This window comes from Vicia villosa, linkage group LG6 (assembly GCF_029867415.1).
Source record: "Vicia villosa cultivar HV-30 ecotype Madison, WI linkage group LG6, Vvil1.0, whole genome shotgun sequence".
NCBI classification, from domain to species: Eukaryota; Viridiplantae; Streptophyta; class Magnoliopsida; order Fabales; family Fabaceae; genus Vicia; species Vicia villosa.
In genome coordinates, this window is record NC_081185.1 from 55,562,511 (window position 1) to 55,634,599 (window position 72,089).

Sequence of the window (72,089 nt, forward strand, 5' to 3'; positions counted from 1 at the left end):
CAACTTTTGACTTTGTATCAAATTCATTAATTTTTAAAAACAAAATTTTGCAAGATAGAATAAAATAAGAATTCCATGAAATGAGATAAGGCTCGAATTTCATTAATGGAATGGTAGTCTGCAAACGACAAGACTCCATGGGTTACAAAGTTTGAAAATGGTAACTTTTCCAGGAAAGGGTACACTGAAATACAATGATAACTAGTCTCCCTATCAACTTTGAATATCACGCGTACGTTGACGTCGGTTGAGAGTCTTCATAAAATCTTCAGGATGGTCAAGTGATATCGGATGTGGTTACTTGCCATATTCCCTAATTTTTGTATGAATTTCCTTTGTAGGTTTTCAATTCATCGGGGTGTTCTCTCTTTCTTTTTACTGTCTCTAATTTTTGCCTAGACCGCTCTTTCAGGTTTTTAGTCCACCGAGACGCTAATTTTTTCCTAAGTCGCCCTTTCGGTTTTTCAACTTAGCGAGTTTTTTTTCTTAGGCGAAGTATTTCTTGACCATATCAACATTCACGGGACGTGGGAATTCTTCACCATCGATAGTTGTAAGAGTGAAAGCACCACCTGAGAAGGCTTTCTTGACAATGTATGGGCCTTCATAATTGGGAGTCATTTTGCCCCTAGGATATGGTTGAAGGGGTATTATCTTCTTGAGCACGAGATCGCCTTCCTTTAATCTTCGAGGTCTGACTTTCTTGTCAAAGGCTCTCTTCATTCTTTCTTGATAAAGCTGACCGTGGCATAATGCGGTCATTCTTTTTTTTCAATAAGATTCAACTGATCATATCTAGCTTGACACCATTCAGCTTCTGATAACTTGGCTTCCATTAGGATCCTTAAGGAGGGAATCTCAACCTCTATCGGGAGTACGCCTTCCAGGCCATATACTAAGGAGAAAGGTGTTTCTCTGGTCGAAGTTTGAACTGTCGTACGGTACCCATGCAGAGCAAGAGGGAGCATTTCATGCTAGTGTTTGATATTATTGTTAGCTGCTTCTACCGCTCCATTCATCTTAAGAAGATAGGGAGAGGAATTGTGATGCTCAATTTTGAACTCACCACATAACTCTTTCATCATCTTTGTTGGTGTTTTTATTGGCTGATTGGCATCTATGTTTGGCTAAAACATAATAGCAGCAAAATATAATAAAGTGTATAAATCTTGCAAATATAAAAGAACAAAACAGGTACAAGCAAGATGTTATATGGAATGTCATGACATTAACTCATGACATCGCGCCTGCAGAACTGGAATGAAGATTTAGTTTGATTCTTAACAACTACAGAATATTCTATGAATATTATATAATCAAATATAACACAGATTTAAAGGTCAATAAAATCAAGTCAGAATATTAAAGAATCAAATCAGAATATTGAAGATTCAGACGTTTCTAATTTAGGAGATAAATTAAGAAACTTGTGATTGAAGACCTTTCCTTTAGCAGAAGATATCTGCATATTTGTAACAGCCAGGAGTGCTGCGATTTCTAAGCCCAAGTCCAATTGGGAATAGGTTATAAATAGAAACCTTTGTAACCTAGTTTTAAAAATATAGAAAATCGAATTTAGAAAAGATGTAGTCATTAGGGTTTCTATAGGTAGACCACCTAGGTTGTGGGATGGCTGCCATGTCCTTCTCGAAACCTGTAGGTAAGAGAAGCTATTGTTCTCACTCAAAACCTGTAGGTAAGAGTTGAGTATTGTGTTCTTGATTGAAGCTGTGAAGCAAGATCAAGTTATTGTTCATTGTTAATTGTTTAAATAGCTGTTGCAGGGTTGTAACAGTTAGGTATCACTAGGGAGTGAGCAGAGGTTCTCTTGTCTTAGATGGCGTTCTAAGATAAAGGTTGCATTGGGTAGTGACTAGGGAAACCAGAGGTTGTTTATCTGTAAAGCAGAGGTTGTTTACATAAAATAGTACTACTGATAGTGAAATCTTCTTCCTGGCTTGGTAGCCCTCAGAGTAGGTATTTAAACCGAATTGGGTTAACAATTCACAGTGTTATTTATCTTCTGCATTGTATTGACTGTTCAATCTTAGATGCTGTAAAATCACGTATAACATCAGGTTCAGGTTTGATAGCTGTTCCTTTTACAGAACCAATAAATATTACAATCTGGTTATGTTGACTGAACATACATGATCCTAGTACTCATGGACTCCTTATTAGGGGTAATCGCAATTGGGGATCTTTCTGTTCTGCCTTTACTAAGCTAATAACAATTCAGATGTCTTGACATCGTGAGTGACATCCTGAGTCTGTCTTACCTGAATATCAATCTTTTTGTTCATATTGGAACCATTATAAGTAATGATTCTGTTGGGTATGTCGTTGAGACAAATGAGATTGTTCTTGATAAATCTTACTACCACTTGTCGAGTAACATTTGCGTAAGAGGCAGCTTCGACCCAATTGGTGAAGTAGTCAATAGCGACCAGGATGAAATGATGTCCATTTGAATCCTTAGGTTCAATCATTCTAATCATATCAATTCCCTACATAAAGAAATGCCATGGAGAGGAGATAACGTTAAGAAGAGTCGGAGGCACATGGATCTTATCAGCATAGATCTTACATTTGTGGCACTTCTTTGCATATCTGTAACAGTCAGATTCCATTGTCACCCAATAGTAACCCGCTCTCAATATCTTTCTCGTCATTGCATGTCCGTCGGCATGACTGCCAAAAGATCCTTCATGAATTTCTTGCATTAATTGGTTTGTTACGTGTCTATCCACGCATCTGAGCAATACCATGTCAAAATTCCTTTTGTAGAGAACATCTCCAGTTAGGAAGAAATTACCGGACAATCTTCTCAAAGTTCTCTTGTCTTTGCTAGATGCCCCAGGTGGCTACTCTTGTTTTTGTCATAAAACCACGACTTGTCATCTGTGACAACTTCAGTAGTGAATACATGAGTCGGCCTATCCAGGCGCATGATTGTAATCTGAGGAGCTTCATTTGGAAACTTCACTTGAAACATGGAAGCTAGAGTAGCCAATGCATCTGCCATTTGATTTTTCTCACGAGGTATGTGATGGAATTCAACTTTGTTGAAGAAGGTTAGCAGTCTTCGAGCATAATCTCTATAAGGAATTAAACCAGGATGACGAGATTCCCATTCTCCTTTGATCTGATTATTGACTAGAGCAGAATCTCCATACACATCCAGAATCTTGATTATAAGATCAATGGCTTCTTCTAGTCCCATTTTAGAAGCTTCGTACTCTGCCATATTGTTGGTGCAGTCAAACATCAGTCTTGTAGTGAATGATACATGAGAACCTTGTGGCATAACAATGATTGCCCCAATTCCTCTACCATAAGCATTAACAGCTCTATCAAAGATCAAACCCCATCGTGATTCGGGATCAGGTCCTTCTCCATTTAAAGGTTCCTCATAATCTTTTGTTTTCAAATACATGATTTCTTCACCTAGGAAGTCATCTTGTAAAGATTGATTATCATCAATAGGTTGGGAGGCCAAATGATCGTGTAAAACACTTCCTTTTATAGCTTTTTGGGCACGATATTGGATGTCGTACTCGGCTAATAACATCTGCCACCGGGCAATTCTTCCAGTTAACGCGGGCTTTTCAAGCAAGTATTTGATTGGATCCATTTTGGATATGAGATATGTCGTCTGAGTAAACATGTACTACCTTAGCCGGCGAGCAGCCCATACAAGAGTGCAGCAAGTTTTCTCGAGTAGTGAATATCTTGTTTCACAGTCGTTATACTTTTTGCTCAAGTAATAAATGGCATACTCTTTTCGACCAGACTCGTCTTGCTGACCCAGGACACACCCCATAGAATCTTCAAGTACGGTCAAATACATGATCAAAGGTCTTCCTTCCACTGGAAGGCTAAAAATTGGAGGTTCCAGTAGGTATTCTTTGATATTCTCAAAAGCTTTCTAACATTCGTCCGTCCATTTACATTCTTGGTCTTTGCGGAGAAGCTTAAAGATTGGTCCACAAGTTGCAGTCATATGAGAGATAAATCTGGAGATGTAATTCAATCGTCCAAGATATCCTCTGACTTGTTTTTCTGTTTTTGGAGGAGGCATTTGTTGAATGGCTTTGACTTTGTCGGGGTCAACCTCAATACCTCTTTGGTTAACAATGAAACCTGGTTTCTAGAGCGGACACCAAATGTGCACTTACTTGGATTCAGACGCAGCTTGTATTTTCTCAAATGTTGGAACAACTTCAGTAAGGACCCCACGTGTTCTTCTTCTGATGCAGACTTGGCAATCATGTCATCCACATAAATATCAATTTCTTTGTGAATCATATCATGGAAGAGAGTCGTCATGGCTCTTTGATAAGTTGCTCCAGCATTCTTTAGACCAAATGGCATTACACGGTAACAAAACGTGCCCCATGGTGTGATAAAAGCTGTTTTTCCATATCTTCAGGTGCCATCATGATTTGATTGTAACCTGAGAATCCATCCATAAATGAGAAGACTTTAAACTTAGCAGTGCTATCCACCAGCATGTCGATGTGGGGTAGCGGGAAATCATCTTTTAGACTTGCTCTGTTTAAATCTTCTTCTGTACCTCTTCTTTGATCTTGTCCGCCATATCTGGGTGAGTTCTTTTCAACTTTTGCTTAACAGGCGGACATTCTGGCTTTAATGGTAATATGTGCTCTACAATAGTGGTATCCAACCCAGACATATCTTGATAGCTCCAAGCAAAGACATCCACATATTCTTTCAACAAATCAACCATTTTCTCTTTGACGCTTGCTTCTAACAATGCCCCAATTCGCACTTCTCTTTTCTCTTCTTCAGTACCTAAATTAATTACTTCCAAAGGCTCTTTGTGAGGCTCAATGATCTTTTCCTCGTGCTCAAGTAGACGGGTAATCTCTTTCGGGATCTCTTCACTACTCTCTTTTTCCCCTTCGTACACAGGCTATTCAAAGTTGGGAGAGGGCCTAAGATCATTGTTTTCAGCGGGTTTATCAGGAGATAATCTGCACATGATTTATGTTTTGTTTTTTAGGAACAAATAAAAGAAAAGGTGTATTTGCAAATTTGAAAAAAAAAATTGATTGATTTTATGGGTTTTTTAGATGTTACCATTTTCAGGAAAAAAAGATAAATAGAAGGGAAGCAAAAATTGATTTTATGGGTTTTTTAGATGTTACCATTTTCAGCCCGACACATTACTCTTTTGCCTTGGGCAGAGCGAAAGGTTTTTAAAAGACAGAAAATTACTTAGACTCATGAACAATAGAAGAGATGCTGACAAAAGTCCAGTTGAAGTTGTCCTCTCTACGCGTCACGAAGCTTGAACATTCTGGAACATCTTCAATGATAGCAAATATGTCTTGTTTATCTGGGTTGATGTAGCCAGCACTTTGAAAAGTCTCATGCAAAGTTCTGCTGCAGCTTCCATGCTCAGATTCTTTTCCTTTTGATTTCTAGGATGTGAATCCTAGACCACTTTTGTTGTTGTTGGTGGGAAGTTCAATAACTTGCCCCCAGCCTTCGTATGATCCTTGGGCAACCACTTGTTGGGCATCTTTCCAGGATGAAATAGACGTACCAGCTTTCTTTCCATGTTCAGGATTGACAATTTCCAAAGCTTGGAATTGAGCTTCAAATTCTTCAATATTGGGGAAAGAAAACAACTGACTCACGAACATAGTTTTTTCTCCATAAACAGTAATGAACTTGTCTCTTACAGCAAACTTCAACATTTGTTGGAGAGTGGAGGTGACAGCTCCAGCACTATGGATCCAGGGTCTTCCCAACAAACAGCTGTAAGCGGGGTAGATATCTGATCGGAAAAATAGCAAGTGTACTATTTTCACCGATGTAGTAATAATGGGTTTTACCCCAAGTATCGATCACGGGGATTGCGTAGGAAACACAAGTTATTTAAGTCAATTAAACAAAAGAGCAAATAGGTGTTTTGTTATAATGCAATAAGTAAATTTAAATAAAAGAAATAATAAAAATAAGCTGAAATTAAAGTTTGACTTTTTAGATGTAATTTGAGGTAATGCCAAGGTCGGTGTTTGATCTTTCTTATCATGACTCTGTAAAAAGATCTCTTCAACAAGTTCATAGACTGCAACTATTTGTTCTTAAGGGTGTTTCCCTAAGTCCTTAGTGGAAAGCCTTTTGGTTTGCAATCCTATTGCCTAAGTCCTTAGAAACAAAGGTTTGCAAACCAAAGATGTAAATAATCAAGAATGTTCAAATAACCTTTCGGTATCCCTAGTCCTAGGTGATAACTACTAGATCAAATTGTTTAAAAACCTTAACAACCGTAGTCCTACAAATTGTTAACCGTAGATCAATCTTTGTTTTTACAACAAAGAAGGCATAAAAACATTAAACAATCAAATTGCATAAAACTAATACTTGATTAAAGAAATACGGAATTCAAAAGTCATTACAATTCAAATCAGGGACACCCCCTGGCATTGGGGGGTTTAGCCTCTCATAATATTCAAGAAACCAAAATCAGAAAGTTTAGACATTTACAAAAGATTAGGAGAACTCTGATCTTCAATGGTTTCCACCGTTGAATCTCTTCGTCTTCCACAACCTTGATGAAGCTATCTTTCTCCGCTCTCGAATTCTATCGTACGATCAAAAGTTCCTTCCCCTTGTCTCTCAAGCTTCTTTTAATCCCTCTAGGTTTTCAGATCTCCGCCGCAATACCCAAACTGCCCCTGAACTTTAAAAAGATTGGAAAAACCAAAATTCAGAAATTCTGTCCGCACAGCTGACACGGCCGTGTCACTTGACACGGGCAGACCGTTTCAGCTTCTGGTCTGGGAGATAAATTCTTCTTGAGGCCTGACACGGCCGTGTCAGGTGGCACGGTCAGACCGTGTCCGCCTCTGCCCATATGCTTTTTCCTTGCTTTTTGCTTCTTTCTTCACATCTTTTGGCCACGCGATCTTCCATCACTCTGAAGCTAACCTGAAACCATTACCAAACGAGATCAAAAGCACCTAATTGACAATGAAAACGACATAAAAATACATTGCTCATAAAATAACTAGAATTAGATGAATTAAAGAAAAACACTTAAAAACAACCACAAAGTGTTACCAAGTATGGCGATCTTATGCCGAATGTATTACGAAATTAAGTAGAAATGGTGACCGATCACAACCCCAAACTTATCTCATTGCTTGTCCTCAAGTGATGCAAGAGATCAAACAGAGGTCACCTTAAACTTTTCTTTTCCACAACATAGTCGATGTCTTTCGCAACTTACTTCTCTTTCTTGATTAGGCGTTCGGACTTATCGAACCTTGTTGTCCATCACACTTCACAACAGAGTGTATTTCACCTGCAAACTTTTCACACTTCTCACATTGTCTCTCAGGGTTAGAGTGTTTTTCGCTCAACATCACGATATGTAATATCAACCCTTGACTTTGCATGCATCCTACTTTCACTACACAAAGAGAATTCACACACTTTTGAGGACTTTTTAGGTTGTAACGGGGCTGAGGTGAAAGGAAGGATAAACAAGAGATTGATATGCAAATGGTTTATGAACTAGCACTTATGTTATTTTTCTTGTCTTTGTGTTCGATTTTGTGTGAGGGGGTTTCTTCTTAGACTCTCCTTTTTACCTAATTACCGGGTAATTAACATCGTTCGGGTCTTTCAAATCTTTTTAGGCAAGTGTTTTAAACTATTTTTTCTCTTTTTTTTTCTTGTGCTTTACACACTTTTCTCTAATTTTTTTTTTCATATCACACTTGCCCTTTATTTTCTTAAGCACTACCCCAAACTTACAATTTCACACAGATTCAAAAGAAACAATAATTACACAAGTGCCAAATAAAGATGATAGAATTATGGTTAAGGATGACATGTGTGGGTTTAACAAACAAGGAGGGATGGCTCAACGGGTTTAACGAGGGATAAAACAAAAATAAATGAAGGACGGAAAGGCTCTGGGGAGAACAAACAAGTGCCTCAGTGTGTGATTTCATAATTGTACTGTGTCGGTAGGACAAACGCAAAATTAGAGAGATAAAGTCATACCTGATTTCACTCTCATGATGATCTTTACATGTGTTTGGCATTTTATGTTCCTCACCATGTAGGCTAAGTTTGCAGCTTCAACACACCCTTTATGTCATGTGACTTTCCTTTCCGGCTCGATTTCACCACTTACCTTCTCAGTCCAGTTCTTCAAGTTGCGTCCGACACTTTCGGCTATGTCCACTTCCAAAGTACCTCGAGAGATTAAGTTCAGGTTGCACCTTTCATCCACTAACTACCAATCATCATTCATTTGGCATCCATCACTCAATCTATAACACAATGTCAACACAACACACAAACAAAAACAAAAATGGAAAACAACTAAAAGCAAATGCAAAGAACCCCTCCCACACTTGAACTAAAAATTGTCCTCAATGTTTTAGAACCAGCCTCAGAGAGGTTGCTTACAGAGGTATTGCATTCCAATGATCACTTCCTAGATTCCACTGGAGATGCTCTCTTTTATTTCCTGAAAATAAGACAAACAACCAGAAAGATTTATTATTAAAACCGTGGGTTGCCTCCCACGAAGCGCTTCGTTTAACGTCGCATGGCTCGACGGTCCATTACCCTCTTTTATGGAGGGTATTTCCTTTTCCAAACCTTGTTGCTTGCCACTTCCGCAACCGCGAACTCATGAAGATGAAAAGCCTGGATAACTTTTCTCTTCAATTTGCTTCCCACATTTTTCTCGATTTCCTTAGCTTTCTTAGGACTTTTGGCGGCTACATAAGTTGGTTTCAACAGAGAGGCTATGCTTGAAACTTTTTCTTGGAGATTTTTAAGATTTTTGTCTTCTTGTTCACCTTTCGTCATACCAGTTGAAGTTTTCTCATTCACATCTGACCTATGTTTCCTGACTCCTAACATCTTCAAGGTTACTTCTTCATCAAATGATTTCAGCGTTAGCGTCCCTTTTTCAATGTCAAAATTACAGCGGCCTGTCGACAAAAAGGGTCTCCCAAGAAGGATAGGAGTTTCTTCATCTTCCGGAATGTCCATGATGTGGAAGTCAACAGGGAAAACAAGCTTATCAACTTCCACTAGTACATCTTCAGCTACCCCATAGGATTTCTTAACGGTGTGATCGGCGAACCTTAACTGTGTCTTACTTTCATTAATCTTTTCTAATTCAAGCTTTTTGAAAATGGATAAAGGCATTAAACTTACACTAGAACCAGAATCGAGGAGTACCTTTTTAAATGCTATATTCTTGATAGTGCATGGTATCGCCACCGGCCCAGGGTCTTTCCTCTTAATTGGGATCTTTCTTGCTGAAGAGACTATACCACACTTCTCGATTACAATTTTTGGTTCTCCTCCTAGTGATCTCTTTTTCGCCAACACCTCCTTCATAAATTTCTTATACAAAGGCATGTGCTCAAGTGCTTCAAAAAAAGGTAGATTCACCTCTAACCTTTTGAACAATTTAGTGAACTTATTAAAGTCTTTCTCTTTTGAATTCTTCTTTGTTACACTTGAAGGGAAGGGTAGTTTAATTTCCGGTTTAGCACCTTTTTTAATTTTTTCTTCAGCTTGTTTAACCGGTGGTATCACCACTTCTGGCTCTCTTGGGTTCTCTCTTATTTCCAAATCTACCTCTATCACCATAGGGTCATCTATCTCTTCTTTTTCCTTTTCCGGTTCTAACACCTTTTTACTCCTTGTTGTAACAGCATTGATCTTCTCTAGATTTTTTTGATCTTTCACAGTTTCATTCGGAGAGTTTCCTTGTGCCTGTAGAGTGAGATGTTGTGCTATTTGACCCATTTGAACTTCAAGATTTTTGATTGAAGCCGTGGTGTTCCTGAGGTTGGCTCTTGTCTCTTCTTGAAACTGAGAGTTTTGGGTTGCCACTTTTTCAAGAGCGATCTCCCAATCTTCTTTCTTTGGTACCTGTTGTTGAAATTGTTGAGGATGATGTTGGAATTGTTGTTGTGGAGGTCTGTGTTGTTGTGATTGCGCTGGAGTTTGAAATTGGGTTGATCCTTGCTTTTGAAAGTTTCCTTGTTGGTCCTTCCATGCGAAATTAGGATGATTTTTCCAACCCGGATTATAAGTATTGGCGTATGGATTATTTTGCCTCAACATATGAATCTGTTCCACCTGTTCCTGTGTTGCCACACAATGCATAGCAAAATGTGGTCCGCTACATATTTCATATACAACTGAGGCCGCTGGTTCAACTTGTGCTACCTTTTGTTCACTAAGATTCATCTTCTTCAGTCTTCTTTCTACTTCAGCTGCAATTTGGTCTTCCATTTTAACTACCTGATCAGCAAGCTTCAATTCAATTTTACCTTCCGGTTGGCTCATTGCACGGTCATATAACTCGATGTGCTCATTAGCAGCAATAGCTTCTATGATCTTCTTGATACCCGTGGCTGTTGAAAAATTAGTTGAGCCACCGGCAGCCGTATCAATAAGCTGTTTTGTCTTAATTCGGAGACCATTTACGAAAGTCTCCATTTGCTCGGTTGGGTCCATATTATGAGTAGGACATGCAACCAAACATCTCTTGAACCTTTTGTATGCATCCCCCAACGATTCCCCTTCTTTCTGCTTGAAGTTTACAATATCATATCTTTTTCGGATGAAAACTGATGCGGGGAAGTATTCGTTCAAGAAAGCGGTTTCCATCTGTTGCCATGTTGTGATGCTTCCAGCTGGAAGTGAGTAAAACCACTCTTCCGCATCTTCAGATAAGGTAAAAGGAAACATTACAAGTCTCTTAGCTTCTTCAGAATGACCTTCAATCTTTAATGACGTTGTCGTGGTGAGGAATCTTTGTAGATGCTTATTTGCATCTTCATTGATTCGTCCCGCAAACGGCTTGCTCTCCAACTGTCGGATAGTTGAAGGATGAAGTTGGAAGTGTGCAACATTGACCGGTTGGTTTACAATGGTCATTCTTCCAAGCGGTGCATTGGCCCTTCCATAATCACCCAAAAGTCTCTATGGAGGAGGTGGATCAGCTGCCATAGTTTCAGGCTCAGAATCTGACTGCTCGGACTGAATAGATATTACTTCTTCGTCTTCTGATTCTGAAACTACAGGGGAGTCTTCTTTCGATGCCAGTCTTTTTCGCTTGACTTCTCGGAGTCGTGCTCTCAATAGTCTTTCTGGTTCTGCGTTAAAGAGAAGTTCAGCTGAGGCCTTACCTCGCATACAAGATTAGAAATCGATTAGTAGATAAGTAAAAAAAATAAAATTAAAATAAGCAAATAAAAATTTCAGCAAAAAGAATTTTAATTGCAGAGCAATAAAATTTTAATTGACTAAAATAAAACTTATATTTTGGCAATCCCCGGCAACGGCGCCAAAAACTTGATCGGAAAAATAGCAAGTGTACTATTTTCACCGATGTAGTAATAATGGGTTTTACCCCAAGTATCGATCACGAGGATTGCGTAGGAAACACAAGTTATTTAAGTCAATTAAACAAAAGAGCAAATAGGTGTTTTGTTATAATGCAATAAGTAAATTTAAATAAAAGAAATAATAAAAATAAGCTGAAATTAAAGTTTGACTTTTTAGATGTAATTTGAGGTAATGCCAGGGTCGGTGTTTGATCTTCCTTATCATGACTCTGTAAAAAGATCTCTTCAACAAGTTCATAGACTGCAACTATTTGTTCTTAAGGGTGTTTCCCTAAGTCCTTAGTGGAAAGCCGTTTGGTTTGCAATCCTATTGCCTAAGTCCTTAGAAACAAAGGTTTGCAAACCAAAGATGTAAATAATCAAGAATGTTCAAATAACCTTTCGGTATCCCTAGTCCTAGGTGATAACTACTAGATCAAATTGTTTAAAAACCTTAACAACCGTAGTCCTACAAATTGTTAACCGTAGATCAATCTTTGTTTTTTCGACAAAGAAGGCATAAAAACATTAAACAATCAAATTGCATAAAACTAATACTTGATTAAAGAAATACGGAATTCAAAAGTCATTACAATTCAAATCAGGGACACCCCCTGGCATTGGGGGGTTTAGCCTCTCATAATATTCAAGAAACCAAAATCAGAAAGTTTAGACATTTACAAAAGATTAGGAGAACTCTGATCTTCAATGGTTTCCACCGTTGAATCTCTTCGTCTTCCACAACCTTGATGAAGCTATCTTTCTCCGCTCTCGAATTCTATCGTACGATCAAAAGTTCCTTCCCCTTGTCTCTCAAGCTTCTTTTAATCCCTCTAGGTTTTCAGATCTCCGCCGCAATACCCAAACTGCCCCTGAACTTTAAAAAGATTGGAAAAACCAAAATTCAGAAATTCTGTCCGCACAGCTGACACGGCCGTGTCACTTGACACGGGCAGACCGTGTCAGCTTCTGGTCTGGGAGATAAATTCTTCTTGAGGCCTGACACGGCCGTGTCAGGTGGCACGGTCAGACCGTGTCCGCCTCTGCCCATATGCTTTTTCCTTGCTTTTTGCTTCTTTCTTCACATCTTTTGGCCACGCGATCTTCCATCACTCTGAAGCTAACCTGAAACCATTACCAAACGAGATCAAAAGCACATAATTGACAATGAAAACGACATAAAAATACATTGCTCATAAAATAACTAGAATTAGATGAATTAAAGAAAAACACTTAAAAACAACCACAAAGTGTTACCAAGTATGGCGATCTTATGCCGAATGTATTACGAAATTAAGTAGAAATGGTGACCGATCACAACCCCAAACTTATCTCATTGCTTGTCCTCAAGTGATGCAAGAGATCAAACAGAGGTCACCTTAAACTTTTCTTTTCCACAACATAGTCGATGTCTTTCGCAACTTACTTCTCTTTCTTGATTAGGCGTTCGGACTTATCGAACCTTGTTGTCCATCACACTTCACAACAGAGTGTATTTCACCTGCAAACTTTTCACACTTCTCACATTGTCTCTCAGGGTTAGAGTGTTTTTCGCTTAACATCACGATATGCAATATCAACCCTTGACTTTGCATGCATCCTACTTTCACTACACAAAGAGAATTCACACACTTTTAAGGACTTTTTAGGTTGTAACGGGGCTGAGGTGAAAGGAAGGATAAACAAGAGATTGATATGCAAATGGTTTATGAACTAGCACTTATGTTATTTTTCTTGTCTTTGTGTTCGATTTTGTGTGAGGGGGTTTCTTCTTAGACTCTCCTTTTTACCTAATTACCGGGTAATCAACATCGTTCGAGTCTTTCAAATCTTTTTAGGCAAGTGTTTTAAACTATTTTTTCTCTTTTTTTTTCTTGTGCTTTACACACTTTTCTCTAATTTTTTTTTTTCATATCACACTTGCCCTTTATTTTCTTAAGCACTACCCCAAACTTACAATTTCACACAGATTCAAAAGAAACAATAATTACACAAGTGCCAAACAAAGATGATAGAATTATGGTTAAAGATGACATGTGTGGGTTTAACAAACAAGGGGGGATGGCTCAACGGGTTTAACGAGGGATAAAACAAAAATAAATGAAGGACGGAAAGGCTCTGGGGAGAACAAACAAGTGCCTCAGTGTGTGATTTCATAATTGTACTGTGTCGGTAGGACAAACGCAAAATTAGAGAGATAAAGTCATACCTGATTTCACTCTCATGATGATCTTTACATGTGTTTGGCATTTTATGTTCCTCACCATGTAGGCTAAGTTTGCAGCTTCAACACACCCTTTATGTCATGTGACTTTCCTTTCCGGCTCGATTTCACCACTTACCTTCTCAGTCCAGTTCTTCAAGTTGCGTCCGACACTTTCGGCTATGTCCACTTCCAAAGTACCTCGAGAGATTAAGTTCAGGTTGCACCTTTCATCCACTAACTACCAATCATCATTCATTTGGCATCCATCACTCAATCTATAACACAATGTCAACACAACACACAAACAAAAACAAAAATGGAAAACAACTAAAAGCAAATGCAAAGAACCCCTCCCACACTTGAACTAAAAATTGTCCTCAATGTTTTAGAACCAGCCTCAGAGAGGTTGCTTACAGAGGTATTGCATTCCAATGATCACTTCCTAGATTCCACTGGAGATGCTCTCTTTTATTTCCTGAAAATAAGACAAACAACCAGAAAGATTTATTATTAAAACCGTGGGTTGCCTCCCACGAAGCGCTTCGTTTAACGTCGCATGGCTCGACGGTCCATTACCCTCTTTTATGGAGGGTATTTCCTTTTCCAAACCTTGTTGCTTGCCACTTCCGCAACCGCGAACTCATGAAGATGAAAAGCCTGGATAACTTTTCTCTTCAATTTGCTTCCCACATTTTTCTCGATTTCCTTAGCTTTCTTAGGACTTTTGGCGGCTACATAAGTTGGTTTCAACAGAGAGGCTATGCTTGAAACTTTTTCTTGGAGATTTTTAAGATTTTTGTCTTCTTGTTCACCTTTCGTCATACCAGTTGAAGTTTTCTCATTCACATCTGACCTATGTTTCCTGACTCCTAACATCTTCAAGGTTACTTCTTCATCAAATGATTTCAGCGTTAGCGTCCCTTTTTCAATGTCAAAATTACAGCGGCCTGTCGACAAAAAGGGTCTCCCAAGAAGGATAGGAGTTTCTTCATCTTCCGGAATGTCCATGATGTGGAAGTCAACAGGGAAAACAAGCTTATCAACTTCCACTAGTACATCTTCAGCTACCCCATAGGATTTCTTAACGGTGTGATCGGCGAACCTTAACCGTGTCTTACTTTCATTAATCTTTTCTAATTCAAGCTTTTTGAAAATGGATAAAGGCATTAAACTTACACTAGAACCAGAATCGAGGAGTACCTTTTTAAATGCTATATTCTTGATAGTGCATGGTATCGCCACCGGCCCAGGGTCTTTCCTCTTAATTGGGATCTTTCTTGCTGAAGAGACTATACCACACTTCTCGATTACAATTTTTGGTTCTCCTCCTAGTGATCTCTTTTTCGCCAACACCTCCTTCATAAATTTCTTATACAAAGGCATGTGCTCAAGTGCTTCAAAAAAAGGTAGATTCACCTCTAACCTTTTGAACAATTTAGTGAACTTATTAAAGTCTTTCTCTTTTGAATTCTTCTTTGTTACACTTGAAGGGAAGGGTAGTTTAATTTCCGGTTTAGCACCTTTTTTAATTTTTTCTTCAGCTTGTTTAACCGGTGGTATCACCACTTCTGGCTCTCTTGGGTTCTCTCTTATTTCCAAATCTACCTCTATCACCATAGGGTCATCTATCTCTTCTTTTTCCTTTTCCGGTTCTAACACCTTTTTACTCCTTGTTGTAACAGCATTGATCTTCTCTAGATTTTTTTGATCTTTCACAGTTTCATTCGGAGAGTTTCCTTGTGCCTGTAGAGTGAGATGTTGTGCTATTTGACCCATTTGAACTTCAAGATTTTTGATTGAAGCCGTGGTGTTCCTGAGGTTGGCTCTTGTCTCTTCTTGAAACTGAGAGTTTTGGGTTGCCACTTTTTCAAGAGCGATCTCCCAATCTTCTTTCTTTGGTACCTGTTGTTGAAATTGTTGAGGATGATGTTGGAATTGTTGTTGTGGAGGTCTGTGTTGTTGTGATTGCGCTGGAGTTTGAAATTGGGTTGATCCTTGCTTTTGAAAGTTTCCTTGTTGGTCCTTCCATGCGAAATTAGGATGATTTTTCCAACCCGGATTATAAGTATTGGCGTATGGATTATTTTGCCTCAACATATGAATCTGTTCCACCTGTTCCTGTGTTGCCACACAATGCATAGCAAAATGTGGTCCGCTACATATTTCACATACAACTGAGGCCGCTGGTTCAACTTGTGCTACCTTTTGTTCACTAAGATTCATCTTCTTCAGTCTTCTTTCTACTTCAGCTGCAATTTGGTCTTCCATTTTAACTACCTGATCAGCAAGCTTCAAATCAATTTTACCTTCCGGTTGGCTCATTGCACGGTCATATAACTCGATGTGCTCATTAGCAGCAATAGCTTCTATGATCTTCTTGATACCCGTGGCTGTTGAAAAATTAGTTGAGCCACCGGCAGCCGTATCAATAAGCTGTTTTGTCTTAATTCGGAGACCATTTACGAAAGTCTCCATTTGCTCGGTTGGGTCCATATTATGAGTAGGACATGCAACCAAACATCTCTTGAACCTTTTGTATGCATCCCCCAACGATTCCCCTTCTTTCTGCTTGAAGTTTACAATATCATATCTTTTTCGGATGAAAACTGATGCGGGGAAGTATTCGTTCAAGAAAGCGGTTTCCATCTGTTGCCATGTTGTGATGCTTCCAGCTGGAAGTGAGTAAAACCACTCTTCCGCATCTTCAGATAAGGTAAAAGGAAACATTACAAGTCTCTTAGCTTCTTCAGAATGACCTTCAATCTTTAATGACGTTGTCATGGTGAGGAATCTTTGTAGATGCTTATTTGCATCTTCATTGATTCGTCCCGCAAACGGCTTGCTCTCCAATTGTCGGATAGCTGAAGGATGAAGTTGGAAGTGTGCAACATTGACTGGTTGGTTTACAATGGTCATTCTTCCAAGCGGTGCATTGGCCCTTCCATAATCACCCAAAAGTCTCTCTGGAGGAGGTGGACCAGCTGCCATAGTTTCAGGCTCAGAATCTGACTGCTCGGACTGAATAGATATTACTTCTTCGTCTTCTGATTCTGAAACTACAGGGGAGTCTTCTTTCGATGCCAGTCTTTTTCGCTTGACTTCTCGGAGTCGTGCTCTCAATAGTCTTTCTGGTTCTGCGTTAAAAAGAAGTTCAGCTGAGGCCTTACCTCGCATACAAGATTAGAAATCGATTAGTAGATAAGTAAAAAAAATAAAATTAAAATAAGCAAATAAAAATTTCAGCAAAAAGAATTTTAATTGCAGAGCAATAAAATTTTAATTGACTAAAATAAAACTTATATTTTGGCAATCCCCGGCAACGGCGCCAAAAACTTGATCGGAAAAATAGCAAGTGTACTATTTTCACCGATGTAGTAATAATGGGTTTTACCCCAAGTATCGATCACGAGGATTGCGTAGGAAACACAAGTTATTTAAGTCAATTAAACAAAAGAGCAAATAGGTGTTTTGTTATAATGCAATAAGTAAATTTAAATAAAAGAAATAATAAAAATAAGCTGAAATTAAAGTTTGACTTTTTAGATGTAATTTGAGGTAATGCCAGGGTCGGTGTTTGATCTTCCTTATCATGACTCTGTAAAAAGATCTCTTCAACAAGTTCATAGACTGCAACTATTTGTTCTTAAGGGTGTTTCCCTAAGTCCTTAGTGGAAAGCCTTTTGGTTTGCAATCCTATTGCCTAAGTCCTTAGAAACAAAGGTTTGCAAACCAAAGATGTAAATAATCAAGAATGTTCAAATAACCTTTCGGTATCCCTAGTCCTAGGTGATAACTACTAGATCAAATTGTTTAAAAACCTTAACAACCGTAGTCCTACAAATTGTTAACCGTAGATCAATCTTTGTTTTTTCGACAAAGAAGGCATAAAAACATTAAACAATCAAATTGCATAAAACTAATACTTGATTAAAGAAATACGGAATTCAAAAGTCATTACAATTCAAATCAGGGACACCCCCTGGCATTGGGGGGTTTAGCCTCTCATAATTTTCAAGAAACCAAAATCAGAAAGTTTAGACATTTACAAAAGATTAGGAGAACTCTGATCTTCAATGGTTTCCACCGTTGAATCTCTTCGTCTTCCACAACCTTGATGAAGCTATCTTTCTCCGCTCTCGAATTCTATCGTACGATCAAAAGTTCCTTCCCCTTATCTCTCAAGCTTCTTTTAATCCCTCTAGGTTTTCAGATCTCCGCCGCAATACCCAAACTGCCCCTGAACTTTAAAAAGATTGGAAAAACCAAAATTCAGAAATTCTGTCCGCACAGCTGACACGGCCGTGTCACTTGACACGGGCAGACCGTGTCAGCTTCTGGTCTGGGAGATAAATTCTTCTTGAGGCCTGACACGGCCGTGTCAGGTGGCACGGTCAGACCGTGTCCGCCTCTGCCCATATGCTTTTTCCTTGCTTTTTGCTTCTTTCTTCACATCTTTTGGCCACGCGATCTTCCATCACTCTGAAGCTAACCTGAAACCATTACCAAACGAGATCAAAAGCACCTAATTGACAATGAAAACGACATAAAAATACATTGCTCATAAAATAACTAGAATTAGATGAATTAAAGAAAAACACTTAAAAACAACCACAAAGTGTTACCAAGTATGGCGATCTTATGCCGAATGTATTACGAAATTAAGTAGAAATGGTGACCGATCAATATCCATTATCTGAAAAGTGATTCCAAAATCATGAGGTCCGATGCGGATAGGAAGATTAATCTCTCCAATCACAGTGCGTGAGAACCCTTCAAAAGTAAGTACGCTTACCCCATTTGGTCCTAAAGGTGCCCCTTGATAAGATAAACTTTCCAAGGTGCTCCATGGCCTAATGTTCAGAGATGAACTAGCATCTACCAGCACATCTGTCAAAGTGTTGTCTTCATACTTTGTTGATATGTATAGGTCACGGTTGTGCTTCGAAATCCTTTTAGGGACTTCTCGCATCATACTATCAAGTGGCCCATATGTCATTTCTTCCACAATGTAATTGTGTCCTTTTCTTCCTTTGATTTATTCATCAAGCAAACCTAGACCTATCAGAGTCAAAATGTCTTCATGCAGATTAGCACAACCTCGTGTGCTTCCTTCACAAGTGGAACAACTATCATGGCTAAAGTCAATTAATTCGTTTTGGACCCATTTCTCATGTATCATTTGTAAGGATCCGTGCACACTGCGAACATCAGGCACATACTTCACTGTGGAACATTCCCCCATCATGTTGACATTATTATCATCTCAATCTCGGAGAATCTGGATAAGTCCTCGATCCATGAGACTCTGAATTTCCGCCTTCACCAGTGCACACCCACGGGTATCTCTGCAGCAGATTCGGCAAGAGCCATAATTGTGTCGAGTTAATCCTCCCATCACCCATAAGGTGGCGTGCATTTGTACTATGTCACATCTCAATTGGTGAACGTCATAGACTTGATATTGGCCAGGAAAGCCATGTACCATGTTGACGGATGTCATACCCCAATTTTTGACCCTAAGATCACACATCATTTGCATACCAATCATCAATCAAGAAGTTTTAACTTAGAACTCTACTTGTGATGTTATGCTCAATTCATCTGCAAGGGAATCATCAAGCACCCATGTTTAGTCTTGTATATATTGTTTTACTAACCAAAATACCAAAAATATTGCCTTGTGCTTTGGTGTATTTGTGTTTTGTAGGTACCAAGTCATAACATCCATCAAAAGGAGCATTTTTCAACATTTTCACTATGCAAATCGATTTGCATAAGGTGTAAATCGATTTACACAACTGTTTCTGCACCAGATTTGCTTCTGCCATCAGTGCAAATCGATTTGCATAAGACAACAATCGATTTGCATAACTGTTTTTGCCCCAGATTTTGCCTTTTTCAGCTATGTAAATAGATTTGCATAAAGTGTAAATCGATTGCACCAGTGCGAATTTGGAAAAATGAAGGCAAATTTCAGCTTTTGAAAGTGTTGACATCATTTGCAAGCATGGGAAGCATGACTTAGTTCTTACATTTGATTATCTACATCATTTAATCATAGACCCTCATGTGATTGCATCAAGACCATTGGATCTCTTTTTTGGATCCAAATCCTTTTCCCAAGCCTAATTCTATTTTCCAATCCTAACTCCAAGCCACAAAATTTCCCAAGCCTAAGTGCTATAAATTGAGGCATTCCCCTCTTCATTTTTCAAGCTTGGATAGCCAAGAAAACTCTTGCTCTTTCTCTCCTCACCTCTTCCAAACCCTTCACTCAAAGCTCATTTTCTTCCACACAAATTAGTGAGTCACATCTTGAACCTCACTAATTTAGAGCTAAACCTCAACATACACACTACTTTTTCTTCATCAATTGTGGGAGATCAAAGCTTGTGGTTGTGTGTTCTTGAAGAAGATTCAAAGTTTGTGAAAGATTTGGTAAAATCCTAGATCCATTCCATAATTCAAGATGTGATCCATTGTTGTTTATGCTTGATGCACCTTTGGTGCTACATTGATGAGTTTTGCTTGCTTACTTGATACATTTTCGTGCACAAATTGATCCAAGATCACAAGGTGTTTGGTTTTATGTTTAAACAAGTTTTCTTCTCTTGATTTGCTGTTTTTTTGAAAACTGTGTTGTGCAAATCGATTTACATCTGGTGCAAATCGATTTACACAACAGAAAAACTGCGCAGATTTGAAAACAGAGTTGTGAAAATCGATTTACACTCTGTGCAAATCGATTTACATCTGGGCAGAATGCTTGTTTTTGTGGTTTTTGACTTGTTTTTGGTTCTAACTCATCTTCTACTCCATTCTTTTGATATTTTCTTTGAATCACAAGTTAGAGGCCTAATTTCTCTCTAATTTCAATGGACTTAGGGCGTCGATAGGATGAGAATCCGAATCCGCAATATTAAGTGATTGAAATTATGGATGAAAGGAGCTTTTAATGTGGTTCCATCTTTTGTTTCTCTTTATTTTGATCGATGAAAGTCTTAATACCTTGAGAATTCTTATGGATTCTTGGTAAAGACTAGATCACTCACCATTTTTCTTTTCGTGCGGTATTGCTTTCGGAGAGTGATCTACATATCACTTCTCTCGCATGCATTAGCATATAAAGTTTTGACCGGCCTCGTTGTAGGGTGATTTCTACATAAATCACTTGGTGATCTGCTTAACATAGCGCAATATTTCGTGTCCCGAATAAAAAAAAAAGATCAAATATAGAAGAGAATTGTATGCGGTTGATTTAAGACTTATGGAGGTTTATCGTGTAGTCGCTTTGATTTTATCAAGCTTCTGATAAATTTCTATTGAATTTAAATCCGAGTACATCCTTCACTCACCATCGATCTTGATTACTAACTTTGATAACATACTTGACAAGTTTCAAGATGGTTATCTTTAACATCTAACAATTGACTTTAATTTCCGCACTTTATTATATTGCTCTTTTTATTTCTCGCTTTATCGCTTTATTTTATCATTTCATCATATTTATATTCCGCTATTTTCTCTTTGTCCATTTGGACGCTATGTTTATGCTTCCGCTATTTTTCTTTTGTCCACTTGGACCATACTTTACTTTTATGCTAAAACACTAATAAATAACAAAAATCTAAAAAACACCTAAGGCTCTCTTTTGGACTATTGGTTACTATCCCTAGCATTTTGGAGATTCAGACTTATGGACTTAGTGCCTCTGGACCCTTATTTTGTCGTTACTCTGCTGTTATTCTGTCTGTCTGGCATTGGATTGTTGTTTGTTTATGTGTGCAGGTATTTCCTTGAAAGCTCTTGATGGTTAATTCCAAGGCATTGATATAAGGTTTTTACCCGAAAACAGCCGTTACTCTGCCCGATTTTCGTCAGAATTTTAATGTGCTTAATGCGAAATGGTGCTAAGATAATAAGTTCATCTGGATCCCCAAGTGATAATGTTGGTTTAGTATTGATATTCCAAAGGATGGGAAATCTACCTTGACTCACAATGTCAAGTGTTGCCTTCTTATTTCGGTTAGACCGTTCTTTTCCTTAGCTTTTATTTTACGCAATAGGATAGCCTCTTCATCTCCTCCCCTTCTTTAATTTTCAAAATCTTCTCTCTTTTTCCAAAACATTCTTATGTTTGTAAACCTTTTCAAAACCTTTTTCCTAAAAAATATCTTTTGCCCTTAGTGGCCTTTTCCTCTTTTTCTTCAAAAGTTTAGACACCGTTAATTGTCGAAACGAGTGGTTATACCCCACGATTTTGAAATTGATTGATATAATGAGATCTTTTCCGCGTGAGAGAGCTAGTGGCATACTCGTCGGTTTTATCCGAGTTGGAGCCCTTCTTTCATTAGCGATGCAAAGAACTCATTTGTTCTCATGCTCAAGATCAATGGCTGAGTATTTCTCTCCAACAACGATAAAGTGTTTATTCGTTTTAAAAATGTTTTCCCTTTTAAGCGGAACTACATTAGCTCTGAATTCTCCATTGCACCGAGGAGGTATGTAGGCACAAGGCTTAATGCTTTGCCGAGCTTATTTTAAAAATAAAACAAACCGTTTTTTTTAGCACACACGACACAGATTTTCAAAAAGGTTCCTGTGGAGTACCACAGATATGAGGGGTGCTTAAAACCTTCCCCTTGTATAAACAACACCCGTACCTAAGATCTCTCCTTTTTGTTTATAAAAAAAAAAACAAACTTTGGGTTTTATTCGTTCTTTTCCCTTTTCCTTTGGAAATAATAAAGCGCGGTGGCGACTTTCACTGAAATATTGAGTCGAGTCAATCCTATTGCTTGATATCAGATTTTCCCCGCTACAGAAAAATGGCGACTTCACTGGGGATCCAGTTTTAAGTGTGTTAAGCCTATTTTTGTTTATCTGTGTGTTTTACCTGTATATACTGTTGTGTGCTTTGTTTGTTTATCTTTTTTTATTTCTTTTTGGTGCTCGATGGTTCCTCTGTGATGAGATAAAGTTCTAACCCGAACTTTGGTGAGTAACTTGAGATAGGAGGTGGTAAGACCAATAGTCGCATGTCAGGAGCAATCCTTACCATGAGCGTCATATGGTGGAACCCCAATCAGTGGAGGCCTCATGGAAGGTAGTAGAGGTTGTTACGAACCATTGTGATAACGCTATTACTTTCAATAGTGAGTGTCCGTAGAAGATGAATGGCCTAGAACCTTTTTAACCCATCTAAGCCTTTTTTAGGATGTAGTGCAGAAACAAGATCAAGTACCAATTTGAGCTTGTTGTCATGCGATACTACGCTCAGACGAGGTCTTTTTAGGCATATTGTTGGCGCCCATGAGCAATTGTGCGTGCCGGTAATATCCGATAGAAGGTTGAAAACTCTAGGAACCTTTGTAGAACCCGATTGGCAGGTACAAAACTCCTTAGATCACGCCTTGTGGGATGGGTAGACCCATGGCTCCATGCTCGTGACGTCGAACCTAAGGACCTGGACTGTGTGATTTTGTGTGATTTGTTGTGATCTTGTGTGCTGTTGATTGTGGTTGATGCATAAACCATGCATTCATGCATTCATAAAAATGACATTCACAAATGGTTTTCAAGGAACTTAGAGACATTTTTTGTAAACATCACAGGTACCATGGATCAAAAGAGAAGCATCAAGAAGTACACTTTCAGGAATTCAAGCGCAAAGGAATTGAAAGAGCTAGCAACTTTGGTTCCTAATCTTGACAACTTCAAAAATCGTTATGGGAAATTGATTTCTATCTTGAAGACCAAAGTAGAAAAGCGAAAGAGACAATAAGAAGATTCAGTTGCATGGAAGGAAGTTGTTGATAAGCTGATGGTCGAGAATGCTCATTTGAAGGCCTTTTATGAAGATGAGTTGGAGAAGCTCCGTAGGAAGCTGCAGAGAGGAGTTGAATCTTCATCAGAAGTGTTCCCTTCTAGTTTCTAGCTTTTCCTTTATTTTGTAATTTTGGATCTTTGAATCCTTTTGTAAGCTTTTCTATTATTAATGAAGAATGTTGTTATGTTTTATGTTTTTTTGCTAATGTTTACAATCAATGTCTTAAAGTTCCTTGAAAACCAAAAAAATAATAATAATAAAAATCATTTGCATTGCATTTCATGCATCATTCTGCATTTTGGTCTTGCTTCCGAGAGTATTCCCGAGGTCTTATTCAGTGTTCTTCATACAGAATTGAATCAAGCTGTCTCACCGGTATAACACTCGAGCTAACTGCAAGAAGAAGATGGAAGGTCTTGAACAAGAGAATCGTGAGCTACGTGAAGAGGTTGTTACTTTGAGATCTGGTGTGGATCGTCTCACTGCTCTGGTTGAGACATTGATGGCTAATCAGAATCAGAATCAGGTTCCTCCTCCCAATACCCAAGCTCAGGGTCAGACCACTGTGATTTCTGAAATTGCTGCTACAACAATTCCTGCTGTTCCTGTTGGTGCTACTCAGCAACGTATGCCTAATGGATATCCCTGGGGCATGCCTGAAGGTTATTTGTCTGTTCTTGAGATGACTCGTCCGTTGACTCCTGTTATGGTCAACACGTCTCCTATTCTTCATACTGGTCCTTTTGTCCCAGAGCCCATTTATGATGCTGCTCCAAGTGAAATTCATGACAGAATGGATGGTTTCCAAGATCAGTTTGAAGAATTGCAGAAAGAGATGAAAGCTCTCCGTGGGAAAGAGCTGTTTGGAAAGAATGTGCATGATCTTTGCCTGGTTCCCAATGTGAAATGTACCTGCTAAGTTCAAACTGCCTGAATTTGAGAAGTATAAAGGAAATTCCTGTCCTCAAGCACATCTGGTGATGTATGTAAGGAAGATGTCCACTCACATTGATGATCAACGTCTGTTGATCCACTATTTCCAAGACAGTTTGACTGGAGCTGCTTCTAAGTGGTATATGGGCCTTGATAGCACCCATATTCGCACTTTTAATGACTTAGCTGAGGCGTTTGTGAAGCAATACAAGTATAATGTGGACATGGCTCCTGATAGAGATCAATTGCGAGCTATGATGCAGAAAGAAAAGGAATCCTTCAAGGAATATGCTCAGAGATGGCGTGAGGTTGCCGCCCAAGTGATTCCTCCGATGGAAGAGAAAGAGATGACTAAGATTTTCCTTAAGGCTCTTGGTCCATTTTACTATGAAAATATGATTGCAAGTGCTCCTGTAGACATCACCAAAATAGTGGGTATGGGTGTCAGGTTGGAAGAAGCTGTGCGAGAAGGTCGTCTAGTTCGGAATGACAATTCGTCTGGTGGTGCGAAGAAGTATGGTTCTTCATTTCAGAAGAAGAAAGAATCAGATGCTAATGCTGTTTCTCATGGGAGGAATAATCGATTCAGAAATCAATCTCAACAAGTGGCGTCAGTAACTCCTGTTGTGAATTCAGTGCCTGTAGCTCCTGTTAATCAACAACCAGCAAGGCGGAATCCGTATCCTCGAGTTAATATTGATCCTGTCCCTATGACGTACACTGAACTGTATCCTGCTCTAATTCACAAGAAGTTGGTTCAACCAAGGTCACCACCTCCTGTTCCAGAGAAACTCCCTTGGAGGTACAAAGCTGATGCCACTTGTGCTTTTCATCAGAATGCTCCTGGGCATGATTTGGAAAATTGTTGGTCCTTAAAGAATGAAGTTCAAAGATTGGTCCGTTCTGGAATGCTTTCTTTCCGTGATATTGGCCCAAATGTGCAGAACAATCCATTGCCGACTCATGAAGTGTCTGCTGTGAATTTGGTGTATGGGTGCCCTGGGAAATAAAAGATTTATCGTGTGGAACACATCAGAGGATCATTGGTAGAGATGCATGCCACTCTGTGTGAGTACAGTCATTATGAGCACAATCATGCCGCTTGTAGGATTTGTTCGGTTAATCCTCGAGGGTGTTACATTGTGAAAAGAGATTTACAAGAGATGATAGATCAAAGGCTCATCGAGATTCTGAGGGATAGAGATGAAGATGATGTCAATGTGATTGAACCATGCTTTGAAATTCCGGAATGTGTAGAGATTAGTTACTATGGCAAAGCTGCTGTAGAACCTCTTGTGATATGTTTGCCTGGATCTGTACCTTATAGTTCTGACAAAGCTGTACCCTACAGATACAATGCCACCATGCTGGAAGCTGGAAAAGAAGTCGAGATTAAGCCTCTGTCTTCTGTTGAGAATATAGCAGATGTTAGTAGAGTGACTAGAAGTGGACAAGTTTTTACTCAACCCCAAACAGTTGTGGATGTCCAGAGGAATCCTACTTAAGTACCTGTGAACAATAATGATGCGACAAAAGTGAATGATGGATCATCTTCAGGAAAGGAGATGGATGAGATTTTGAAGCTTATCAAGATGAGTGATTATAAGATTGTGGATCAGTTGCATCGTACTCCGTACAAGATCTCTATAATGGAGTTGCTGGCGAGTTCTCCTGCTCATAGGGATTCTTTAATGAAGATACTTGATCAAGCCTTTGTGGATCATGATGTGACGCTGGATCAGTTTAATGGGGTTGTGAGTAATATCATTGCATGTAACAATTTGAGCTTCAGTGTTGAAGATTTGCCTGAGGAAGGGAGAAATCATAATTTGGCTTTGCATATCTCTGTCAGTTGCAAAGAGGACTCGATGTCCAATGTGTTGATCGATACTAGTTCATCGCTGAATGTCATGCCGAAATCCGCTCTTGCAAAGCTGTCTTATGGTGGCACACCAATGAGATTTAGTAATGTGATTGTCAAGGCTTTTGATGGATCGAAGAAATCAGTGGTTGGAGAGGTTGATTTGCCTATTGGTATTGGACCATTTGTCTTCAAGATTACTTTTCAAGTGATTGACATTTTCCCTGCATACAGTTGCTTATTGGGACTCCCATGGATCCATGAGGCTGGGGCAGTTACTTCGACTCTCCACCAAAAGTTTAAATTTGTGAAAGATGGAAAGATGGTCGTTGTGATTGGAGAACAAGCTTTGCTGATTAGTCATCACTCTTTGTTCCGTACCATAGAGGCTGATGAAGTAGTCATTGGAACTGCATTCCAAGCCCTGTCTGTTAATGATGAATTCAAAAAGGATGAAGCTTCCATTGCCTCCTTCAAAGATGCTCAACTGGTGGTTCAGAATGGACATTCAGGAGTCTGGGGACAAGTGGTGAGTCTGCAAGAGAACAAGAATAGAGCTGGTCTGGGATTTTCTGCCTCAGACAAGTCTGTGATGAAACCTGAATCTACTTTTCGTCCTTATCAGGAGATGTTCCATAGTGCTGGGTTTCTACATCCGACTCCTCCAGAAGTGAACGCTATTGTTGAAGATGAATCAGAGCCAGAAGTGCCAAACTTTGTGACCCATGGAAAGATGACTAAGAATTGGATCACCATTGACATTCCTGAGTGTACTCATGCTTCAAAGTAATTTGCTTTTATGTTTTTCAAAATCCTTTCATTCTGCCCAAGATGAAAGTGAAGCTGTTGGGGCTTTTTCCTGTTTGTTTTAAACATTAAAATCATCAATAAAAGTCATTTTGTTTCTGCATATACATGCTTTTTATCTTTTTGCTTTTTCTGGAAAATGGTAACACAAAAAACCTTTAAAAAATGTTTTCATTTTCCATAATCTGCATGATTACATGTTTGCATATATCTTTCCTTTTTCCTGAAATAATAATCACTTGTGCAGATTAATCAATAAAACCGTTGAAAGTAATGACCCTGCACCCTCTCCCAACTTAGAGTGTCCTGTGTATGAGGCGGAAGAAGAGAGTGATGAATGTATTCCTGATGAGATTTCCCGACTGCTTGAGCACGAGGAAGACACCATTCAGCCATATAAAGAGCCGTTAGAAGTCATCAACTTGGGTTCTGAAGAAGATAAGAAAGAAGTCAAGATTGGGGCACTGCTTGGTCAAGATGTTAAGAAGAGGATGGTAGAGCTTCTTAAAGAGTATGTTGACATTTTTGCGTGGTCCTACCAAGACATGCCCGGATTGGACATAGATATTGTGGAGCATCGTTTGCCGTTGAAACCTGAATGTCCTCCTGTCAAGCAAAAGCTAAGAAGGAGTCATCCTGATATGGCAGAAAATATTAAGAATGAGGTCTTGAAGCAGATAGATGCAGGTTTCCTTGTCACTTCTGTATATCCTCAATGGATTGCCAATATTGTGCCTGTTCCGAAGAAAGACGGAAAAGTTCGCATGTGCGTTGATTATAGAGATTTGAACAAAGCCAGTCCGAAATATGATTTTCCTCTACCTCACATTGATATGTTGGTGGATAGCACGGCAAAGTTTGAGGTTTTCTCCTTTATGGATGGTTTTTCAGGATACAACCAGATTAAGATGGCACCTGAAGACATGGAAAAGACAACCTTTATTACGCCATGGGGGACATTCTGTTACAAAGTAATGCGTTTTGGGTTGAAGAATGCTGGCGTGACGTATCAGAGGGCCATGACCACTCTTTTCCATGATATGATGCACAAAGAAATTGAGGTTTATGTGGATGACATGATTGCCAAATCCCAGTCAGAGGAGAGGCACATGGAAGATCTTTTAAAGTTGTTTCAGCGTTTAAGAAAGTATCGTCTCCGCTTAAATCCAAACAAATGCACTTTTGGTGTCCGTTCTGGAAAATTATTGGGTTTCATTGTCAGTCAGAGAGGAATTGAAGTAGATCCTGATAAAGTCAAAGCAATTCAGGAAATGCCAGCACCAAAGACTGAGAAACAAGTGAGAGGTTTCCTCGGGCGTTTGAATTATATCTCCAGGTTCATTTCCAATATGACTGCTACCTGTGAGCCAATCTTCAAGTTGTTAAAGAAAAATCAGGGATGTGTGTGGAATGAAGATTGTCCGAAAGCTTTTGACAACATCAAAGAATATCTGCTTGAACCTCCCATTTTGCTCCCTCCAGCTGAGGGAAGGCCTTTGATTATGTACCTCACAGTACTTGAAAATTCAATGGGATGTGTGTTGGGTCAGCATGACGAGTCTGGTCGAAAAGAGTATGCAATATACTACCTTAGCAAAAATTTTACCGAGTGCGAAACAAGATACTCGCTGCTTGAGAAAACTTGTTGTGCTTTGGTGTGGGCTGCTCGCCGACTAAGACAGTATATGTTGAACCACACCACCCTATTGATTTCTAAAATGGATCCAATTAAGTATGTATTTGAGAAACCTGCATTAACTGGAAGGATCGCTCGCTGGCAAATGTTGTTATCAGAATATGATATTAAATATCGAGCTCAGAAAGCTGTGAAAGGAAGTGTGTTGGCAGAGTACCTCCCTCACCAACCAATTGATGATCATCAATCTATCAGAATGGACTTCCCAGATGAAGATATAATGTATTTGAGAGCTCAGGATTGGGATGAACCGTTGCCAGAAGAAGGACCAGATCCTGAATCCAAATGGGGTTTAATTTTTGATGGAGCTTCTAACGTTCATGGCCATGGAATTGGCGCCATTATTGTCACTCCGCATGGGTCACATGTACCTTTCACTGCAAGGATATGTTTTGATTGTACAAATAATATTGCTGAGTATGAAGCTTGCATCATGGGACTTGAAGAGGCCATTAATCTGAGAATTAAGATTCTTGATGTTTATGGAGATTCTGCGCTTGTGATTAATCAGATTAAAGGAGAATGGGAAACTCGTCATCCTGGTTTGATCCCTTACAAAGATTACGCTAGAAGGCTGTTGATGTTCTTTAACAAAGTTGAATTCCACCACATCCCTCGAGATGAGAATCAGATGGCTGATGCATTAGCCACATTGTCCTCCATGTACAAAGTGAACTTCCATAATGAGGAACCTCATATTACAATCAGGCGTCTTGATAGACCTACTCATGTATTTGCAGTTGAGGAATCAACAGATGAAAAGCCTTGGTATTTCGATATTAAGCACTTCCTTCAGACTCAAGAGTACCCACTTGGGGCATCAAATAAAGATAAGAAAACTTTGAGGAGATTGGCTGGCAGTTTCTTCATCAATGCGGATGTTTTCTATAAGAGAAATTATGACATGGTTTTGCTCAGATGCGTAGATAGACACGAAGCAGACATGTTAATGCATGAAATTCATGAAGGATCTTTTGGTACTCATGCCAATGGACATTCGATGGCTAAAAAGATGCTCAGAGCAGGTTACTATTGGCTGACAATGGAATCTGATTGCTACAAGTTTGTAAAGAAGTGTCACAAGTGTCAGGTGTATGCTGACAAGATTCATGTGCCTCCGACACTTCTCAATGTTATTTCTTCTCCATGGCCTTTCTCTATGTGGGGTATCGATATGATTGGCATGATTTAACCCAAGGCTTCAAACGGACATCGATTCATCCTAGTAGCAATCGATTACTTTACCAAGTGGGTAGAAGCTGCTTCATATGCTAATGTGACAAAGCAAATTGTGGTCAGATTTATCAAGAACAACATCATCTGCAGATATGGTGTACCGAGCAAGATCATTACTGATAATGGCTCGAATCTGAACAACAGAATGATGAGAGAACTGTGTGAAAGTTTCAAAATTGAACATCACAACTCTTCGCCTTATAGGCCAAAGATGAATGGAGCTATTGAAGCAGCAAATAAGAATATTAAGAAGATTGTGCAAAAGATGGTTGTTACGTACAAGGACTGGCATGAGATGCTCCCATTTGCTTTGCATGGGTACCGTACATCTGTTCGTACTTCAACCGGGGCAACCCCCTTTTCTTTGGTTTACGGTATGGAAACAGTGCTCCCCATTGAGGTTGAGATTCCATCGTTGAGAGTTTTAATGGAAACCAAGTTATCTGAGGCTGAGTGGTGTTAGAGCAGGTTTGATCAATTGAATTTGATAGAAGAAAAGAGAATGACGGCTTTATGCCATGGTCAGTTGTACCAGAAAAGAATGAAGAAAGCTTTTGATAAGAAGGTTCGACCTCGTGTATTCAGAGAAGGCGACCTCGTGCTCAAAAGGATCTTGTCTTTCACCTCTGATTCAAGGGGCAAGTGGACTCCTAATTTTGAAGGACCATATGTTGTTAAGAAAGCCTTCTCTGGCGGTGCATTAATTCTTGCAACTATGGATGGAGAAGAGCTCCCACGTCCCGTGAATGCTAATGTAGTCAAGAAATACTTCGCCTAAAAACAATAAAAGAACAGCTCGCTAAGTTGAAAACCCGAAAGGGCGGCTAAGGCAAAAAAGAGCGTCTCGGTGGATTGAAAACCCGAAAGGGCGGGCGGTCCAGGCAAAAATTAGAGACATAAACAGAATAAAATACCCGGTGGACTGAAAACCCGAAAGGGCGGTCCAGGCAAAAGTTAGGGATTCATGGCAAGTAACTACATCAGACAAGACTTGATCATCAGCAGTCATCTGTTTATCATAAAGAAGTTCAACACATTTCAATGGAAGCCTTTGCTCAGGAATTCCAAGTTGAGAGAGAGGATAGGGTCATTACATTTCAATGTACCTTTTCCACAAAATTACCACTTTCCAAACTTTGTAATAATCCATGGGGTCTTGCCTTTTGCAGGCTACCATTCTATTAAAAAAGTTTGAGCCTTTACCTTTTATTGGCAATCTTATTTCTTTCATATCTCTCAAAATGTCATTTATTGTTGATAGTAATTTTTGAAACAAAAAAATTGATCTCAACAAAATCCTTTTTTGAAATATATAAAAGGAAGTTTTACTTTGATTCATGAGTGCATTACAAGGAATGGATATGTTGATATATTCATATGCAAAAGAAGAAGAATGTGTTCCACTCAATGCACCTTTGGGCTGGTTCGAGTATGGTGTAGAACTCAACTATTTTGTTCTCTCAGCTCCAATGTTCCCTAGTGTTGGATAGCATTTATTCTGAAGCCATCAAAAGATTGTTATAGCAGTTTCTGCTCTAGTGTTCAGCGCGAGACATGCTTGATTGTTATTTTTGTACTCTATCTCTTGAGTTAGTTCTTGTGCTAAGTTTTGGCAGCATACGCATCATTAACATGCATCAAAAACAGTCATACATTCACATTTTCTATCATGAAGTTATTGTCAAACAGATTGCTCTTTCATTTAGAGTGTCTTAAGCAGAAAAGCTCACTTTCCTTGAAAATCCCCACTGAATTTGTTTCTAGGTGGATAATATGTTTCAGTTATTCTGTTCAGATGTCTGCGAACAGAAGACTAGTGAGTTCCTCTCTCACTTAGTCCAGTCTTTTTGGCAGTTTCTTTCCATTTGGTCATGGATTGAATTTTGGTTGCTGGACGATGAATATTGAGATTATGCATTTGTGTTTGCATCCTCAAATCTTTGAAAAAGTATTATTGATTGCTCTTCACCGTCATTGGTACAAAAGGGCATCTCTTCATACCTTCAGTGGAGCGTTGGTATGTGTCATCGTCAGTGGTACGGCAGTATATCTCTTTCATCGTCAGTGGTACGTCGATGAATTATCTCTTTTTATATCATCAGTGGTACGGTGGTATAACTCTTCATGCCTTCAGTGGAACGTTGGTATGTGTTATCGTCAGTGGTACGGCGGTACATCTCTTTCATCGTCAGTGGTACGTCGATGAATTATCTCCTTGTATATCATCACTAGTACGGTGGTATATCTCTTCATACCTTCAGTGGAACGTTGGTATGTGTTATCGCCAGTGGTAAGACGGTACATCTCTTTCATCGTCAGTGGTACGTCGATGAATTATCTCTTTTATATCATCAGTGGTACGGTGGTATATCTCTTCATGCCTTCACTGGAACGTTGGTATATGTTATCGGCAGTGGTACGGCGGTACATCTCTTTCATCGTCAATGGTACGTCGATGAATCTCTCTTTTATACCTTCAGTGGAACGTTGGTATATGTTATCGTCAGTGGTACGGCGGTACATCTCTTTCATTGTCAATGGTACGTCGATGAATCTCTCTTTTATACCTTCAGTGGAACGTTGGTATATATTATCGTCAGTGGTATGGCGGTACATCTCTTTCATCGTCAGTGGTACGTCGATGAATCTTTCTTTTTATACCTTCAGTGGAACGTTGGTATATGCTATCGTCAATGGTACGGCGGTACATCTCTTCATATCATCAGTGGTACGATGGTGTGTTTTCTGTTAACGGAAGATTGGCATTCTGATTCAGGATGCATATTTTTCTCATCCCCAGTGAAAGAGGATGCCCCCTTTATCATCTCCAGCGAAAGGTGATTGCTTTAACCTCTCTGGTGCGAAATGTTTTCCCCAGAGAAGTTTCTTTTCCCACCAAAGTTTCGTCTCTCCAACAAAGTCTTGCCTTCCCCAGTGGAGTTTTGCCCGCAAGACATTTGTTTCCCTAGTGGAATTCCTTTTCCTCCCCGGTGTTGTCGTGTTTTATCCTCATCGTATGCATTCATTAAACATTGCATAGTATCTTAGGTTCAAAAATTGTGTTTTATATATTTAAGTCTCTTCGATTTCGTCAAAACGAAGATTTCCAATCGTCGTATCTCTGAATCGAAGAAACTTAAATAGGGGCATCTGTCATACCCCAATATTTGACCCTAAGATCACACATCATTTGCATACCAATCATCAATCAAGAAGTTTTAACTTAGAACTCTACTTGTGATGTTATGCTCAATTCATCTGCAAGGGAATCATCAAGCACCCATGTTTAGTCTTGTATATATTGTTTTACTAACCAAAATACCAAAAATATTGCCTTGTGCTTTGGTGTATTTGTGTTTTGTAGGTACCAAGTCATAACATCCATCAAAAGGAGCATTTTTCAACATTTTCACTATGCAAATCGATTTGCATAAGGTGTAAATCGATTTACACAACTGTTTCTGCACCAGATTTGCTTCTGCCATCAGTGCAAATCGATTTGCATAAGACAGCAATCAATTTGCATAACTGTTTTTGCCCCAGATTTTGCCTTTTTCAGCTATGTAAATAGATTTGCATAAAGTGTAAATCGATTGCACCAGTGCGAATTTGGAAAAATGAAGGCAAATTTCAGCTTTTGAAAGTGTTGACATCATTCGCAAGCATGGGAAGCATGACTTAGTTCTTACATTTGATTATCTACATCATTTAATCATAGACCCTCATGTGATTGCATCAAGACCATTGGATCTCTTTTTTGGCTCCAAATCCTTTTCCCAAGCCTAATTCTATTTTCCAATCCTAACTCCAAGCCACAAAATTTCCCAAGCCTAAGTGCTATAAATTGAGGCATTCCCCTCTTCATTTTTCAAGCTTGGATAGCCAAGAAAACTCTTGCTCTTTCTCTCCTCACCTCTTCCAAACCCCTCACTCAAAGCTCTTTTTCTTCCACACAAATTAGTGAGTCACATCTTGAACCTCACTAATTTAGAGCTAAACCTCAACATAAACACTACTTTTTCTTCATCAATTGTGGGAGATCAAAGCTTGTGGTTGTGTGTTCTTGAAGAAGATTCAAAGTTTGTGAAAGATTTGGTAAAATCCTAGATCCATTCCATAATTCAAGATGTGATCCATTGTTGTTTATGCTTGATGCACCTTTGGTGCTACATTGATGAGTTTTACTTGCTTACTTGATACATTTTCGTGCACAAATTGATCCAAGATCACAAGGTGTTTGGTTTTATGTTTAAACAAGTTTTCTTCTCTTGATTTGCTGTTTTTTTGAAAACTGTGTTGTGCAAATCGATTTACATCTGGTGCAAATCGATCTACACAACTCAAAAACTGCGCAGATTTTGAAAACAGAGTTGTGCAAATCGATTTACACTCTGTGCAAATCGATTTACACTCTGTGCAAATCGATTTACATCTGGGCAGAATGCTTGTTTTTGTGGTTTTTGACTTGTTTTTGGTTCTAACTCATCTTCTACTCCATTCTTTTGATATTTTCTTTGAATCACAAGTTAGAGGCCTAATTTCTCTCTAATTTCAATGGACTTAGGGCGTCGATAGGATGAGAATCCGAATCCGCAATATTAAGTGATTGAAATTATGGATGAAAGGAGCTTTTAATGTGGTTCCATCTTTTGTTTCTCTTTATTTTGATCGATGAAAGTCTTAATACCTTGAGAATTCTTATGGATTCTTGGTAAAGACTAGATCACTCACCATTTTTCTTTTCTTGTGGTATTGCTTTCGGAGAGTGATCTACATATCACTTCTCTCGCATGCATTAGCACATAAAGTTTTGACCGGCCTCGTTGTAGGGTGATTTCTACATAAATCACTTGGCGATCTGCTTAACATAGCGCAATATTTCGTGTCCCGAATCAAAAAAAAAGATCAAATATGGAAGAGAATTGTATGCGGTTGATTTAAGACTTATGGAGGTTTATCGTGTAGTCGCTATGATTTTATCAAGCTTCTGATAAATTTCTATTGAATTTAAATCCGAGTACATCCTTCACTCACCATCGATCTTCATTACTAACTTTGATAACATACTTGACAAGTTTCAAGAGGGTTATCTTTAACATCTAACAATTGACTTTAATTTCCACACTTTATTATATTGCTCTTTATATTTCTCGCTTTATCGCTTTATTTTATCATTTCATCATATTTATATTCCGCTATTTTCTCTTTGTCCATTTGGACGCTATGTTTATGCTTCCGCTATTTTTCTTTTGTCCACTTGGACCATACTTTACTTTTATGCTAAAACGCTAATAAATAACAAAAATCTAAAAAACACCTAAGGCTCTCTTTTGGACTATTGGTTACTATCCCTAGCATTTTGGAGATTCGGACTTATGGACTTAGTGCCTCTGGACCCTTATTCTGTCGTTACTCTGCTGTTATTCTGTCTGTCTGGCATTGGATTGTTGTTTGTTTATGTGTGCAGGTATTTCCTTGAAAGCCTTTGATGGTTAATTCCAAGGCATTGATATAAGGATTTTACCCGAAAACAGCCGTTACTCTGCCCGATTTTCGTCAGAATTTTAATGTGCTTAATGCGAAATGGTGCTAAGATAATAAGTTCATCTGGATCCCCAAGTGATAATGTTGGTTTAGTATTGATATTCCAAAGGATGGGAAATCTACCTTGACTCACAATGTCAAGTGTTGCCTTTTATTTCGGTTAGACCGTTCTTTTCCTTAGCTTTTATTTTACGCAATAGGATAGCCTCTTCATCTCCTCCCCTTCTTTAATTTTCAAAATCTTCTCTCTTTTTCCAAAACATTCTTATGTTTGCAAACCTTTTCAAAACCTTTTTCTTAAAAAATATCTTTTGCCCTTAGTGGCCTTTTCCTCTTTTTCTTCAAAAGTTTAGACACCGTTAATTGTCGAAACGAGTGGTTATACCCCACGATTTTGAAATTGATTGATATAATGAGATCTTTTCCGCGTGAGAGAGCTAGTGGCATACTCGTCAATTTTATCCGAGTTGGAGCCCTTCTTTCATTAGCGATGCAAAGAACTCGTTTGTTCTCATGCTCAAGATCAATGGCTGAGTATTTCTCTCCAACGATGATAAAGTGTTTATTCGTTTTAAAAATGTTTTCCCTTTTAAGCGGAACTACATTAGCTCTGACTTCTCCATTGCACCGAGGAGGTATGTAGGCACAAGGCTTAATGCTTTGCCGAGCTTATTTTAAAAATAAAACAAACCGTTTTTTTTAGCACACACGACACAGATTTTCAAAAAGGTTCCTGTGGAGTACCACAGATATGAGGGGTGCTTAAAACCTTCCCCTTGTATAAACAACACCCGTACCTAAGATCTCTCCTTTTTGTTTTTTTTAAAAAAAAAACAAACTTTGGGTTTTATTCGTTCTTTTCCCTTTTCCTTTGGAAATAATAAAGCGCGGTGGCGACTTTCACTGAAATATTGAGTCGAGTCAATCCTATGGCTTCGATATCAGATTTTCCCCGCTACAACGGAGTGGGTTTCTTCATCCATTTTCTTTCTTGATATGCTTATAATTCCTCGGTCTAGCAGTTTCTGAAGGTCTTCAACTACGAGAGCACATCCATGAATGGTGTTGGAACATATTGGACAAGCATTATAGTCATGCGGAGGAAAGTAATCAAGTCCACATAAGATATCGTGCATATTCACCAAGGATTGAGTTGATTCACAAACATCATGTAGGTATTCATGTAGGAGGAGGATCCCTCAATTGAACTAAATTCTACTGAAGTAGCAAAGGCAGTAATTCTGTATAAGTTATCGAAATAGGATCAAAAGGCGGATATTTCCATTGTTGATTTTGTTGAGGATCCTGTTGTTGAGGCTGAGGCTTCTGCACATGCGAAGCTTGGCTAAAAACTGGAGTTACAACAACAATTTTTTGTGGTTGATACCGTCTTTTTCTTCCTCTTGAGATGGCACTAATAGTTTCTTCCTTCTTCTTGGCAAAGTTACTACCAAATCTTTTGACGCCACCATTGGATAGTGATGAACTGGCTTCTATGATTAGGTGACATTCTCGGATACCTTCTTCAAGCCACAACCCCATGTTTACCATTTCAGTGAAGTCATCGGGAGCGCTTGCTACCATCTTCTCGTAATAAAACGTGCTTAGTGTCTTAAGGAACACCTTGGTAATTTCTTTTTCTTCCATGGGAGGAATGATTTGAGAAGCTAGTTCACGCCATCTTTGCATGTACTCTTTGAAAGACTCTTTCTCTCTTTGGGACATAGCACGGAGTTGATCTCTGTCTGGTGCCATATCAATGTTGTATTTGTACTGTCTGATGAAAGCTTCTCCCAAGTCATGGAAAGTACGGATGTGAGTACTATCCAGACCCATGTACCATTTCAAAGAAGCTCCAAATAAGCTATCTTGAAAGTAGTGAATTAACAAGCGTTGATCTTCCGTGTGCATGGACATTTTCCTTACATACATGATCAGATGACTGTGAGGACAAGAATTCCCTTTGTACTTCTCAAATTCTGGGAGTCTAAACATGGCCGGAACTCTGACATTCGGAACCAAGCATAAATCATTTACTTTTTTCCCAAATAGATCTTTTCCTCTAAGGGCCTTGATCTCTTTTTGCATTTCCAAAAATTGGTCTTCCAATTCTTCCAATCTACCCATACCTTCAGAAGGAGCACCATGGAATATCTGTTTGTTGTGAATAGGAACAGTGTTTACAACAATAAGAGTAGAAGTCATAATAGCTTGAGGAATTGTTGTTTGTGGAACATGAATCTGTTGTTTATCCAATTGGAAATCCATATCTATCCCATATGGTCTAGTGGTCGTAGGATTCATCACAGGAATTGCTAGAATCTGAGCAATCTCTATCTCGGAGATCACAGTAGTCTGAGCTTGGGTTGATGGCTGATTCTGAGCAGCCACCAAGTCTTGAACCATAGAAGTTAATCTTTCAATACCAGAGCGTAGGACAACAACTTCTTCTTGCCACTCTTGATCATCAACAATACCGTCTTCCATTCTTTGACGATTGGCGCGAGTATTATACTGGTGCGTTAGCTTGACTCTGAGGAGAGAGGAAGGAATGAATAAGACTCTGACTCAGATGTGTATGTGATTGTGAATGTGGTATGATGCATGCAATGCAAAAGACTCTTTTTTGTTTTAATTTTCAAAACATATCATAATATCTTTCAAGGATTTATTTAAGAGTTTTGTAAATGTAAACACTATATAGTAACTTGAAAAAGAAATTTCATTCATTAATAATAAGGCAACCTTGGTACATATAAGGGTCATCGAGTGTCATCGAGGATCATCGAAGTACCATTTTCCTTTGATAGCATACAAAGGGACAAGGGACAACCAAGTCATAAACTACTTTCAAGAGTTACAAGGTAGAAACAAACAAAGAAATCTAGTAAAATCCAAGAGTGATCATCAAAGCCAAGTGAGAAGTATCCATATCATCTTGAGTCTTCTTCTTCTTCAACTTGACCTTTTCTAACTTCTCAGCAATACTCTTCCATGCAGCTTCTTTAAGAGAGAGAGCTTCTTATTTTTGCTTCCTTTTCTTTTCTCTTTCATATTTGGAAATAGTATCATCCTTAGTATGAGCCAAGTGTCTTGAAGGAATAGTTGATCATTCTTTTCTTTCAGGACATCTTCATAGGATTCTTCCAACATTCCTAATTCAGCAGTAGAATACTCAAACTTCTTCTTCCAATGGTCTCTTGATTTCTTTATTTTTATTAGAGCTTCTTGGAGACTTTCAATTGTTGAAGGAACAACAATGGGTGGAACATACTCCTCAATTGGGGGTGCAGATGTTCCAGGGAGAATAGGCATTCTCATTTCAGCAGCTTTGGTAGTGACCCAATTATCAAAGGGCTCAGGAGAGAGATCCCCTTTGGTCTTCCAATCTTTGATTTTTCTTCTATGACTTGGATGCCGAGCATTAGCAATCCTTTATCTAAACTCCTTGTTCTCAACTCTTTCTTCCAGAAAGAACCCATCCAATAAATTGCTCCTAGGTCTTTTGTCCATAGGAATCCCAAATTGACGACGAGCTAACATGGGGCTATGGCTTATTGCTCCTTTTGTACCAATGAGAGGCACATTAGGGAAATCACCGCAGCAGTCCAAAGTCTTCATTCTACAAAATTGGTTGTTTGTCCAAATAATCTCAGTGTTGGTAAAAGTCATGATCTTATGTGACCATTTCAATCCTTCTTTTTGGCTCCACAATTCAGAGGTGTCAGGAAAATGAGATATGTACCACTTGTATAGCAAAGGAGTACAACAGGTAACCATTCCCTTTCCATAGGAATTTCTGAGATGAATAGAATAGTAAGTGTCCCCAAGTAAGGTAGGAACATGACTCTTCTTCATAAAGATCTTGACGGCATTCATAACAACAAACTTGTTAATGTTAGGGAACAAGAATAATCCATACACTAACAAGGCAAAAACAGCTTCAAAGTCTTCTTCCTTTCTTTCTTGTGAGAAGGTGAGAGCTTTCTCAATTAAGAACTCAGTAGGTAATCCAGGTAATCCTCCTTTAGTAACCATGTTCTTTTCAATTTCTCCCTTTCTCAAATGAGTGGACTTTGCAATCTCACAAGGCTTGGGATCTTGTTCTAAACCGGTGAAAGGAACTCTTCCAGCAATAGGCAACCCAATAATACTTGAATATTCTTCCAGGGTAGGCAATAATTGGTAATTAGGAAAGTTGAAACAATAATATAATGAGTGATAGAATTGAATCAAAGTGGAGAGGATTCCTTCTTCCGTCTTGGTTCTGAGGAGATACAACAATCTTCCATACTTGCTACAAAGCTTGTCTTGATCAACAATCAAAGATCCTAGCTTTCTTAATTCTTCCACCTCTAAAATCTTGAAAGTATATTTCTTGGTTTTTCTTCTTTCAGGTTCCATTCCTATAATGTTTATAAAACAAAAGCTTTCTTTTAATTCCTTGAAAGATACTATGTATTTTGATGCATGGATGAATGAATGCAAACATAGCAAAAACATGGGCTTGAGGGTTCAAAGTAACGAGCATGGAACCAAAGGTCTACCCATCCCAAAGGTGTGTACTATGGTTATTTTGTACCTGTAGATCAAGGTTTTATTGTTTCCCAGACTCAAGCAGCCCAACTTGGAGATTGTAAACTCTGTATCAACATACTCATTTGAACAAAATCCAAGAGAACCCTATCTGAGCATAGCCTCGTGTAACAACTATTCTGAAAATGAATCAGACATAGGTTCCACAGCAACGATGTATTCCCAACTACATGGTCAACAAAGTTACTTCCTGTAACACCCTTCTAAACCCCCGCGGAAAATACAATAATAATCAGAGTAAACATGAAATACAAGGATGTCACAACTTCTTTAACATAAAATACCATAGTCATTTGTCATGCCACACGAGGAACCATTTAACATAAATACAATTCATGTTCAACACAGCGGATTATAATTCATAACATTGCATATTCATCATCATTCATGCAAGTTACTCTAATACAATTATAAAACAACAAAGCCAACAGAGTAATTCGTCTCTAAACTAGCGTTCCCCAGTGTTACAATCAGAGCATGACTCGACACGAACTACGGGCTAGCCTACAAGCTATCTTCACCCAATCAAGACGCCGCTACATCCTTAATCTGAAATCATCAAAGTAAGGGTGAGTTTCATTCGAATTAATAAGCATTATGCAATCATAAGCAATAAAATCTCATAGTAATTATCATCCACTCAATCATACACATAATCGAAATTATTACAACAAGCAAGCATCAATCCAACAATATTGGCCATCGGCCCACAACTCATCAATTTCATCAATGATCAAGTTATATTAACAACATCTTCTCAATACATCAATCATGTAAACACACCAAGGCATAACACTGGATCTCATCCAATCATGTTATAACCAATGCATATGATGCAACTGACACTATGCATGTGGTACCAAAATTCGTGAATCACATTCACAGGACTTCTCTCTTTGATACTGCCCTCTAGTCGCTCACACCCCACATGGGCACACGACTACTGCCTCATCGCTCACACCCCACATGGGCACACGATGACTTCCCGCTAATCTCCGCACAATGGGAATTAGCCTTCCAATGCAAATGATTTATGAATAATGCACACATGACACATACTTACATCTTCATACATCATCATCATTCCGATGCTTAACATCGCTTAACACCTCTTACCAATAAGGTCACAACAAGTATGTACATGTTTAAGCATCATTCAATCATTCACATACATACACCACATCATCACAATAACATACACATCATAGTAATGTTAATTGCCACCATAACCAACATATTAATATTAACAACATATTAATATTCACAATCATCAATCATCACCATCATCATACATCGTTACATCTATCATCATTACACACCATGTAATAAATTGATAAAACAACTCAACAACATAATCACAAAACATGTATTCATTTATGACATGTTATAAACCAACATCACCCAATGAATATCATGATCCCATCACCAATACAAAACATGTATCAATAATCATATATAAATAAGCACATATACATATACTATATTCCAATTCATCAATGATCAAATCGAATTAAAATAAAGTTGGCCACTGCCCATTTCATCACTTTATCAAATAAAGCATCTCATTAGCTTCGCAACGCCCAAAACGGCACATAAAACAGATACACGGATCAAAAGTTACGGGTTTTTAAAGATAAAACATTTTTAGAAAATATGCTGCAGAACCCGGGTTGTCCCTACGTGGGAACCGGTTCCTGGCAGCTTCAAAGTCTCGTCTCTGGTTTTTACTATGGGGAACCGGGTTGTCCCTACATGGGAACCGGTTCCCAGCTACCCAGAACCCATATTTCTCTGTTTTTACAAGGGGGAACCGGTTCGTCCCACATGGGAACCGGTTCCTACGTACCTGCACAGCAAAAATCACCATTTTGACAGCATTTACCATATCCCATTTCCCCAATTTCAGGTACATACGAACATACACACAATTATCATTGATTTTCACACAATTACACATTTCAAACAAGTTATTGACATGTATTAACATCATATATCACAAGTATCAACAGAATCATGTCAATTCATACAAGATTATCAAAACCTAACAAAATTCCCAACCCGACACGTACGATTGAACTAGACCACAATCCTAATCAATCATACTACCTACAATCACATAAGGAATACTAACCCGAAGAATCCCCCCTTACCTCAGAGTCGAATCTTCGAAGATCTTCTTCCCCTTTGGCTCTTCTCACTTCACGTGTTCTCCCTTTCTCAGAGTCTGTCTCCTTTTCTCTCCTCTTTTCCCAATTCCTTTATTTTATGAAAAATAAAATAAAATATTATAATGGGCTTGCTTAGTCAACACCCCCTCTTATGCTAATCACCACTCTAGGCCCAATGCCAATAACTCATCATTTTCCAAATAATTCCAAATAAAAATACTAAAATTCCAATTATTTAATTTAAATCCAAATTAAATTAATAAACTGAAATTATGGGGTGTTACAACTCTCCCCCACTAAAAGAGTTTTCGTCCTCGAAAACATACTTCAAGTAAAAGTCCCAGATAAGAGTACTTCATTTGACTCTCCCATTCTCCGTTAACACCTTCTTGGTCGAGTCTCAAAATTCATCTGACATAACCAACACAAGCATATCTCATGCATTCAATCTCAGTTCTTACGTTGCATTTGACCATCCCCAGGTGTACCACTCGCTATAACTCCAACGGTTAACAACAATGAAACTTCGAGGTGCGTCCCATACAATACGCTCAACAACTGAATAATACAATTACACGATCCATGGTATGATCGCAACTGATCAACACTGTATTAATAGATTCCATTTACCCACGTACCAACCTTAGGTACACTCTTCCAATTGAGCGATAAAGTAATACTTACACTTACTCAGAGCAAATTCCCGAGTTACTTCATCTATTAAAAACATTCCCACTATCGTATCAAGCACACATCAGTAGTTATAATTACATAGCTCATCATCCTCAATATACCATTGCTTACAAGATAGCTCAACTGAGTCCCACTCTCCACTAAGAATCAAATCAACTTCGTCCTTCCTAGAGTATAATCCCTCATTATATTTAGAAATTTACATAACACCTTACAACAGTACAAAATTATTATGGCATTACATAGTATCAACTCGTTGTCTTAACTTCTCCGAACACATACTCATTAACTACATTCAACCATAATAGGATATCCATCATCTCGGCAATTATTCAAAAGGGTTCTAATCCTTTGGCACGACATCCTTATGTCTACGAGATTCCAAATCCAACCTATAGATCAACATATATTCTCCATGTAGAACCCCGACATATTAATTCTCACTGCTCACGAGTAGCACTCATAACACCACTTTACATCATACTTTCGCTGTACGACTACGACTACTCGTCTTAAGTCACCGTCCAATGCTTTGCACCCCTTCATAATCACTTCCTCATAAGTTCCCACAATATGGCGAGTGGTCATTCTCACATCTCAGCATTCATCACATCTTATACCATTAAGGTAACAAGCAATCTTATACTATCTTTATAATTCCGCCTATTATCAACAAGAGATTAAGGGTGATCAAGTCCTCAATTTGTCAATAGATAGCCGACAATCATATTTAAGCATAGACCGTTGTTACTACATAATAGCGTCTTTTCCGAGTTTGCACCCAAACTCATTAACATTTCCATAGTCTAATAATTCTCTATGGTGTCCTTCTTCTAGAATATTCTTTCTCAACTCGGTAACACGCGGAACACAACAGCGACCACCAACCTCATTATACCATCCTCTCCGATTCTGAACCCGTCATCTTTACTTTGGTAATCCAAAGTAGACTTATCGATCAACTCAACATCAGCTTTCTGATTTCCTCTAATCTCGTCAGGAATACCATTAGTCAGTTTCAGTATACCCAATCTAACATTATTAGGAGCACCTTCACATACCAAACTTAATTCTCTGAATTGTTCAATTAAATCCAACTCTTTCACCATCAGCATCGACATTTTTAGAGGCAACCTTGTACCATACAAATAATGTCACTGCAACATCAAAACAAAACCATGGCTTCCAATTCTAAATCATGAGTCAGATAATTACTTTCCTGCGCTTTCAATCGTCCCGACGCATAAGTTACTACTTACTGGTTTTACATCAATACACCATCCAAACCCATCAACGACGCATCACAATATACCACAGATGGTTCCAAAGTCTATTTCACTTTTTTTTTCTACTGATTTCCTCATCACTCAAATCCATTAATACTTAAATCATCTTTATCATCTTATTCATCAACGACATATTCTACTCGACTTCGTTCTGAACAATCGCGGTAATAGGCATTCCTATTCAACACTTGTTCGTGCTTATTTAACCGACATCATCATATCTCCTCATAGGACCAGTCTATGGTATTTATAACTCTCCCATAAGGTAGAACATAATTTCACCTCTTCGTAGTCTCAAACGACACTCTAATTCGATACTTAGAGCTCAAGATATGAATGTTTCTAATTGTTATCCAAAATACAATACCGACACCATGCAGCGACACCTTAAATGATATTTCCAAAACTCCGCAAATGGTACACTTAATTCCTTAAATTGCTTCTCAACAAGCCTCCTCATTATTCCTTTATTCTGTTCAACTCTGACACTGACATCCCATGTCGCACCAACGAACAATCTAGTTCTAAGGACAAGTGTAACCGTAACTTCACCTCTTTCTAACATCATCCTGACACAATTAAACATGTTACAGCTGCTGCAACCATTTTTATAACAAAGTTCATCTCGTTAGCTTTCCGACGCTTCAAACGGAACTCAAATCGGATGTCCAGAACTCCAGTTATGAATTTTCGAAATTTCATAACAATTCAGCAATCTTCCTGCGATTTGCTTACGGAAATTCTACTCCAAAACTCATTCTTTTCAAATTAATCTCATTATTAACATCATCTTATCACATCTCTTCGCTTCCAAACTTCTTATAACTTAAACAACACATTTCATCGCTGAAGTTCGATTTCTGCAACATCCTGAAACCAAATTCATGTACGCCATCATCAACCTTCTTATCCTTGAGATCGTACTCGTCTCTTCACATTACTCGCTCTTTAAAGAGTTTTCAACAACATCGATAACCTCTACCATCATCTCAATTACTTACTAGTAACCCTACGACAAGGTCTACGACAATACTTCCTTTAATCACTGCTTCAACAGCGACCTTTCACATAAGGCTACTCACACAACAACATCACAGTCCATCAGTAGCACTTGAAGCATCACAACTTCGAAATTCCATTTTCCAGAAATAACCATCATCTATTCCGAGACACATCCAACTGAAATAACAACCATATTCTTCAGCCCATGTCACCTTTACTTCAGGAAACAATAACTCTACACTCCTGTACTGCTGCTCTGCGCATCACTCTATCATCTTGCATCTGAGACATATCCGAGAAGCATAGCTTCTCCCCCACTAGTTTCAATCCCACTTCTGCAGACAAACAGTTAGAACACACTGAGTACCAACAGTGTTTCACACACATGTCGCGTACCGAAAGGAAATTAACAACAAGACTCTAGTCACAACGACCGACTATGCTCTGATACCACTATTGTAACACCCTTCTAAACCCCCGCGGAAAATACAATAATAATCAGAGTAAACATGAAATACAAGGATGTCACAACTTCTTTAACATAAAATACCATAGTCATTTGTCATGCCACACGAGGAACCATTTAACATAAATACAATTCATGTTCAACACAGCGGATTATAATTCATAACATTGCATATTCATCATCATTCATGCAAGTTACTCTAATACAATTATAAAACAACAAAGCCAACAGAGTAATTCGTCTCTAAACTAGCGTTCCCCAGTGTTACAATCAGAGCATGACTCGACACGAACTACGGGCTAGCCTACAAGCTATCTTCACCCAATCAAGACGCCGCTACATCCTTAATCTGAAATCATCAAAGTAAGGGTGAGTTTCATTCGAATTAATAAGCATTATGCAATCATAAGCAATAAAATCTCATAGTAATTATCATCCACTCAATCATACACATAATCGGAATTATTACAACAAGCAAGCATCAATCCAACAATATTGGCCATCGGCCCACAACTCATCAATTTCATCAATGATCAAGTTATATTAACAACATCTTCTCAATACATCAATCATGTAAACACACCAAGGCATAACACTGGATCTCATCCAATCATGTTATAACCAATGCATATGATGCAACTGACACTATGCATGTGGTACCAAAATTCGTGAATCACATTCACAGGACTTCTCTCTTTGATACTGCCCTCTAGTCGCTCACACCCCACATGGGCACACGACTACTGCCTCATCGCTCACACCCCACATGGGCACACGATGACTTCCCGCTAATCTCCGCACAATGGGAATTAGCCTTCCAATGCAAATGATTTATGAATAATGCACACATGACACATACTTACATCTTCATACATCATCATCATTCTGATGCTTAACATCGCTTAACACCTCTTACCAATAAGGTCACAACAAGTATGTACATGTTTAAGCATCATTCAATCATTCACATACATGCACCACATCATCACAATAACATACACATCATAGTAATGTTAATTGCCACCATAACCAACATATTAATATTAACAACATATTAATATTCACAATCATCAATCATCACCATCATCATACATCGTTACATCTATCATCATTACACACCATGTAATAAATTGATAAAACAACTCAACAACATAATCACAAAACATGTATTCATTTATGACATGTTATAAACCAACATCACCCAATGAATATCATGATCCCATCACCAATACAAAACATGTATCAATAATCATATATAAATAAGCACATATACATATACTATATTCCAATTCATCAATGATCAAATCGAATTAAAATAAAGTTGGCCACTGCCCATTTCATCACTTTATCAAATAAAGCATCTCATTAGCTTCGCAACGCCCAAAACGGCACATAAAACAGATACACGGATCAAAAGTTACGGGTTTTTAAAGATAAAACATTTTTAGAAAATATGCTGCAGAACCCGGGTTGTCCCTACGTGGGAACCGGTTCCTGGCAGCTTCAAAGTCTCGTCTCTGGTTTTTACTATGGGGAACCGGGTTGTCCCTACATGGGAACCGGTTCCCAGCTACCCAGAACCCATATTTCTCTGTTTTTACAAGGGGGAACCGGTTCGTCCCACATGGGAACCGGTTCCTACGTACCTGCACAGCAAAAATCACCATTTTGACAGCATTTACCATATCCCATTTCCCCAAATTCAGGTACATACGAACATACACACAATTATCATTGATTTTCACACAATTACACATTTCAAACAAGTTATTGACATGTATTAACATCATATATCACAAGTATCAACAGAATCATGTCAATTCATACAAGATTATCAAAACCTAACAAAATTGCCAACCCGACACGTACGATTGAACTAGACCACAATCCTAATCAATCATACTACCTACAATCACATAAGGAATACTAACCCGAAGAATCCCCCCTTACCTCAGAGTCGAATCTTCGAAGATCTTCTTCCCCTTTGGCTCTTCTCACTTCACGTGTTCTCCCTTTCTCAGAGTCTGTCTCCTTTTCTCTCCTCTTTTCCCAATTCCTTTATTTTATGAAAAATAAAATAAAATATTATAATGGGCTTGCTTAGTCAACACCCCCTCTTCTGCTAATCACCACTCTAGGCCCAATGCCAATAACTCATCATTTTCCAAATAATTCCAAATAAAAATACTAAAATTCCAATTATTTAATTTAAATCCAAATTAAATTAATAAACTGAAATTATGGGGTGTTACACTTCCAAATGCCTCCACTGAGCGATGGATCTCAAATTGACTTCTTTGGGACTACTCCCTCGAGATTAAAATGACTATACCAGTCTCCTATGATAAGTGTACACTCTAAATCTGAGTTAGGAATTGTCTCACCTCAAGGGGCATGACTCCCTTTCCCAATACAACCCAGTAAAATAACAAATATACACATAGGAAAATAAAAGACAAAAATATAAGGTTATGTATAAAAACAAAGATAATAGATAAAAGATAAAAACAAAAACAAAGATTGAGTCAACCCTTCCAAATATGTACCAATAGTTTGATCAACATCCCCAGCAGAGTCGCCACTTTTCTGTAGCGGTAAATTTGGCGAGACTAGAGTCATTGGAAGACTTAGCTCATTTTAAACAGAGTGTCCACCGCGCTTTATTGTTTCCAAAAAGGAATGGGTAAAAGAGCGAATAAAACCCATAGAAGTTTTTAAAATCAAAACTAATAAACTTATCAGAGATCTGGTTACGGGGGATTTGTTATACAAGGGGAAGGTTTTAAGCACCCCTCATATCCATGGCACTCCATGGGAACCTCTTTTTTTTGTGTTATTATCTTTTGTTTATTATTACCCTTTTTTGTGAAAAACTTGTTTGAAATAGAGGTTTTTGAAAGTGAGCTCGATAAGATATCGCATCTTAGGCCTACATATCCCTTAAGTGCAATTAGGGAAGTCAGAGCTTCTGTAGTTCCTCTTTTTTTAAAAAAAGGAAAAAGGGGGGCCAAAGTGGCCAAAATCGTTTTGGGCGTGAGCTTTAATATACTCACAAGTTTTTAAAAGGAGGGTTAAGCTTTAAACTACTTAACAAGTTAAAAAGGGATTAGGCTTTAAAATACCTAATAAGTTTAAAAGGTTAAGCTTTAAAATACTTAACAATGTTGAAAAGGAAATTAGGCTTTAAAATACCTAATAAGTTTTACAAGGTTAAGTTTTAATGTACTTAACAAATTTTAAAACAAATCAAAAGACCGAGCTTTTAAATACAAGGTCAATGGGTTAAGAGAAGTTTCACCGGGAATAATTCATCTCCTAACACCAAGGTTTAAAAACAAGATCAATGGATCAAGAATAATTTCAGTGGTAATAATTCTATTCTTAATACCAAGGTTTCAAAACAAAAGGGGCTTGGTTAAGCTTTAACAATACTAAACCATAAACAAGTGAAAAGCTTTAACAATACTTAACACAAACATAAAAGAGATTGGAAATTAATTTAAGTATCTTTACAATTCACTCAATATCACCCCCATCCTTTTTGGGCAAAACAACAAACTTAAGCAATTTAAGAATGAATACCTCAAGTGTGTGGGTGATATCATGTGGCACAAGCAAACAAACATGTGAGTATGATAATCAACAACGATAATGGATATTTAAATCTAAACCCGTGGATTCAAATAATGTATGAATGATGAATGATTAATGTGATGATTAAACATTGGATTAGATAAACAAAATAATAACAAGTACCAAATCACATGGATATAAGAATCAACAAGTATATGTACAAGATAAGGTTTAACATTTAACTACAAAGCATGGATTAGAAAATCAATAATTATGTACAGAAACAAAAATTAATAATTAAGTACAAGACATGGATTAAACTCAACAATTGTGTACAAAGATAAGCATGGATAAACAAAGATCAACATGTTGCAAATTTTTTGGTTAGGGTTTTAAACCTAAGGGATTTTCAAATTAGGGTTTTAGAAATTAGGGTTTTGAAACATACACCTAAACCTAATTAATTTTAATTGTTAAATAGCAATTTCTTTAAGAGAAACGGTCTAAGGGTACATAGATAAGTGAAAGACACTCAAACCTAACCCTAAACAAGTATTAACAAACATTCATGAAGTTCTATAAAAGAAACAATCAAAATAAAACAATTTTTAATTGATTTTTTAAACATAAAAGAACATATTTTTGATTAATTTCTAAATAATGATAAATAAAATATTTTTGGGATTTTTTAATATGGTATTAAAATACACTAATTAAATAAACACATAAAAAAGGGATTAAAAAGGTTAATTTACCTTTTTTTGGTGATTTTTTGAAGTTTAATGAAAACTAATAAAATGAGTGGTAAAAAAAAAGGAGAGTGTGGCTACTAGAACTTGAACCCACGCCCTTTGGTTTGCAACACAAAACAACAACCAACTTTACTACACGCTGTAGCGGGGAAATCTGAAATCGAAGCCATTGGTTGACTTGACTCAATATTTCAATGAAAGTCGCCACCGCGCTTTATTGTTTCCAAAGGAAAAGGGAATAGAACAAAAAAACCCAAAGTTTGTTTTTGAAACAAAAAGAGATCTTAGGTATGGGTGTTGATTATACAAGGGGAAGGTTTTAAGCACCCCTCAAATCTGTGGTACTCCATAGAAACCTTTTTGAAAATCTGTGTTTATTAAAAGATATCGTGTGCAAAAAGAAAGGTTTGTTTGAATTTTAAAAAGAAGCTCGGCAAGACATTAAGCCTTGTGCCTACATACCTCCTCGGTGCAATGGAGAAGTCGGAGCTAATGTAGTTCCACTTAAAAGGGAAAAGGTTTTAAAAACCGAATAAACACTTTATCATCGTCGGAGAGAAATACTCAGCCATTGATCTTGATCATGAGAACAAACGGACTCTTTGCATCACAAATCAAAGAAGGGCTCCAACTCGGATGAAAATCAACGAGTATGCCACTAGCTCTCTCACGTGGAAAAGATTCCATTATATCAATCAATCTCAAAATCGTGGGGTATCACAACTCATTACAACAACTAATCGTGTCTAAGCTTTTTTGAAGAAAAGCCACTAAGGGCAAAAGATATTTTTTAAGAAATATTTTAAAAGATATTGCAAACATAAGAAGGTTTTGGAAAAAGGGAGAAGATTTTGAAAATCTAAGAAGGGGAGGAGATGAAGAGACTATCCTAGTGCATAAAATAAAAGCGAAGGAAAGAACGATCTAACCAAAAAGAAGCCAAAACTTGACATTAAGAGTCAAGGTAGATTTCCCATCCTTTGGAATATCCATACTAAACCAACACATTACCACTTGGGGATCCAGATGAACTTATTATCTTTAGCACCACTTTGCATTAAGCGCATTAAAATTCTGACGAAAATCGGGCAGAGTAACGATTGTTTTCGGGTAAAATCCTTTTCACAACGCTTTGGAATTAACCATCAAGGGCTTTCAAGGAAATACCTGCACACACAAACAGACGACAATCCAATGCCATACAGACAGAATAACGATAGAGTAACAACAGAATAATAGGGTCCAGAGGTACTAAGTCCAAAAGTCCAAGTCTCCAAAATGCTCGGGATAGTAACCAATAGTCCATAGGGCCTTAAGTATTTTTTAGATTTTAGTTATTTATTAGTGTTTTAGCATAAAAATAGAGTATGGTCCAAATGGACAAAAAGAAAATAGCGGAAACATAAACAAAGCGTCCAAATGGACAAATAGCAAATAGCGGAATATAAACGTCCAAATGGACAAAGAAAATGGCGGAAACATAAACATGATGAAATGATAAAATAAAGCAATAAAGCGAGAAATATAAAGAGCAATATATTAAAGTGCGGAAATTAAAGTTAATTGTTAGATGTTAAAGATAACCATCTTGAAACTTGTCAAGTATGTTATCAAAGTTAGTAGTAAAGATCGATGGTGAGTGAAGGATTTTCTCGGATTTAAATTCAATGGAAATTTATCAGAAGCTTGATAAAATCATAGCGACTACACGATAAACTTCCATAAGTCTTAAATCAACCGCATACAATTCTCTTCCATGTTTGATTTTTTTTTTTATTCGGGACACGAAATATTGCGCTATGTTAAGCAGATCGCCAAGTGATATATGTAAAAATCACCCTACAACGAGGCCGGTCAAAACTTTATGTGCTAATGCATGCGAGAGAAGTGATATATAGATCACTCTCCGAAAGCAATACCACACAAAAAGAAAATAGGTAGCGATCTAGTCTTTACCAAGAATCCATAAGAATTCTCAAGGTATAAAGACATTCATCGATCAAAATAAAAAGAAATAAAAGATGGAACCACATTCAAAATCTCCTTTCATCCATAATTTCATTCACTTAATATTGCGGATTTGGATTCTCATCCTATCGACGCCCTAAGTCCATTGATATTAGAGAGAAATTAGGCCTCTAACTTGTGATTCAAAGAAAATATCAAAAGAATGGAGTAGAAGAAGAGTTAGTACCAAAACAAGCTTTAAAAAGGAAAAAAACAGAATTCTGTCAACATGCAATTGATTGCTGTTTTGGTGCAATCGATTGCACCGCCTGAATTTAAAGAAAAAACAGTTGGTGCAATCGATTGCTGTTTTGGTGCAATCGATTGCACAGAAAGCACAATGCAAATCAGGTAAAAATAAAGTCGGTGCAATTGATTGATGTTTTGGTGTAATCGATTGCTTGCTGAAGAAAGTTGAAAAATGCCCATTTTGATGAATATTTTGACTTGGTACCTACAAAACACAAACATGCAAAAGCACAAAGCAATATTTTTGGTATTTTGGTTAGTAAAACATATACAAGTAAAAAACATTGGTGTTTGATGATCCCTCTTACAGATGAAGTGAGCATAACACCGAGAGCAGACCTTTAAGATGAAACTCTTAATTGATAATTGAAATGCAAATGATGTATGATCTTAGTGTCAAAATTGGGGTATGACACACGCGCGTGGTGACAAAGAGAGGCAGGTAGTTTAATACATGTGTTAAACAGGTGCATAGAAATGAAAAAAATAAAATCAAAAGGTCTGGGGCGAGGGGGATTCGAACCCCAGACCTAGAGGTCAAAGGCGCTTTGAGTGGCAAGGGTGTAACCAAGTGTGCTATGTACAGTGTAGTCATAAGCAATCAAACACCATTCAATATATTTTGAAAACGCGCGCTAAAATAGAATTTAAATTTCCAGCCAAAACTTCATCTTCTTCGTTGCAACTCAACAACAACAACCATGGCCAATTTTCAAACTTTCTCAAATGTGCTTCAATTTCAGAAATTTAAGACACTAACATGCTCAGAATTTAACCACGAATCTAACCATGCTGATAACATTGATTTAAACACAGCCAAACTTAATAATTTTCCAGAATTGAGTATGAACCCTAAATTCCAAATTTAAAATTAAACTATAGAATCATACAATCAAGCCCTAAAACGTTAGGGCTATTAATCCCTACATGATTCTAAACAGAATAGGAACAAGTTTCAATAAGTTTGATGCTTAAACAAGTATGCACTAATTTAAGAAAGTTACCTCTGAAAATGGACTCGTGTAGCACAATTTAGAGGACCTGGGAGTGTATCAAGGATCTGGACACCTTCTGTGAACCTCAGGGAAGCTTTTGCAATGCTAAAAAGTTGTTGGAAATATCTATGAATACGTACTTAACCCCTAGTAACGTGGTTGAATTCCTACAGGAGGCAAAAACAATATTTCTTGGGCAGCCGGTAAGCGGACCTAGGGGGAGTATTGATTAAGCTGGTGACATGCTCGGTTGGCCGACACGGTTGATGCCTGTAGCGTATATCAGGGTGTTACATATTCTATCTGTTAATGAAGAGCAATGGATTTGGCATAGGTGTATGGGCCATGTTAGTATGAGAAAAATATCTCAACTAAACAAGCTTGGATTAACTAGAGGCTTACCAAATCTGAAGTTTTCTTCAGACGCTCTTTGTGAAGCATGTTAGAAAGACATGTTTACAAAAACCTCTTTGAAAGATAATTAAGTTGTATCTACCTCCAGACCATTAGAACTTCTTCACATTGATTTTTTTGGACTAGTGAAAACTACCTCTACTAATGGAAAGAAATATGGACTAGTCATTGTTGATGACTATAGCAGATGGACATGGGTAAAATTCTTAAGACACATGGACGAGTCACATTCTATGTTTTCTACCTTCTGTTCACAAGTGCAAAATGAAATGAATTGCAAAATAGTCAAGGTCGGAAGTGAGCATGGTGGAGAATTTGAAAACAAAGACCTTGAAGGCCTATTTGATAAAAAGTGTATTTCACATGATTTTTCTTGTCCTAGAACCCCACAACAAAATGGTGTGGTATAAAGGAAAAATAGGACTCTTCAAGATATAGTTCGCACCACGATCTGACAAACATTCATGGCTAAGCATTTCGGGGCAGAAGTAGTGAATACAACATGTTATGTTCAAAATAGGACTTCTGTAAGACTTATTTTGGGTAAGACTCCGTATGAATCGTGGAAGAATAGAAAAACCAACATTTTTTATTTTCATCCCTTTGGATGTATATGTTTTGCGTTAAACACTAAAGTGAATCTGAGTAAATTTGATTCCAAAGCTCAGAAGTGTTTGATGTTAGGATACTCTAAACACTCAAAAGACTACAAAATCTATAACACACAAACACGAATTATGGAAAAAGAAATTCATAATTGAGAAGTCAATGCTAGTTGAGAAGTTTGCAGATTTCGAGATCACTTTTGTAGAGCCCGAAGCAAAGGAATTAGAAACTAAATAATCAGAAGTATTTGTAGATGAAGAAGTTACTTCTCACTCTGATCCTCCGTAACAAAAGAAGAACAGACTTATCACTTCATATTCATTAAACAAAGAATCATACTGTTTGAGTGTGTAGTCAGCAAGTTACAAGAGTGCAAAGTCATGCGTTTGGAATGTCACTCTCGGCGGAAGGATAGGCAAGGCACGCGCGTGTCTAATAGCAGCCATGTAGAGTGAAGTTCCATGGTAATTCTCAAAAGCTACAAACATCTTCTTGCCTTGGTTCTAAAACCAATCCTGTTCTCCCTCATTGTCCCTTTACAATGACATCAATCTCGACTCAAATGGTGATGAGGGGAATAAGCTATGTGTTCATAAAGACGGCACCATGGGCATGGATTACAAAGAAGGCTGCATGGAAAAGTCAATTTTAATACACTGGGGAAGCCAGCTTTTGTCTTGCCCGATACAAGAGAGTTGCATATACCTCGCGTATTACTCCATTTGTGAAGACAAATTCGGGTTGCAAGAAAGCATAAGAAGGAGCTTACCAAATATACATCAACACTTTCTCATTAAGTTTGGTAGAGTGATTGGCTACTTGCATCCATACCATGCACCAATACACCTCGATATAAAAGAACTCAACTTGACATTCACGGAGGGATTTTCATTTCTTCATTTTCACAGTTTTCAGATCCAACTCTCTCATCTCCCTTCTCTCTCTCATTCGCCATAACTGTTTTTGTAACAAACTTTCGACCATAACTCCACCTTCATCATCCTCATCTTCCATTAACTATCACCTTCATCAATCATCATCACCACCATCATCATCACTGACTTGCAACCTTCCTCGGCTACGATATTCAATCACAGTCATCACCATCATTCTGTTCAGCATTGCAACCACCGTCACCATCGTATAATTGAAGTATTGAATCAAGAGTCAACCTCTTTTTGGATACATACCATGGTTTTAAATTGCGGTCCGCAACCGCAATTGCACCCGCAATATTGCGGATGCGGTTGCCTCCGCAACCGCATCGGACCGCAATTGCGGTGTGATTTTAAAGTCTCGCTTCCGGATGCATTAGGAACCCCATCGGACAATTTTAATCATGTTTTTTTAAGTATTTTCATCAAAAATCAATATATTAGAAGTTTAAACTCAATTTACTTCTTAAATAATGAAAAAACATAACATTAAGTGTTTTTCTATATAATATTTCAAACACTTCCTTTTAAAAATTCACGCCGCAACGGCCGCAATGCGCATCGCAACAAGCGCAATGACCGCAACCGCAACATCCGCAACCGCAACCGCATCCGCAGCCGCAACCGCAATTTAAAACCATGATACATACCTTCTGAGTTTATTTCTCAGAAGCTCCATACTAGTTCAAGGCAACTAAGCGTTATCATCTGTAAGATCCGAAGGTGGTAGAGTTTTCTGAAGTTTGTTGTAACTCAAGAATCGTTCAGGTACGTTTTCTGATCTTTCTTGGCATTGTAGCAACGTGTTTAGGGCATATATGGTAGCTGATTCCTCACACCAGGATTTGGGTGATTAACACCGAATGTTTACAATGTTGTATGTTGCATTCTAAATGTGTAGATCTGATTTTGCGTATGCCTGATTTAAGCTTAAGCTTCTTTGAATTTGAACGTGATTTTCGAATCCAGCATGAGTGATTGATTATTATTGCAGTGCTTTATTTCATTTTTAGTGAACTTCATGGAAGTTAGGGTTTTGGGGTGGTTGTCGTTTAGGGCTTTATGGTTCTTAAATGGAAAAATGGATGTCGGATTCGGAATCAGCTCGCGAAACCGAGCTGAACGGTGGTCGGATCATAAGTTTCTGGAGTTTTTCGTGAACTCCAGTGGTGGTGATCGACGAGGAAGACGACCGAAGTTGGTATCTCCGGTGTCTACTATTTTATAATCTCCCTCTTCGATGGCTCACGTGGTACATTGCTACTGGATGGTTTCCCATTATATTGTCATTTTGTTTTATCCACATAATTGGAAGTTGACGTGTCTTCTCTTGATTGGCCTATACATGAGTTTGTCTTTTAGTCACTAAAATGGCATTGGACCAGTTGACATAATATGTGTGTTAAATGTCACTTTACTGTTTTACTCATACCATATGATATAATAATATGCATGCTGATTAAAAGAGGAAATAGTGAAATTGGAAAGGAATAATGTGATAAGAGAATCTGGGCCATGAGAGTCTTTTGGGCCTAGCGCCATTGTTGCTGGCCACACCCTCCGTGTTGAGCCCAACCTGCTGAACGACATGATTTTAATTGCTAGTTCACCCCCATGAGGCTGATTTGTTTTTTTGTTAGAATTTATTTCTTTCATAACTTTTACTCAATAATTCAATTCCATTGAAATAAAAAATGTTTTCTAACCAATTAGAACTTTAGGAGTCTATAGGTATATTTTTGGTTTTCTTAATTGTTGTTTTGATATTTTTCTCTAATTTTGATTGTTTCACAATATTAATAATACTTAGCTTTAGTTTTAATTCATAAAAATAGTTTTAAGCTTGATAAAAAATATCAATGTGCTTGTGATTTTTTCTTATTAGTTTAGGACTTGTTCCTTTTATTTTTGTGAATATTTTCTATACTTTGTGAAATTCCCAAAATACCCCTAGTTGTTAAAGTTTACTTTGGACAACTTAAATGACTTTTTCCACCCTTTCAACTTAGTCATTTCCCTTAAGTTATTAGTTCAATCTCAATTAGGACTTAGACTCCCCTTTCTTAATAAAACAACAATCATTAGGTTAGAATATTAGGTTAGTCCCCCTTTTTTCATTTCTTTTTCTTTTTCAACTTTAAAAACACCTAATAAATACCGACTAGGATCATACTACTATTTCTTTTATAGTATGAAAGAAATGATTGGGGTGTAGACTCTGGTGTATTTCTTTTCTACTTAGTGGAAGAGAAATGATTGAGGTGTAGATCTTGGTCTATTTCTTGACTACTACTTAGTGAAATGATTGGGGTATAGACCCTAGTGTACTTCTCTAAATACTTAAACCTTTTTGGTATGATTCAAGTCACAAATAAATTCCCTTTAAAAAACACCCAATCAAAACTACTCAAAACACTTAATAAATGTTCAAATTTAAACAATGTAAGGAAGTGATGCGAAGCCTTGTAGTGGGTTTTGTTCATCATGGAATTACATCAAAAAATACAAATCCATGTTCCTTTTCTTCTAAGAATAAGTTAAGTCCATTCCATACTTAGGCGTATAAGTCTCCAAAGGTCGAGCATCGTGGGTTGTGACCTTAACCTCTGTTCACCTAAAAAATACAAAACAAATGGAAATTTTCGAGCTGAACTACGGCGCTCTGATTCCTGGTAAGGGATACATAGGCATTGGGTCGCGGGGCCTAATCGAGCACAATTGTAAATAATTCCTTCTTTTCCCTGTATTTCTTTTACATGCATTCACATTAGGCTTAGACTTTAGACACACCCTTTAGATAGAGACAAACATAGGTGGATCCCATCGAGTACGACAGACGTGAGGGGTGCTAACGCCTTCCCTTTGTGTAACTGACTCCCCTACCCAGTTTCTCTAGTCGTAAGACATTGTTCTTATTCTTTGTTAGGTTTTCTGATATTCCTTTCCCTCGATGGGATAAATATATTAGTGGCGACTCTGGTTCATTTTTTGCGGTAGTGACAGCTGGCGACTCTGCTGGAGACGTCGATCTATTACGGGTCCGTACTTAGAGAGTCGATCCTAGCCTTTGTTTGTTTTTTTATTGGGTGTTCCTATATATTACTCACGTGCTGCTTCATTCATTGTATATCTGCATATCATGTTTATTCTTCTCGCATCTGGATATATCTGTTGTGCTGGACTTTTCTGTTTGGTGGGAGGGATGTTCTGAGGTAAAAGACCCAATACACATGTCATGAGTGATAACTTAGGAACTAGGAATAGAAAGGCCATGACGGACAGAAGACGTATGTTTGATTGATCCAATCATGTATCCACAGGCAGTGCTTGGTTGAACGAGGCAATATCGTATGATTGTGCCTACTTTCAATCCTCTGTTGGCTTTTTGACCTACCCTGGCCTAGATTTACCCGTGAGTGGGCAGGGAATCAATCATTTTTACTGATACAGGTACCGTTGGTGACTATGTTCTGATGGTGACCGAGGTTCTGATGGTGACTGATCAGTTCTATTGGTGAGTATTGTTCCTTTGGTTCTGTGATACCTATGCCGGACTTTTGATCTTATGATGTCCACTTACACGAAAATAGTGCAACAGATTCTCCATGTTGTGAAGATCACAATTGAATTGCATAACATCATTGCTTTATCCACTTCGTTTGTGGGGGATCCTAAAGTTTGTTTCTGAAAGAAAAAAAAAAGAAAAGAAAATCTATTCTATTCAAAACAAAGCCTTGATTTCAAAAAAAAAAAAAGAAAAGAAAAGGGAAACAAAAGTGTGAAAAGACTTTAGGATTCCCCATAAATGAAACATGCATTCATACTACCATGCATTTCATAGATCTCTCAGGAGCTTAGGGGGGGCCTTTCTACTCAGATTATGACTTCAACAACAAAGTTGACTTCTCACCGCTACGTGCTCAAAGGTTAACAATGGAATAACTCCGTAAGGTTTTGATTGGGGTAAGAACAAAAATGGGGACTAATGTGAATTAGTGTATGGAGGTTATTCAAGCCCTTTCTTTTAGACACGAAGAGTTGAGACAGGTTCTTTAGAAGCCAAATGCAGATGGTAGCCTCACCCAGAGAAGGTCTTGTGAACTAGAATGTCTGAAATACTATTGAGATTCCTATTCCTGTTAAGGAAAATTCACATCATAAGAACAATTTGGAAATTGAAGTCTTCAAGTTTCCGATTATTGAAATTGACAAAAGGTTCCACCTCTTGGAGGAAAGTTAGGAAGCCATAAAAGGACATGACTCCGTAGATTTAGACATTTTTGGTTTGTGCCTATTGCCTGATGTCAAGTACTGCGAGGATCATGTATACTCACTCGAGATGGTTTGGACGTGCAAGTCAAAATGGTAATAATCTCTTATACATATGTGGAATTTGCATGGGGCTCCCGACCGAGGGATAAGCAAGACGTATTCTTATCTTGAGCACTACACCATTTGCATTGCTCGAATCCCTTAAAGCATTACAAATTCTAGGGCGACTCCGTCAGAATCTGTTGCCATGCGGTAATCAATAGTGTTCTGCAGAGACACTTCTCATTCTTAAGGTTCAGCTTCATATCATGGGTCACCTTGTAACACCCTATTTTTATTAGATTTTATTTAACTAGGATTATTGGATGTTTGATAATTGTTTGTGTGTTTTATTTAACTATTGTTAAGTGATAATTATTTAATTATGTGGTAATATGTTATTTAGCTAATTAATAAATGGTAGAATTATATTAGAATCAGGTATTGGGTTTAGTGGAAATAAAAATGGGAATATTGGATGGATTAAGCCAATGAGATAAGAATTAGAAGAGAATTTTATGAGTTAACCTAAATTAGATAGAAAGATAGAAAGAAGAGAAGAGAAGAGAAGAGAAAAGAGGCATAGAGAAGAGAAGAGGAGAAAGTAAAAGAGGAAGTAGATTCTTGAAGAAGGTGGAGTAAAAGCTAGAGGTAAGGGTTAAAATTCATGTTCTTATAGTTTATATGATTGGGTAATGTATGTGTTTGTGTGATTCTCTTTAATCTTTGAAATCCCATCAAAATGTATGAACCCTAACAATACCCCTTTAACAATAGGGAAGTCAGAGCTTTTGTATTTCCTCTTTTTTTTTTAAAAGGAAAAAGGGGGCCAAAGTGGCCAAAATATTTTGGGTGTGAACTTTTAAATACTCACAAGTTTTAAAAGATGGTTAAGCTTTAAAATACTTAACAAGTTTAAAAGGGGATTAGGCTTTAAAATACCTAATAAGTTTAAAAGGTTAAGCTTTAAAATACTTACCAATTTTAAAAGGAGATTAGGCTTTAAAATACCTAATAGGTTTAAAAGGTTAAGCTTAAAATACTTAACAATTTTAAAACAAATCAAAGAAGGACCAATCTTTAAAAATACAAGGTCAATGGGTTAAGAGAAGTTTCACCGGCAATAATTCATCTCTTAACACCAAGGTTTAAAAACAAGATCAATGGATTAAGAATAGTTTCACCGGGAATAATTCTATTCTCAATACCAAGGTTTCAAAACAAAAGGGTTTTGGCTAAGCTTTAACAATACAAAACCATAAAACAAGTGGAAAGCTTTAAAATACTTAACATAAAAATAAAAGAGATTGAAAAAGAGTTCAAGTACCTTGACAATTTAGTCAATATCATTCCCATCCTTTGGATAAAACATCAAGCTTAAATAATTAACATGAAATACCTCATGTATGTACAAGAACAAACAAGTGAGTGTTAACAAGCAAGAGATGGATGTATGAATGATGAATGATTAATGTGATGATTAAACATTGGGTTAGATAAACAACAATAATAACAAGTACAAATCACATGGATATAAAATCAACAAGTATATGTACAAGACAAGGTTTAACATTTAAGTACAAAGACATGGATTAAAATCAACAAGTGTGTACAAAGATAAACATGGATAGACAAAGATCAACATGTTGCAAATTTTTTGGTTAGGGTTTTAAACCTAAGGATTTTTCAAATTAGGGTTTTAGGGTTTTGAAACATACACCTAAACCTAATTAATTTTAATTGTTAAATACTAATTTCTTTAAGATAAATGGTCTAAGGATACATAGATAAGTGAAAGACACTCTAACCTAACCCTAAACAAATACTAACAAATATATACTAAATCACTTTAGAAAAATATTCAAAAGGAAACATATTTTTGTTGATTTTTTAATATAATTAAAAGACTTATTTTTGATTAATTTTAAATTGATGATAGAATAAATATTTTTGTGATTTTTAATCATGATATTAAAATACACAAGATAAATGATCAGACAAAAAAAGAACAAGTTAAAAACTCAATTTTTTCAATTTGTTATGATTTTTCAAAGTTTTATAAAAACTAAAGAAATAAGTCATAAAAAATAAATGGGGTGTGGCCACAATGGCTTGAACCCACGCCCTTTGGATCACTACTCAAAACAACAACCAACTCTGCTAGGCGTGCATAGTGACAACATGATGCAAACAGTTCAAAATATATGAAAACAGGTGAATGCACAACATAAAAAAAATAAATCTAAAGGTCTGGTTGAGGGGGATTCGAACCCAAGACCTGAGGCATTAGAGAACTAAGAGCGCGCTGGTGACCAAGTGAGCTAACGATGTATTTGTTTTAAAACACGCTTCCATCATGTTATATTATAAACTAAGCCCTAAATGGAATTTTTTGCAAAAAACAACAACTTCATCTTCTCCACTCAGCAACGTGAAGAACCTAAAGACACATCAATGGCGCCAAATTCAAAATTTCTCAAAGCTTTATCAATTTTGAGAAATTAAAACCCTAACATGATCAAAATAACACCACGGATTCAATCATGCCATTCAAATACGTTTATTCAAAGTAAAACTCGTGAATTTCTGGAGTTTTCTTATCAACCCTAAAAACCAAATTTAAAATTAAACTCTGGAATCAAACAATCAGCCATAAAACGTTAGGGCTATTAATCCCTACACGATTCTAAACAGAATAGGAACAAGTTTCAATCAATTTGATGCTTAAACAAGTGTGCACGAATTCAAGAAAGTTACCTCTGAAAATGGATTCGTGTAGCACAATTTAGAGGACCTGGGAGTGTATCAAAGATTCACGCAACTTCTATGAACCTCAGGGAAGCTTTTAGGATGCCCAAAAATTCTTGATTGTACCTGCAACCACAAACTCGAATTCCACTTGAAAGAGAAAAAGTTATGGTGTGTTATCTATGGAAATGGTGTTACAGATCCAAACAGAAGTTTGGTTAGCTTCTATATGATGTTTAGAAGCTAACAAACACAAAAGCCCTCAAAATGCACGAGTGGATTTTGTTTTGGCAAGTTTGGTTCAAAGGTTCTTTAAAATGATAATTTGAAGAGTGATTTATGGTTATAGGTGTTTGGCAAGTGTTTAGGGGTTCTGAATAGCTTCAATATGGTAAATAGAAACTATTAGAACAATTGGTTTGGTTCGAAAGTGTTTGGTTTGAAAAATGACAAGTTATGAGCTTAAATGGAGTTTAATGGAGGTAAAAATGTGATTTTTGGTTTGGAAGTGTTTGAAAGGCTAAGGAAGGTATGGACAGCTACTAACTGATGTTTAGAACTTGTTCAAACTCTTGTTTGACACCTAGAACTCTTAGAACTCAAAATCACTATAAAAGTGCAAAGGTGAGAAAATGGAAAATTTCAAGTGAGGTATGACTTGGAGAATTCTGGTGTAATTGATCCAAGAGGCAAGGTCCTCTATTTATAGGAAAGAATTAGGGTTTATGGATGGCAAAAGTTCAGAGTTTTAAGTTCAGAATTGCTTGTTTGTGAAGAAATGAGAAAGTTATGGTTTCAATGGTGAGGTACAAACTTTAAGCATGCTTGAAAGGACTTTGATATGATCTTATGGCTAAAGTCAATTAATCCGTTATGGACCCACTTCTCGTGTATCATTCATAAAGATTCGCGCACAGTGTGAACATCGGGTACATACTTCACAATGGAACATTCCCCAATCATGTTGATATTATTCTCATCTTTATCTCGGAGAATTTGGATAAGTCCTCGATCTATGAGACTTTGGGTGCCTGCTTTCACCAGTGCACATCCTTGGGTATCTTTGTAGAAGATTCGGCACGAGCCATAATTGTGTCGAGTTAATCCTCCCGTCACCCATAAGGTGGCATGCACCATGTTGACGGACTGAATTTCTTCATCCTTTTTCTTTCTTGATATGCTGATAATATCTTGGTCCAGCAGTTTCTGAAGGTCTTCAACTGCGAGAGTACATCCAAGAATGGTGTTGGAACATATTGGGCAAGCATTGTAGTCATGTGGAGGAAAGTAGTCAAGTTCACATAAGAAAGCGTGCATATTTACCAAGGATTGAGTGGATTCACAAACAACCTGGAGATGTTCATAACTGGCTCGAGTCTAGGTTGCAGGAACCTGAGCAGTCTCTATCTCGAAGATCACAGTAGTCTGAGCTTGGGTTAGTGGCTGATTCTGAGCAGCCACCAAGTCTTGAACCATGGAAGTTAATCTTTCAATATCGGAGCGTAGGACAACAAATTCTTCTTGCCACTCTTGATCATCAACAATAACGTCTTTCATTCTTTGATGATTAGCGCGAGTATTATACCGGTGCGTCAGCTTGACTCTGAGGAGAGAGAGGAATGAATAAGACACTGACTCAAATGTGAATGTGAATGTGAATGTGAATGTGAATGTGAATGTGGTATGATGCATGCAATGCAAAAAGACTCTTTTTATTTTAATTTTCAAAATATACCATAATATCTTTCAAGGATTTATTTAAGAGTTTTGTAAATGTAAACATTATATAGTAACATGAAAAAGAAATTTTATTTTTTAATAACAAAGGGACAAGGCATCCTTGGTACATATAAGGGTCACCGAGGGTCATCGAAGTACCATTTTCTTTTGATAGCATACAAAGGGACGAGGGACAACCAAGTCATAAACTACTTTCAAGAGTTACAAGGTAGAAACAAACAAAGAAAGCTAGTAAAATCCAAGAGTGATCATCAAAGCTTAGTGAGAAGTATCCATATCATCTTGAGTCTTCTTCTTCTTCAGCTTGACCTTTTCTAGCTTCTCAACAATACTCTTCCATGCAGCTTCTTTTGGGGAGAGATCTTCTTCTTTTTGCTTCCTTTTCTTTTCTCTTTCATATTTGGAAATAGTAGCATCCTTAGCTATGAACCAAGTTTCTAGAAGGAACAGTTGATCATTTTTTTCTTTCAACACTTCTTCATGGGATTCTTCCAACATTCCTATTTCAGCATCAGAATACTCAAACTTCTTCTTCAAATGCTCTCTTGATTTCTTCATTTTTCTTAGAGCTTCTTGGAGACTTTCAATTGTTGAAGGAACTACAATGGATGGAACATACTCCTCAATTGGGGGTGCAGATGTTCTAGGGAGAATAGGCATTCTCATTTCAGCAGCTCTGGCAGTGACCCAACTATCAAAGGGCTCAGGAGAGAGATCCCATTTGGTCTTCCAATATTTGATTTCTCTTCTATGGCTTGGATGCCAAGCATTAGCAATCATATCTCTGAACTCTTTGTTCTCAACTCTTTCATCCAGAAAGAACCCATCCAATAAATTGCTCCTTGGTCTTTTTTCCATAGAAAACCCAAATTGACGACAGGCTAATATGAGGCTATAGCTGATTTCTCCTTTTGTACTAATGAGGGGCACATTAGGGAAATCACCACAGCAATCTAAGGTCTTCATTCTACAGAAGTAATTGTTTGTCCAATTAATCTCAGCATTGGTAAGAGTCATGATTTTGTGTGACCATTTCAATCCTTCTTTCTGGCTCCAGAACCCAGAGGTGTCATGCAGATGAGATATGTACCACTTGTATAACAAAGGAGTATAGCAGGTAACCATTCCCTTTCCATAGGAATTTCTGAGATGAATAGAATAATAAGTGTCCCCATGTAAGGTAGGAACATGATTCTTCTTCATAAAGATCTTGATGGCATTCATATCAACAAAGTTGTTAATGTTTGGGAACAAGAACAATCCATACACCAACAAGGCAAAAACAACTTCAAAGTCTTCTTCCTTTCTTTCTTGTGACAAGGTGTGAGCTTTCTCAATTAAGAACTCAGCAGGTAATCCAGGTAATCCTCCTTTAGTAACCATGTTCTTGTCAATTTCTCCCTTTCTCAAATGAGTAGACTTTACAATCTCACAAGGCTTGGGATCTTGCTCTAGACCAGTGAAAAGGACTCTTCCAGTAATAGGTAACCCAATAATGCTTGAATAGTCTTCCAAGGTAGGCAATAATTGGTAATCAGGGAAGGTGAAGCAATGATACAATGAATCCTAGAACTGAATTAAATTGGAGAGGATTCCTTCTTCCATCTTGGTTCTGAGGAAATACAACAATCTTCCATAGTTGCTACAAAACTTGTCTTGATCAACAAATAAAGATCCTAGCTTTCCTAATTCTTCAACCTCTAAACTCTTGAAAGTATATTTCTTGGTTTTTCTTCTTTCAGGTTCCATCCATATAATGTTTACAACACAAAAGTTTTCTTTTAATTCCTTGAAAGATATTATAATTTAGATGCATGGATGAATGAATGAAAACATAGCAAAAACATGGGCTTGAGGTTTCAAAGTCACGAGCATGGAGCCAAAGGTCTACCCATTCCAAAGGTCTGTACTATGGTTATTTGTACCTGTAGATCAAGGATCTATTGTTTCCCAGACTCAAGTAGCCCAACATGGAGATTATAAACTTTGCATCAACATACTCATTTGAACAAAATCCAAGAGAACCTCATCTGAGCGTAGCCTCGTGTAACAACTATTATGAAAATGAACCAGACAGTTTCCACACTACATCTTAATGGCCGAGATTGGTTAAGGGTTTCTAGGTCCCCAGCTTCTACAGCCTAGTTGATTGCAATGATGTATTCTCAACCACATGGTCAACAAAGTTACTTTCAAAGATGCCTCCACTGAGCGATGGATCTCAAGTTGACTTCTTTGGGAGTACTCCCTTGAGATCAAAATGACTATACCAGTCTCCTATAATAAGTGTACACTCTAAGTCCGAATTAGGATTTCTCTCACCACAAGGGGCATGACTCCCTTTCCTAATTCAACCCAATAAAATAAAAAATATACACATTGAAAAGTAAGAGACTCAAATAAAAGGTTATGTACAAAAAAAAAGATAATAACAAAAGATAATAACAAAAAAAAAGATTGGGTCAACCCTTCCAACGATGTACCAATAGTTTGATCAACATCCTTGGTAGAGTCGCCACTTTTCTGTAGCGGTGAATTTGGTGAGACTAGAGTCATGGGAAGACTTAGCTCAGTTCAAATAGAGTCGCCACCGCGCTTTATTATTTCAAAAAAGGAACGGGGGAAAGAGCGAATAAAACTCACATAAGTTTTTAAAATCAAAACTAATAAACTTATCAGAGATCTGGCTACGGAGGGTTTGTTATACAAGGGAAGGTTTTAAGCACCCCTCATATCCATGGTACTCCATGGGAATCTCTTTGGTTTTGTGTTATTATCTTTTGTTTGTAAATACCTTTTTTTTGTGAAAATATTATGTGAAAAAACTTGTTTGAAATAAAGGGTGGGGATGGGAAGAGAAGTTCTTGAAAGTGAGGTCGATAAGATATCGCATCTTAGGCCTACATACCCCTTTAACAATAGGGAAGTCAGAGCTTATGTAGTTCCTCTTCTTCTTTTTTTTTTTTAAAAAAAAAAGGAAAAAGGGGGCCAAAGGGGCCAATATATTTTTGGGTGTGAGCTTTAAAATACTCACAAGTTTTAAAAGATGGTTAAGCTTTAAAATACTTAACAATTTTAAAAGGTGATTAGGATTTAAAATACCTAATAAGTTTAAAAGGTTAAGCTTTAAAATACCTAATAGGTTTAAAAGGTTAAGCTTAAAATACTTAACAATTTTAAAACAAATCAAAGAAGGACCAAGTTTTAAAAATACAAGGTCAATGGGTTAAGAGAAGTTTCACCGGGCATAATTCATCTCTTAACACCAAGGTTTAAAAACAAGATCAATGGATTAAGAATAGTTTCACCGGGAATAATTCTATTCTCAATACCAAGGTTTCAAAACAAAAGGGTTTTGGCTAAGCTTTAACAATACTAAACCATAAAACAAGTGAAAAGCTTTAAAATACTTAACATAAAAATAAAAGAGATTGGAAAAGAGTTCATGCACCTTGACAATTTAGTCAATATCATTCTCATCCTATGGATAAAACATCAAGCTTAAATAATTAACAATAAATACCTCATGTATGTACAAGAACAAACAAGTGAGTGTTAACAAGCAAGAGATGGATGTATGAATGATGAATGATTAATGTGATGATTAAACATTGGGTTAGATAAACAACAATAATAACAAGTACAAATCACATGGATATAAAATCAACAAGTATATGTACAAGACAAGGTTTAACATTTAAGTACAAAGACATGGATTAAAATCAACAAGTGTGTACAAAGATAAACATGGATCGACAAAGATCAACATGTTGCAAATTTTTTGGTTAGGGTTTTAAACCTAAGGAATTTTGAAATTAGGGTTTTAGGGTTTTGAAACATACACATAAACCTAATTAATTTTAATTGTTAACTACCAATTTCTTTAAGAGAAATGGTCTAAGGGTACATAGATAAGTGAAAGACACTCTAACCTAACCCTAAAAAAATACTAACAAACATATACTAAATCACTTTAGAAAAACATTCAAAAGGAAACATATTTTTGTTGATTTTTTAATATAATTAAAAGACTTGTTTTTGATTAATTTTAATATGATGATAGAATAAATATTTTTGTGATTTTTAATCATAATATTAAAATACACAAGATAAATGATCATACAAAAAAAGAACAAGTTAAAAACTCAATTTTTTCAATTTGTTATAATTTTTCAAAGTTTTATAAAAAGTAAAGAAATAAGTGATAAAAATAAATGGGGTGTGGCCACAAGGGCTTGAACCCACGCCCTTTGGTTTACTACTCAAAATACAAACCAACTATGCTAGGCGTGTGTAGTGACAACATGATGCAAACAATTAAAAATATATGAAAACAAGTGAATGCACAACATAAAAAAAAAACTATAGGTATGGGGCGAGGGGAATTCGAACCCCAGACCTGAGGCATGAGAGGACTAAGAGCGCGCTGGTGACCAACTGAGCAAACGATGTATTCATTTTAAAACACGCTTCCATCACATTATATTATAAACTAAGCCTAAATGGAACTTTCTGCAAAAACAACAACTTCATCTTCTCCACTTAGCAACGTGAAGAACAAAATGACACATCAATGGCGCCATATTCAAACTCTCTCAAAACTTGATCAATTTGGACAAATTAAAACCCTAACATGATCAGAATAACACCACGGATTCAATCATGCCATTAAAACACGTTTATTCAAAGTAAAAATCGTGAATTTCTGGAGTTTTCTTATGAACCCTAAAAACCAAATTTAAAATTAAACTCTGGAATCAAACAATCAAGACATAAAACGTTAGGGCTATTAATACCTACATGATTCTAAACAGAATAGGAACAAGTTTCAATCAATTTGATGCTTAAACAAGTATGCACGAATTCAAGAAAGTTACCTTTGAAAATGGATTCGTGTAGCACAATTTAGAGGACCTGGGAGTGTATCAAATATTCAGACAACTTCTATGAACCTCAGGGACGCTTTTAGGATGCTCAAAAGTTCTTGATTGTACCTGCAATAAGAAACTCAAATTCCACTTGAAAGAGAAAAAGTTTTGGTGAGTTAGCTATGGAAATGGTGTTACAGATTCAAAACAGAAGTTTGGTTAGCTTCTATATGATGTTTAGAAGCTAACAAACACGAAAGGCCTCAAAAAGCACGAGTGGATTTTTTTTGGCAAGTTTGGTTCAAAGGTTCTTTAAAATGAAAATTTGAAGAGTGATTTCTGGTTTGAAAGTGTTTGATTTGAAAAATGACTAGTTATGAGCTTAAATGGAGCTTTAGTGGAGGTAAAAATGTGATTTTTTGTTTGGAAGTGTTTGAAAGGATAAGGAAGGTATGGACAACTTCTAATTGATGTTTAGAATTTGTTCAAACTCTTGTTTGACACCCAAAACTCTTAGAATTCAGAATCACTATAAAAGTGCAAAGGTGAGAAAATGGAGAATTTCATGTGAGGTATGACTTTGAGAATTCTGGTGTAATTAATCCAAGAGGCAAGGTCCTATATTTATAGGCAAGAATTAGGGTTTGTGGATGGCAAAAGTTCAGAGTTTTAAGTTCACATGTGACTTGTGTACCATCTTGCTTGTTTGTGAAGAAATGAGAAAGTTATGGTTTCAATGGTGAGGTAAAAACTTTAAGCATGCTTGCAAGGACTTTGATATGATCTTAGAGGCTTGCTTGTGGGATTAAAATTGCTTTTGTGAAAAAAGAAAACAAGTTGGGAGCTCAATGCAAGAGTTTTTGGTGATTAAAGTCACTTTACTAGAATGGAAGTGTAACCTTTATGCTTGAAATGGAATGATTCAATGGTTAATGGCTTAAGAACTTGGATCATAGCATTAAAGAGTGTGTAATATTCTTATTATGGCCTCTTAAACAAGTTAGAGGGGCTGTACTTTGAAGATTTTTGCAGATTTTGAACAAATTCAAACTTGTTATTCATGTTCTTCCTCATTCTTCAAGTGTTCATGGTGGCATATTGAAAAAATCATATCTCATGAATGGAGCCATGGATTTTCATGCTACTTATCTCTTTGGAAATCCCTTGATACATACTTCAAATGAGTAGTTGAAAGTTTCCTCAAACTCCTTTTGGATCATTGAGAAAAATGGCCATAAAATTAAGAAAAAATCCAAGTAAAACACTTGAAAATTTTTCCAAGTCTTTGAAAATTATCTTCTTAATTCCATACCTCTCAAAATAATCACTTTTTGAAAAAAGTTCCATGGTGATAAGTTGTTTGTTTTGCCAAGATCTACAACTTTCATGTTGGGAGTTTTTTGAGTTGTGTAGGTGAAATTTTGGTAACAAGAAGCACATAAATTGAGCTCCTTTTGAGGGAGCTCGAAGTTGAGTCACATACCTCTGAAAATGGAGATCTGGAGAGAATTTGAGAGGACTTGGGAATGTATCAAGGACTCAGAAAGTTTCAACAAACCACCAGGAAGCTATTGCAATGCTTAGATTTGCTTGAAAGTTCCTGCAAAACAAAACTCGATTTCCACTTGGAAGATAAAAAATTATGGTGAGTTAGCTATGGAAATAATGTTCCAGATGCAAAACAGAAGTTTAGATAGCTTCTATATGATATTTAGAAGCTATCAAACTCAAAAGGCCTCAAAACGCGCGAGTAAAACTCAAATTCCAAACTTTAGTTCAAAGGTTCTTTAAAGTGAAAATTTGAAGGGTGATTTTGGATTGTAGGGGTTTGGATTGTGTTTAGGGGTGCTAAATAGCTTCAATATGGTAAATAGAAGCTATTAGGACTATTTTTTTGGTTTGAAAGTGTTTAGTTTGGATTATGGCATGTTATGAGCTTAAAGAAAGCTTTAATGGAGTGAAAAATGAGATTTTTGGCATAGAAGTGTTTGAGAGGCTAAGGTAGGTATGGACAACTTCTAATTGATGTTTAGAAGTTGTTCAATTTCTTGTTTGACACCTAAAACCTATGAAACAATAATTCACTACAAAAGTGAAAAGATGAGAAAAATGGAGAATTTCAAGTGACTATGGACTTGGAGAATTCTGGTCAGTATACTGTCTTGGGACACAAGCAACAAACACAATTTTTGTATTTTTAGGTTAGCAAATAGTAAATGCATGATGATTATGATGAGAATGATGATCCTAATATTTAAGATGTGGTGGGATCTCAGTGGTCAAAAATTAGGGTGCAATAGATGCCCCTATTTAAGTTCCTGATACCCGATGAGGGGAAGATGGAATCTTCGTCTCAGCATGGTGGAAGGGACTTAAAAATTAAAGATAGCACAATTTTGGACCCTGAGAGCCCACATGCATGGTATGAAAGCAACATATTTATGGTTTTTAAATAGAATAAACAAACAACTGAAAGATAGAAAAACACTTAGAAATGGGGGGTTTGAATAAGTGTATCTTTAAAAACTCTTAAGATAAAAATAATTGCACAATGATTTTTATCCTGGTTCGTTGTTAACGAAACTACTCCAGTCCACCCCCTGGAGTGATTTACCTCACCTGAGGATTTAATCCACTAATCAACCTTGATTACAATGGTTTTCCACTTAGATACCTTCTAAGTCTTCTAGAGTATTCTGATCACACCTTGATCACTCTAGGAACCTTTTACAAATTAATGTAAACAACTTCTTACAAGAGTATTACAATGCTTCTTAATACGCTATAATCACAACTGTGATATTTCTCTTAAGTTCTAAGCTTAAATCTCACTAAGATATTACAAAAGTAATGTGAGGTTGAAGATGAAGTTTGAGAGCTTTTCAATTTGACAGCGTTTCTGTATTTTTGCGTAAGAGTGTTGTATTCAGCTTCTCATCAGAAATTCTATTTATAGGCGTTATGAGAAGATGACCGTTGGGAGCATTTAATGCGTTGCGTGATCCGTACAACATTGCATTTAATGTTTCACTCTTTTGTCAACTACCTCGAGCCTTGCTTTTCCTGCTTTAACTGACTTTGCCTTTAATAGCTTCTAACGTTCCTTTTGTCAGTCAGCGTAGCATGTCATCTTGTAGTTGCTTCTGATCTGATCTTTGTA

The 72,089-nt window shown here is 37.3% G+C and overlaps 4 protein-coding genes across 4 annotated transcripts; all 4 read right to left on the bottom strand.

Moving 5' to 3' along the window:
• Positions 1–2,827: 2,827 nt before the first annotated feature.
• Positions 2,828–3,634, bottom strand: LOC131613685 (uncharacterized). Its single transcript, XM_058885333.1, has 2 exons — positions 3,177–3,634; positions 2,828–3,098 (listed from the first exon to the last, which is right to left on the bottom strand). The coding sequence occupies exons 1-2, from the start codon at positions 3,632–3,634 to the stop codon at positions 2,828–2,830; spliced, it is 729 nt and encodes a 242-aa protein (XP_058741316.1).
• A 33,101-nt stretch (positions 3,635–36,735) lies between these two features.
• LOC131613686 (uncharacterized) lies at positions 36,736–38,007 on the bottom strand. The gene has a single exon (XM_058885334.1). The coding sequence runs from the start codon at positions 38,005–38,007 to the stop codon at positions 36,736–36,738; it is 1,272 nt and encodes a 423-aa protein (XP_058741317.1).
• Positions 38,008–38,955: 948 nt separating this feature from the next.
• LOC131613687 (uncharacterized) lies at positions 38,956–39,924 on the bottom strand. The gene has a single exon (XM_058885336.1). The coding sequence runs from the start codon at positions 39,922–39,924 to the stop codon at positions 38,956–38,958; it is 969 nt and encodes a 322-aa protein (XP_058741319.1).
• A 24,395-nt stretch (positions 39,925–64,319) lies between these two features.
• On the bottom strand, positions 64,320–65,444 carry LOC131613688 (uncharacterized). The gene has a single exon (XM_058885337.1). It carries the CDS (start codon positions 65,442–65,444, stop codon positions 64,320–64,322), a length of 1,125 nt encoding a protein of 374 aa, XP_058741320.1.
• Between the last annotated feature and the right edge of the window lie 6,645 nt (positions 65,445–72,089).

What these genes read in the sequence shown, in the direction of transcription:
- LOC131613685 (XM_058885333.1), bottom strand. Translation starts at nt 3,634, where the DNA reads ATGGATCCAATCAAATACTTGCTTGAAAAGCCCGCGTTAACTGGAAGA. An exon ending in ATAATCAAGATTCTGGATGT is followed by an intron (nt 3,099 to 3,176) that starts GTATGGAGATTC and finishes AATTCCTTATAG; the next exon opens with AGATTATGCTCGAAGACTGC.
- LOC131613686 (XM_058885334.1), bottom strand. Translation starts at nt 38,007, where the DNA reads ATGGAAGACGGTATTGTTGATGATCAAGAGTGGCAAGAAGAAGTTGTT.
- LOC131613687 (XM_058885336.1), bottom strand. Translation starts at nt 39,924, where the DNA reads ATGGAACCTGAAAGAAGAAAAACCAAGAAATATACTTTCAAGATTTTA.
- LOC131613688 (XM_058885337.1), bottom strand. Translation starts at nt 65,444, where the DNA reads ATGGTTACTAAAGGAGGATTACCTGGATTACCTGCTGAGTTCTTAATT.